The sequence below is a fragment of the Maylandia zebra genome, linkage group LG19 (assembly GCF_041146795.1).
Source record: "Maylandia zebra isolate NMK-2024a linkage group LG19, Mzebra_GT3a, whole genome shotgun sequence".
Taxonomy (NCBI): Eukaryota; Metazoa; Chordata; class Actinopteri; order Cichliformes; family Cichlidae; genus Maylandia; species Maylandia zebra.
In genome coordinates, this window is record NC_135185.1 from 31,092,785 (window position 1) to 31,146,528 (window position 53,744).

The 53,744-nt window shown below is 40.4% G+C and overlaps 3 protein-coding genes across 6 annotated transcripts; 2 read left to right on the top strand and 1 right to left on the bottom strand.

Moving 5' to 3' along the window:
- Positions 1-7,370: 7,370 nt before the first annotated feature.
- On the top strand, positions 7,371-13,096 carry gchfr (GTP cyclohydrolase I feedback regulator). The gene is made up of 3 exons (XM_004540781.4): positions 7,371-7,571; positions 8,088-8,182; positions 9,135-13,096. The coding sequence occupies exons 1-3, from the start codon at positions 7,536-7,538 to the stop codon at positions 9,262-9,264; spliced, it is 261 nt and encodes an 86-aa protein (XP_004540838.1). The 5' UTR covers positions 7,371-7,535; the 3' UTR covers positions 9,265-13,096.
- A 4,248-nt stretch (positions 13,097-17,344) lies between these two features.
- dnajc17 (DnaJ (Hsp40) homolog, subfamily C, member 17) lies at positions 17,345-51,828 on the bottom strand. Of its 2 annotated transcripts, XR_013094480.1 has the most exons (12): positions 51,608-51,828; positions 43,063-43,132; positions 41,321-41,379; positions 41,121-41,208; positions 40,858-40,934; positions 40,091-40,208; positions 39,405-39,454; positions 37,606-37,683; positions 34,633-34,713; positions 33,960-34,079; positions 18,008-18,178; positions 17,543-17,617 (listed from the first exon to the last, which is right to left on the bottom strand). XR_013094480.1 is itself a non-coding variant. In XM_004540785.3 (11 exons), the coding sequence occupies exons 1-11, from the start codon at positions 51,686-51,688 to the stop codon at positions 17,492-17,494; spliced, it is 948 nt and encodes a 315-aa protein (XP_004540842.1). In that variant the 5' UTR covers positions 51,689-51,828; the 3' UTR covers positions 17,345-17,491. The 2 variants fall into 2 exon arrangements, 1 of the variants encoding a protein (XP_004540842.1); XM_004540785.3 differs by lacking the exon at positions 18,008-18,178 and having other exon boundaries at positions 17,345-17,617.
- LOC101468139 (cdc42 effector protein 3) lies at positions 25,967-30,549 on the top strand. Of its 3 annotated transcripts, none has more exons than XM_004540783.6 (3): positions 25,967-26,338; positions 26,428-26,584; positions 28,359-30,549. In XM_004540783.6, the coding sequence occupies exon 3, from the start codon at positions 28,500-28,502 to the stop codon at positions 29,115-29,117; it is 618 nt and encodes a 205-aa protein (XP_004540840.1). In that variant the 5' UTR covers positions 25,967-26,338; positions 26,428-26,584; positions 28,359-28,499; the 3' UTR covers positions 29,118-30,549. The 3 variants fall into 3 exon arrangements, with proteins under 3 accessions (XP_004540840.1, XP_076733467.1, XP_004540841.1); XM_076877352.1 differs by having other exon boundaries at positions 26,457-26,584; XM_004540784.6 differs by lacking the exon at positions 26,428-26,584.
- Positions 51,829-53,744: the final 1,916 nt, after the last annotated feature.

A 53,744-nucleotide genomic window follows, 5' to 3' on the forward strand; every position in this document is an offset into this window, starting at 1 on the left:
TGGAATGCAGTGTGTGGTTTAAAGTGCACAAAGGAGTGCTGAAGACAAACCAGACTTTTCCCTGAAGTGGTTAGAGGTGGGATGAAGGAGTATGAGGGAACAACCAAAGATAAGAAAAAGAGGCCTGGATTACATGTCAAGCCTCATTACTCAACCTCCCACTCAGTTTAATCAAGTGAGAGACGGAGACAGAACATACGAGCCACACAGTATATTTTTTCATGTGAGTGTGTGTGTGTGTTTTTGCTGTCCCTGTTTCCCTTGTGACTTTGTGCTTCAGCTGAAGGTTGCAATAAAGCAGCAAATTATGAATTAGATAAGTGTCAGTGAGCTATTGGTCTGGGAGCACAGCAACCATCACAACCACACTACATTTAAGAATGTGACTTTCTGCCTTCAGCTTCATCTATCATCTTGTAAAACCATGACAGTCTGTGTGTGTGTCTACATTCTGTCTGTTTCCAAGAAATCCCACTGACTTACTCACGATAGTCAGATCAGCTTTAAAGTACCCCAAACCCAGTAAACGTGTTAAATGATGGGACCCAGGATGTGATCTATCAATGGATTCAGACCCGAGATGGTAATTTACTTGTAATCTGTCAAAACAAGACAATAAAATCATGGTGCCAGATGGTAATTTATTGTCATTGTGTGGCAAAGTGGTGTTTTGCAATGATCCTGGTAATAGCTAGTTGCTGGTGGAGTTTGCGTTTGTGGGGTTTTTTGTTTTTATTTTTTACATGATTTGAATTCCACACCTGCAGCTCCACATCTGAAAATTTTGTTTCTCATGTGAAGGATGATGGACATCACGTACAGCAAGAAAATCCCTTAAGACGTTTGGCCTTGATCAGAATGAGAAATACCATGACATCATTGTCACATCATCTTCTCTCATTGTCTGGCGTTGTCTTTCTTCCTGTGTAGCCAGGGCAAGTAGAGGACACATCTATTTAAGTTGTTCTCTTATTGTAATGTTGATCGCAGACTATAATATTAAAGACTACTTTAGTATCTACCACAGCAGAGCAAAGAAAACCAATCAAATGTTTAAAGAGAGACATTTTACCATTTCATGAAAGTTTTTGCCTGTTTTGAAATTAATTGCACCAACGCATCTTAGCAAAGTTGGGGCAGGGTGAAAAACAAAAGGTAGGATAAGCAAAAAGAAGCAAAAAGAAACAGTTGCAGAAACATTTTTCAGCTACTTTGGTTAAATGGTAACAGGTCAGTACATTGACGATTAAGTATCTAAAGAGCATTGTAGAATAGAAGAGTTTCTTAAGGACATAATATGATCAAAATATTTGGAGAACCTGGAGAAATGTCTGTGAGCATGGGCCAAAAATCAATATTGCATACCCGTGATCTTTGGGCCCTCAGGGGGTACTCCATTAAAAACAGATAAGAGTCTGTCACAGAAATTACTGTATGAGCTCCGATGGCATGGTAAACACAATTTGCCATGCCATGCACAAATGCAAGTTTTATCATTGCAAAGAGAAAGCCACATTTGAATCCAGAGGCCTTTCTGTCTTCTCTGGGCCAAAGCTCATTTAAAATGTGCTGACGCAAAGTAGAAAACTGTTCTGTGGTCAGAAGTTGCAGTTCAAAAGCTTGGATCTGTCACGATCCTGGGTCTTATGACCCAGTTGTAACGTGCGGTGGAGATGAAGCCAGCCGCGGAGGTGTGCAGGTGGATAGCGAATGAGCAACAGCTTCTGACTTTCCAAAAAGTACTCATTTATTTACAATATCAAAAATAAAAGTGCTACCTCTACCACACATTACTAAAGAGCACACTAGTCCGCGTACACACGGGAGCATCCATTACAGGAGGAGTGCGAAGAAGAACAAAAAGGGGGTGACACCAGTCGTGAGACAGGAGGCGCCGCCATGTGGTGATACACTGCATTACAATAGCAACTGTTACACAGTGTTTTGAGTTTTAGTTCATTTTGATGTTTATAGTATGTTTAAGCTCATTAGGCCTCCTATGTTCATTTGCTTATTAGTTCCCCCTTGTGTTTCCAACCCATGTTAAGTCTCCCCTGCTCTTCATGTGTTTCATGTCTGTGTCTTACGTTGTCAAGTTCTGGTTGTCATGTCTGCGTCTCATTATGTTTCCTATTTTATTTTGAAGAGATCTCGTTTTTATATTATGGATTATGTTTTGAGTCCTTTGTTGTACTGTTTCTTGTTTCCCTAGGTCTCAGTTATGCTTATCATAGTTCTTTGGCTTTGTCATATGGCTTCCCTGTGTTCCATGTTATGTCCACTGTGACGTTTTTGTACCATGTTTCAGGTTCCTATGTTCTGTCTCCCCAGTTGCTGTTAAGTTTGCATGTTTAGAATTCAGTCAGTGTGTTTCCTGTTTTACTTTGAAGGTCCGTGTCTCATGTCACTGTTTCTAGTTTTGCTTCCCTTGTCTCGTCCAGCCTGATTACTCCCAGCTGTGCTCTCCTTCTGTGTCTCGTTCCCTCGTTATCCCTCTGTGTATTTAAGCCCTGTGTTGCGCTTTGTCAGTGTTGTAGTCTCCCTCATGCTGTGTGTTTTGTTAGTCTTCCCAGTTTAGATTTTGTAGCATTTTTGTGTTCAGCAATAAAAGCTGCCCTTTTGAGTTCAATCCTGTCTCCGGTGAGTTTGCGTTTGGGTCCAGTCCCTGCCTGTCACACAGCCGAAACATGACAGGATCCTGATAGCATAGGGGCGCATTAGTGCCTATGGAACTGGCAACTTACATATCTGAAAAGGCAAGTGAACGGTATAAACAGGTTTTAGAGCAACATGTGCTCCCATCCAGTTGATATACTTTTCAGGCCAGGCTTTATTTCAGCAAGATAATGCTTAACCATGCATTTATTACAAGAGTCTGGGTACTTAACCGGCCTTTCTGTAGTCCAGATCTTTCACCTGCTGAGAGCATCGAGCTCACGTCTAAGAGGCCTCATGGATGAGAGGTGAAACATCTTCACAAACTTAAAGAAGTCAAGTTATCTTTTCATTACATAAAAAATGCAACAAGGAAGACCAGGACAGCTGAACATCTAGAATCCTTTATCAGACAAGAATCACACGGCATTCGTCTCCCAAAAGTCCAGCAGCTGCTCTCCTCACTTCACAGACATTTATAGACTGTTGTTAAAAGAGGCGATGCTGCACAATGGTAAACATGAACCCTGTCTAAACCTCTTTGAGACATGTTGCTACCACCCAATCCAAAATGACCTCATTTTGTGTAAACACTTGATATGGTTTCTATGCTCCATTGCGAATAAAACAAAATAGGTTAATGAGATTTCCAAATCCTTGCACTTACATTTTACAGAGCATCCTAACTTTTGTGGCATTGGGGTTGTAGATACAAAGTGTTTATCCATACAGCTATCACCAAATGTGATATATAACAGACGTGTGTGCTCTTCATCGTAAGGACCTGCTGATTTATTACAGGAAAATCCTGCTGAGATTCACTGGTACTGTGTGCAACAGTTTTAACAAATTACAAGCACAAGTTAAGCGTCACTAAAAAATGTTTAAAAGTCATAAACTCGTCATATCGCCTTCTGATCACTGATGTGATCTAAAGCTGTAGTCGCTGCTGCCCAGCATGGCATGTCATTATAATAACACATCACACTACACAGCTGTTACGACCATATTTTAATGGAAACCAGCAATCTTTGCACAATGAAGGGTACAATATCCTGTCTTTCTGTCGTCGTTATGGATTAAACAAAGCCAAGCTGTCCCTTTGCTTTTGCCCAACTCGTTGTCATGGTAGTTATTCTAAGAGAAGCCATCCCTTGTGTACCGAAGCTGTAAGATACACAGAGCAGATTACTTCTGCCGGACTTGTGCATAAACAGCAACCACATGCTGCGGCATATAATACAAAACATTCCAATGACCACAGGCCTGATGAGAATCGAGATTTGAATCAGTCCTATTGCTACACATCCATGCTGTCATTCCTCTCCCTGTTCAATTAGCCATCACACTTACCATTTCATTCACCCTGTCTTTATATGGCACTTTCCAAACAGATTAACATCTTGTAACAATAAATCCTGTTAAGTTTCAGACTTTAGAAGGAGACATGTCATCAACATTCCGGCTGAGTAGTCAAAGTAGTATTTTGAGACCGAGAAATCATCTTTAACCCTCGACTATGACTTTATTTGCAGTAAGTCTTTAACTCTGAGGTTTACTAAGGACTGAGGCATGCTTGGAAGTGTTTTAATCATGTTGTCAAACAGTAAATGGTGCGCAGCCGCTCAGTTACTTATAAATCCCAAAGGATTTCAATCTCAGACTGCTGTTCTTGGAACATTTAAGATAAACTGAGACATGTCCCAGGTCATTTTAAGCAAATCACTGTTCTGTCTTTTTTCACAGCATCAACAATCTAAATTAAAAAGAGACAAATATTCCAGCTAAATGATGGCTGTCGGGGTTACAAATCCTCAGAATGAAACACAGAATAGACCAGAGAAAAAGTCTTGATAGCTTGATAGATGCATTCAAGACCTCGTAAAGTTCTTCTCTGTTCCCCTCTGTTTATTGCACATCGTGTTGTTTCCTGTTACTAGTAGCCCAATCAATCCCATTTGTGGTAACCCAAAGGGACATGCCTCTCGCACAAAATCAAGCCCTAAATTGAGGTGACGAGAGAAAAGACAGTGTGTGAGAAAACGCTGCTCCAAATATTTGATGACATTTTTCTTCATCACTGGGAGAAAGTCTCCCTAAACAAAACCTCCTTTTCAGTACGCAGAACCGCCTAAACCGCATCCTGGTGTTTCTCAGCAAAATGTTAACCCGGTGACCACGCTCGCACATGTTTCATAACGCTATGCCGGCTGTGTCATCTATCAGTGAGCGCAGCATTTCAAAGTAGGAGGTGAGGTGAGGTGAAAACAGAGAGGAGGTGGTGGTGGAAGAGGAGGAGGAGGAAAGAGCTGAACCTTGCTGTCGGGTAATATCGCTGCAGCACGGAGATGCTTTATGTAAGCTGCACGGTGAAATCTGGAAAAAAGCAAAGAAAAAGGAGGTCAGTGATGTATCTCCTTGCAAAAGAGGGACCGCGAGGCTCCTTGGAGGAGAAACAGGCTACACAAGGCAGTTGCAGGCACTCGATTATGAAGCTCTAAAGAAAAAAGTATATGGCCTCACAATGCAGTGATTCATCACAATTAAACAAATGTAAACCTACGCTGTGCTCAAGCCTAGCACCCAGTCTGTCAGAGGTGCCTGTTGTCTGCAATCTCCCACAGTTTAAATCTCTCAGCTGAATAGTGGAATAATAACCCCAGCACCACACACCTACAGTAAATCGTGAAATGCATACACTGTCTGCTGTATAATTCATTCCTATTCAGTTCCCACTCAGTGATTTAGAGCGATCGCTTTAGCAGCGCAACCCTTTCAGGGCAAATTTCTCGCCCACGCCTATTCACAGCAAGTAAATCCATCAAACGCATTGATTATGTGAAGCTTGATATTGCGAGTGGGATGTCCGACACAACGGCCGGATTGGACGTACAAGACATGAAGCTTATTTATTTGAATTTAATTGATGTCTGTTTCTGTTTTCAATATCATATGTTGTAAACAGGCCGAGACTCAACTTGAGCACAGTTGTGTTTCTTGGTTGTATTTTTATGACTGTTGTGTAGAGAAAAGGAGCTTTGATGGAAGCGTTCCGGCAGCAGGCAGTCACACTTCAGCTGAGAGAGGCTAAGGCAGAGACCTCATCAAAAGATCACGCTGCTTCCCGTGGACCCACCAGGGATGTGCTCCACTGTCACCACAGGGTCAGAGAGGAGTTGACCCTGGACTCTATTAACCAGCAGCAGATGAGCGAGTGCAGGAAGACGCTGCAGGAGCACAGGAAGTGTCTCAGTGCATAGGAACATGCTTGCAGAGAGAGGGTTCTTCTTGGCAAGAAGGGGGTCTCTGCTTTGTTTTTGGAGCCTCTGCAATAACTCTGCTGCCTTCCTGTTTTCTCTCCTGCAGCAGATCTCATTGGTTTAATGGTGAAGACTTGTTTCTTTCATTTTGTATCACATCCGTCCATCCATCTTTTTGCACTTATCTCAGGTCAGGCTTTGGGGCAGCAGCCTAATCAGAGAATCTCAGACCTCTCTCTTCCCAGCTACCTCCTCTGGGTAATCCAGGGGAACGCTGAGGTGTTGCCAGGCCAGGCTGAGCGATATAATCTGTTTAGAGTGGCCTTCTCCCGGTAGGACATCCCTGGAACACCTCACCCAGAAGACACCCAAGAGGGATCCCTGAGTCCCCTGGGCTGAACCACCTCAGCTGGTTTCTTTTTGATGTCTAGGAGTAGTGCAGATGATCCAAACTGAAGCTGATTTTACTGAATACAAAACAATTAACTTGTTAATGAAAAAAAATGAAAATAAAACAAATAGGAAATGAATTTCACTGATCTCAGAAGCCAGTAGAGGTCAGCTCTTCTCAGCAGTCCCCACCACTCACAGATGCCAGTCTGAATCAAGCAGATGCACATTAAAGGCTCTGTATAATGTCAGAAGCCATTTAACACTGTCAATTCAGACTGCTAACGACGTATTAAATTTAAGACAAATACACGACCCAATCTTAAAAACATATTTGATTTGATGGTAAACCACTTTGGTTCGATTTATGCCTTCAAAACTGATTGCACCACAGGACATTTCTGAATCTGGTTTGCCTGGATGCACGTCTGCCTACCATCACAATATTATTAAGCAGCGATCAGGCTTTAAATTACTGTTCCCACTGACCATGACATGCAAAGCCTAACTGAGAGTCCACCAGGCTTTTCTGGCATCCACAGGACATTACATTCATATTACTGATCTTATCGGAGTTCCCACCATTGTTGCTTTCCTTTGGTCTGTGCCTTTCATTTCCCTCCCAGTCACAAGAGTGATCCAGAGTTATTATTACCGAACTCAGGAGGAAATTAATAAATCTCTGGGAAGGAGAGAATTCTAGACAGTGCAGGTTTAATATAATACATGCATTAAACAAATACATGCAAATACATAGAGCAGACTGTACGACAGCGACCACGGAAACTGAAATTGCATTTCTTTCCACTTGCAGTAAGTTGCCTGAAAATGAAAGAAAATGTGTAGCACAATTGGTTGTGGCTGAAATGTAATTTAATAAATGTGTAGCTTATTAAATAAATTCCCATCCAAAGAATGATGAGATTTTAAAGTCAACTTTCGCACTGGAAGAATAAAAAATGACTTAGTTAAATGAAACTATAAATTAACATTTCCTTCTCGTACATGCACATCAACAAACCAGCGATCCCAGTTGAACAAGACCCTGTGCAGAGCGGGCTGTTGACAGATGCTGAGAGGGGTTCTGTGATTGGCTCGTCGCGGTGGGTGTTTCCGCATTCCGCTAAGCGCAGTCAGCTGGAGCTCGAGTTGAAGAGGGCACCGTTTATCTGTGAGGACACCTCTTTCAGTCACTCCTGGGGGAATACCGGAGCAAAGCTAGCGAGCGGGATGCCGTACATGTTCGTCAGCACACAGATTCGACTGGTGTGTATCTTGCATACGTAAACGACTCCCATCATCCTGTCGGGGGAGGCGCGTTTGACTCGCAGATGTGTTTATTTGACTGCAAACAGCGCGCACACTAGCCTACTGATCAGCCAAGGTTGGTTATGCAATGGCCGGTAATATTCGGCACGCTGGGGGGAAAAAAGTTATGGTTACAAAAGACGCGAGAAGCGTGCGTGGGACCTTTTTGTATGTGTGTGTGCCACGTCAATTAAAAACACATGTTGCTCAGTTGTCGGCCTCTTGTTTGCGCATGTTCATTTTGATGTCTCCACGACTCCAGCAGCCTAATTCCTCCAGTACCCTTTAAGTATATTGGATCATCTATTTTTAGCATGTTCAGATATTGGAGATTATCATGTGCACCTGCCAGAGGGCTGCAGGTGCAATCAGTGAGAGCTGTACAGACAATTTTTTTAGGGATGCTGTCTCCCCCCAATATTTCTAGAGTAAGTTCTAAGCTGTGTGGGTAATACACTTAATGCTGCCTTGCAGGAGAACGGTCCGACAAATGTGGGGGATGAATTTTCGGATCCAGTGGTCATGAATTACCTGGGAGCGAGGAAAACGACTATGCTGGGGAACAATTTGTGAGTACCTAAGTCAGTAATCATGGGAGCTATATAGGTCAAATGTGGGAAGCGTGTTATGATGGCCCTGAGAGGTGAAATCTTTTGCAGCTAAAACACAACGGAAGTTGAATAAATCAGAACGGAAGTGTTTTTGGGGTGACGGTAACACCATGGAATAGCAGGAGGAAGACGCAAGGCACTGTGTGATTTAATCACATGATTTATATAAACCATAGATGTTTGCTATTAGCCATTTACTGTAGCTGATCCTTCACCTTATTGTCTCCCAAAAAACACTTTAGTTGAGGGTCTTTGCAGCGTTTTTCTGTTTTCATTTTTCTTAAATTGCACTGTTTGACCTCAGAGCTACCATGTGAAACACCCAAGGATAAATGGTTAAGTTTTGTAAGCCTATCTCAGCTCAAGCTTTTAAGCACCATGAGGCTGATGTCTCTTACAAAGATTGACAGGATTTTGCTCCTGATTCAATAATTTTTGTGAAACAATTTTTATCAGTGATTGTAAATGGGTAAGATTTAACCATTGCCTCCATTCTGATCTTTAGCTGCACACAGACGTGCAGACTTTATTTCCAAGTCTACTGTAAATTTGCTCACAGTGGGCAGCATATCCATATTTAGGCACTTAAAACTGATGCTTTGTACATTTTGGCAGTTAACATGTACATGTTGACAGCAGAGCTGAAATCGGGTCGTATAGAAGAAAAGGCTTCAGTGTGGTTAGGGAGGGGGGAGGAAAGCTGCTGCCTTGCAGATTTGGAGTAAACCGTTCAAGGTGATGGAATACAGATCAGGGAGGTGTTGCCATTGGCAATCTGATTCAAATGAAACAAGGTGTGGAAGGAAGTGAACAAGCACTAGAACAATTAACAGCACTCTATTTTCCAAGAGAGATGCAGAAATCCCCACATCTGTGGAAAGCAGAATTGCTTTGTTTATGCTTGTTTCAGTTCCGAGTATCACGTGGATGACCCGCCTCGCCTGGTGCTGGACAAGCTGGAGAAGATTGGCTTCCGTGTGGTGTCCATGACAGGTGTGGGACAGACACTGGTGTGGTGTCTTCACAAGGAGTTGGAGTGATGGATCACAAAGATACCGTACTGGGAGGGCGGGTACTTGTATAAGCCTTTAAAGGGGTAAATGAATTCTGCAGAATATCCCTGTTTTTACTCTATACATTCTACATTTAAGATATTGGCAACTATAAAGTAACGCCATAGTCAAACAAAAGTAAAGTTGAGATTATCCCTTACATAAAGTCTCAGATTAGATGATGGGTCACCAGATTCAGGGGATTACTGAAACTACAGGGGTTTGCCTTTGTCAATACTGTTTAGCACCGGTGATACAGTGTAGTGACCAGAGTAGATTTATCCTGAACCAAGCCTCACTTTTTTCTAATTAAAACACTAGAAACATTTGTACATGCATCGCTGTGTAAAGACAATTCTTCTTTAAAACATGTGTTTCTAACTTAATGATGTCATTATGTGGATTGTGTACTTATTATTAAAAGTAATCAGTTTAAACAGAATTAAACATAATGTGTAATCGTCTGAAAATCTGTAAAACAGATGCATACAGGACATCAAAAATAAAACACGGTAAACATTATTGTTACTTGTCGTGGGCTGTTACAGCTCTGTGGAGCATTACAGGGTCTCTACACGTTTGAAGATGAGACTCTAGTGTCGCAGGAACACTGAGAGCAGAAGTCTGGCTGCGAGAGCCAAAACACTCTGGGTGGTTTCATTACAGCCTCGGGTCTGCCAACAAATGTCTGGGGCCAGCCTGGATCGCTAGCCCGCAAACCAGAAACGTTGCCAACTAGCTCACAGCCAAACTCTTACCAGACCTGCTGCCTCACACATGACTTAGCATCTACCTCCCTGCTAAAGATCAAAAGGAGACGGTGCTTCCCAGTTCTGTTACCGCAGACATTCCAGATACTGTTTGGGTACACCGCAGTGACTGCTTCGACACAGACAATGTGAGGAAAATGGGAAGCAATGAGATACCGTGAGGATTCCGTGCCGCTGCCATAATTGGTGATATGACAGAGCAACAGGCTCATCCATCCTGGTTTGCATGCAGCACAAGCCACTGTGGGCTTGGGGCAGAGTTGGTGGCGAATGCATTTCCTGTGACTGTATTTCCTTGTGTCATTTGGACAGAGTTTGTGTGTTCCCCTTGTTTTGTTTTTTTTTTCTTTTGTTCACATCGCTGGGATATTGAAAGCAGCTATGCGTAAACAAAACCATGTGATGAGGGGATTTTGCAGGAGGAGAGGCGCAGATGTCTCCCAACACACTGCTGTGCTCCACAGCTGGACATTGTGTAACAGCCACGGTGAGGCGGTGCAGGAGTGGCGGGGAGATGGATGGCTAGATTGGATGTTTCGAAGCTGCACTGTGGCTCCTAAATAACACAATGACAGGAGAAAGCACCGCCACACAGGCCTGCAAATGCAGACACGCGATTATGCAATAGTTTTCCCCCATAGGGAACAGGGGAAAAACAGACTGTTCGAACCTTGTTACGAAACCCAGGGGTGACCACAGTAGTCTGGCACGGTAAGGCTTGCCTTTATGTGGGTCACGGAGAGGTAGCACGTCACGTCAGAGAACGTAAATGAGCAATACAGAATCTTCTGGATACGTATTACATAAGCCTATTGTGCAACAGTTTGCTTGTAGAACAACAAAATCAGAAGTGTGAGAATTTGTTTTTGAGGCCACTGTCAGAAAAAGAACACCAAATTTCTAGCTTTAATTTACGCTGGTTAATGAGTTATGACGCGATCCATGAAAGCCAAGGGTGGAGTGGGGCGAGTGAGTTTGGTTGCACTGAAACAAGCTCAGCTCTACATCAAGAGGGTGGGCTTTAAATTCATGATTAAAACAATGGTGCATTGGTTTTGAAAAGAAAAAAAAAAAACTTCATCAACAGTTGGATGATAGGAAGACTGATAAAGCTTGTGTCTGTGGGTTCAGGCCTAAGCCAGAGCCAAATTAGGTTATGCGCCAGACTGTTTCTTGGCTCAGACCAGTAACTTCCCAGAGTCTCCACTGGTTACCTCACAATGACGGCATGACTCCAGAAAGTCATCTGCCAAGAAATAGTTCAGCACCTAACAGCCTGTCAGAGTGTTGCTTTTATTTTTTTCACAATTAGACTTACCCACAATAAAATGTGTTAATTAGTGGGCTTTAAAGCAGCTAGGAACGTAAGCAGGTGTTAAAGTGGGATTTGGCAGGTGGGGGAACCCTAGACTGGGTGTAGCTGTGTAACGTGGTGAAAAGAACTACTTACAAATAAGTCACATAAGCTGTTTTGTGGCCTCCAGTGATATTTCCTGTACAGACTGGGATGATCCGGCATTTTGCCGCTACTAGGATATTCACTGCTCTTTGTGGATTTAGCCAAATGAATTCATGAAAATACACTCAGATGTTTCATGATCTATATGGCTGATTTCCAACCCATAGACACAATAAAGCTAGTATGAAAGACAGACTTCAGAAAGTAAATATAAATTCATCGATCAAAATAAATTGATGTCTGCAATCGCTGATGCAACCAAGTAACAGTAACCGAGATGTAACCAGTACAACTTCGTGCATCACTGCAAACTAACAGTTCAGCTTGCACTAAACTGCCCGGTGTTTTCATGCAGCCTTTGAATAACACAACATTTAGTGCGCTACAGTTAGTTTTGCAAGATGTTTCATGAAAATATAATTTAGCGAAAAACGTGATGTAGAAAGCCGATAAATGATTTTAAAAAGTGTAAAGCGTATCAGGACATCACATGTAAACTTTAAATTTCAAGTTTATCAAATGTCACTTGCTGAGCAGTGCTCACCTTTGGGGGAAAAAAAGTTCAAATATTTCTCCCATTTCTGCTCTTTCTCCATCTATTAGTGTTGCACATGAACATTTTTTTTCAGCAGCTGTACTTGCTTGCAGACGCATAAAAAATTAACTTCTTCAACAATAATAGCCATTAACTTGCCAATCAGATTTAATTAATTACGTTAAAGCTCAGCCAAAGTCACTAATATATTAAGGCATTTTCTTTTATGTTGTATATGTACTGCGGAGCAGAGCTGTCAAACTCATTTTACATTGTGGACCACACACAACCCACTTTGATATGAAGGGCCAGACCAGTTCACTTTTATTTATATAGCACTGTGATGGGAAGCCACACAGGGTAAGCTCCACACCTCAACACTAGTTGCTTCACTTTAGTTAAGTTTGCAGTCGCTACTTTAAATATATTCTACTTATTGTCCAATATATTGTTTCTTTTCTTTTCTGTCACACCTTCAAATGTTTATATGGCGTGCACACATATTAACACTGCAATGTCAAAGTTCTGTTTTATGTTATATTAATATATCTTTCTTTCTTTGAGTTACCTGGGGTTTGGTTTCTCCTTCCTGGTTGGCAAAAGATGTGGCAAAGGGCTGGAAGAGCTGAAGTACTGCTGACAGCCTAATTGGACAAAACCACATGCTTCATTGCCTGGGGGTTGTTTCAAGTTTGTTTAATTGTTTTGTATTAGTTGGTTATACTCGCCCTATGACAGCTGGGATAGGCTCCAGCGCCCCCCGCGATCCTGAAAAGGATAAGCGGAAGCGAATAGATGGATGGATAGTTGGTTATATGGCAGCCTTTTTTCCCCCCTTGTGTGCCATTTGGTTTAGCCAAGCCAGTATTTAAGTTACCCGTGTGTCATTTCAGAAGGTCAGCTTGTCTTATGTTTGTTTGTGGTTTCGTTATTTGTTATTTTGAGTTTAGCTTATTGAGTTGACCTCTTTTATTGGTCTGCCTGTTTAAGTTTTTTGGCTTTGTTAATTATCTTTCATATTTTTGGGTCAATAAAACCCCCTTTTTTAAAATTAAACACCTGTGTCCTTTATGCCTTACTGCTTGGTCCCTGACAAGAACCAAATCACAACTGAGATATTTGAATGTATTAAAAAAGATGTTTATTTTAAACTGTAAGTTTCGGTTTTTCTGCATGATAAATAAATGCTGCTGTAATGAAAGAAATCTGTTTCTGAAAAGAAACTGTGGTAGAAACTGAAAAAAGTACTTTCCTGTCACTTAATTGTTTATTACATAGTTACTTTGTTTTGGTATGAATATAGTAAAAGCTGTAAAAACTAAGGAAATACAGTTAAAGTTCCAACATTTATGCCCTCCTTTACATTTTCAAAGGCCATGCAAATATAAATGGACCAGATTTGAGTCGTTGTCGATCAGATTCTAGCCCCCAGCCCATATGTTTGACACCCCTGCTGCACAGTGTACTGTATATACATTTTGTGGTGAATGTTCATGTTTACAATAAGAAGGTCAGTTGATGTACACACCGTCTCTATAACCCAAAAGCTCAAGCTTCAGATTGCTCTGAACACTGGTTCTCTTACTCTTGGGTTTGCATGATGATAAAGGGAGAGGACATCCCCAACATGGTCATCGGAGGGCCACAACCACCTTCTGTTCAAAGCAAGTGTTTGCAAGGAACTGCTATGGCGTGTAAATTACACAAAGCTACTCACTCTCGTCAGTCGCAAAATAAAAACTGGATTTGAAGATCCATGAAGAAGTAATTTTTTTATTTTTTTTTTACCATTTGTTTGAGTTTTATAAAATAAAGGATTTGCATAGAAAATGCACATGTTCAATGTCCACCAAAGATCAGACCCAGGAGTAGACAATTTCTCTAGTGAATACAAAGAAATGGGAAAAATCATCTAAACCACCAACTCTATAATGGAGGGCCTCTAGTATGTTCACTTTTCATCACACAAGCCCACAAGAATTCCATAAAAGCCTACCTTGTGTTCCAATCGCAGCCTGATTACTGGTTTAGCATGGACGAAAAAACGATTTCCACGTAGTTACACCAGAGAGTCTGTGGTTTGGATCAGGGCTTCTGAATGAGAGTGCAGACAAGAATGATTTTTTTTTACATCACACTTGTTTGGCTTGAATAATGAGGCAGTGAGTAGTCACACTGAACCAGACAATGGTTGACAGATGCAAATTACAGCATTATGCAACTTTGATTATGTGTGGTGTAGCAAGGCCAATCTCTTTGGGCTCTCTGTCCACGTGAGGCACAACAACAGTCTGGAGAGCAAGATAAACCTCATTTTCTAGTCCTCTCATAGGGAACATCAGTGCAGATCTCAGTCTGTCTGATTTAATTCATTTATTTATTCCATATGACTGGTTTATTTCCCTGTGCTCTCACCTCCCAAAGAGACTGAGCAATAAGAGAAATCAGTCTGTGATACTTCTAAAAAAAGGCTTCGTTGTTCTTTTGCTGCTTTTATCTGGAAATATATACGGCCTAATCCTGGTCCAGATTACAAATGTTTAAATGTTCCTTGTGATTTAAAGCTAGATTGGGACTTGGTATTATTCATTTAAATGTCACTAATCTTCTTCCTAAACTGGACTTAGTGAAAAATTTGGGTGAACGCATTGGATACTGATATTCTTACATTATCTGAAACTTGGCTAACAATAGCAATTACTGGCAAAGACGTTGCAATAACGGGCTACAATTTTTTTTTTCATTGTGTTAGTGTTGCAATTTATGTAAAAGACTAATTCCATGTTATTCTTCAGTATCTTTTAATCTTTTACTAAACCGTTTCTTTCTTTCTTTCCTGCATTTAAGCTCCAACTTTTTAAGGACCATTTTATTCCTATTGTAGGTTGTTAGAGACCCCCCTCAGCTATTATTGAGGCTTTAAATTCACTTAGTGACAAACTGTCCACTTTAGATTTTAATGAAATTGGCCCTAAATGAATGCCAGAGATTTTAAATCTGAGGCAGATTGGCTGATTTTTAGACAGCTAAGAAATCGTTCAGCCTTCTTCATTAAAAGCCAAATCAGAATTTTATCTTTCAAAAACTACTGAACATCTTAACGATCCTAAAAAAAAAATTATAACATGTTCTTATAGGGACAAAACTACCAATGAGATGCCAGCTTTTTTTGTAAAAGACGGAAAAATGTGAAATTCTAAACTGCTTTAATGAGTCTTTTGTTTCTTCCAGGTCTTTATTTGAATCTTTACATCCATATTTAAAACTGCCTAATAAACAGGAGGCTCTCTCTTTTACCACTCAAACTGAATCTTTGGATGGATGGATGGATGGATAGTTGGTTATATGGCAGCCTTTTTTCCCCCCTTGTGAAATTCAAGGGGGGGAATCCTTCAGCTTTTCTCTTCCAAATTTCTTTGAAGACCAGAGGACCTTAAATCTGTTGAATCCAAATAAACCTGCAGGGCCAGATCAGCTTGATCCTTATTTTCTTAAGTTGGTTGCAGATTTTATAGCAGAACCACTAACTTATATTTTTAATCTCAGCCTTTTGAACAATGAGATCCCTGCAATAAGGAAATCTGCCTATGGTTTCCCATTGTTAAAAGGTGATCCTTCAGATGTTAATAACTACAGGTCCATATCTAAATTGTGTGTTCTAGCAAAAGTTCTAGAAAACTTTATTAGTGAACAAGTAAAAGAATTTTTGGACAAAATTCGGTTCTTTACCAACAGCAGTCAGGATTCAGAAAACAACACAGCACCATTACCGCTGCTATTAAACTGTTGAACGACATTAATGATGCAATGGACTGCAAAGAATACTGCGCTGCTCTTTTTCTTGACTTGTCGAAGGCCTTCGACACAGTTGACCGAGTCATTTTAGTAAACAGACTAAAGATTTTTGGTCTGTCTGTAAATGTTGTAAGTTGGTCTTCAAATTACTTGTCAGCTAGAACACAATGTGTCCACGTTGCTGGGTGTTCTCCCTCTTTTTGCCCAGTATCCAAAGGAGTTCCTCAGGGCTCCATATTAGGGCCATTACTTTTTTCTCTTTATATAAATAACCTTTCTGAAAATTTATCAAACATTCAATTTCATCTTTTTGCAGATGATACAGTTATCTATTCTTCATCTCCATCAGCAGCACAACTCCTTAAATTTCTGCAGTATGGCTTTGATTTTGTTCAGTTCCGTTTAACTCAACCTAAGTTCGTTTTAAATGCAGAGAAATCCAACTTCATGTTAGTTGTTATTAACGTTTCCTGAGATTAAAACCATTTAATGGACCTAAATAGAAATGGTCACATCTTATAAGTATCTAAGTATCATTATAGATCAGAATTTGTCATTTTAAACTCACATTGAAAGGCTTGTGTCCAAGTTGAAATTATGTTACCTTTTAAAAAAAATCAGTTGTTTCTCTCTCCAAGTAAATGAAACACTTGTTTTATGCAACTTTTTTTTTTTTTTACCTTTATTGGATTGTGGTGACCTGCTTTTTATGAATGCACCTGCCCACTATCTAAAAAGCTTAGATACTGTCTACCATTGTGTTTTACGTTTTATTACTGGCTCTTGAAATCCTGACCATCTCTGTAGATCTCCACTTTCTCATTGGTTGGTTTTTATCTATAAATCTCTCCTTGGGCTGGTTCCCTCTTATCTGTGTGTTTATATGTGTAAAAGCCACATCCAATATAGCCTCGCTCTCACAATGTCATACAAATGACTGTAACAAAAATCAGAAGACAACTGGGAAAAAAGCTTTTAAATATGCCGCCCCTGTTTCCAGGAAGGAGGGAGAGGACAGAGAGAATAACTCTTTTAGTCAGTGTGACTGTTTTTATGATCTGCTGTTGCATATTTTGTGCTCACTTGTTTCTATGAAATGTTGTATTTGGTTTGAACTTGTGTTGTATTTGTTGTAACTTTTGTTGCCATGATGGCCTGCTCTCTCTAGGAAATGAGATTTAAATCTTAATTAGACTTTCACCTGGATAAAGAAAAGGATAATAAAATATTACAACACTGTAAATAAAGACTTTCTGTCAAAAAAAATACCTAGAAATGTATTAGTACTTAGTGATGCTTAGACCAATAGACCAGTAATCAATCCCCAGAGGCCTGTAATGCACACACCATAGTGCAATTACATAGTCATAAGATGCATTCCAGTCTAAATCATTTTAAATCTCCAAATTTGTATCTACTATCTGGCACTACCCAGCTGTGCATCAAACCCTGCTGGTTCTCACATCTCTTCTCAGGAAAGGCCATGACACAAAAACTGTTTTTTGTTTGTTTATGAAAATTGTTTATTTTGCCACACATCACATTACATACAAAAAAATAATAAAAACAAATAAGAGGCTTTATGAAACTAAAGCCTGATGCAGGATTACATCTAATATTTCTCACAGTGCTGGTAACGAGCTGAGTCTTGTGGTGCTACGACGTGGCAGCTTCCTCCTCGTCTTCCCTCTGCATTTGTTCTATGAGTTTCTGACGTTCGGCGGCCTGCCTCATCCTCATCATCACAATGCTTTCGTAGTCACGCTCATTGGACAGGGAAGCCTAAAGGGGTGATAACAAAAAAGTGGATATTATCATAATGTGAAACAGAGCTACACAGACTAGTAGGACTTACAAAAACAAGATTCATAAGAAGATTTATTTATAGACCAGACAATCAGTTGATTTAGAAAATCAATTCAACAGAGTAGTTTCTATCAGATTTCATGACAGATCAACTTTTAGTTCTACTTAAGGTTCAAGCCACAAAAACCCTTTAATTTTATTTATAAGCAGCAGCGTTTTCATCAGTGAGCAGCATTCCCGTTATAAATGTATGGTGTCCAAGCTTAAACAGTGATAATCCTGATTGTATCACTGAGAGTTCTATTTCTCAGAATTGTCAAAAAAACGTATAAAGCTACAAAAAAATGTCTGTGCAGTCCTCCTCACAAGTAAGCTGAACTTGAAGTGTAAAATCTGTGGAGCGATCCTGTGATCCTGCGACAGAGTCGTAAGAAAAGCCAAACATCTTGGATTTTTAGATCATGACAACAGTCCTTCAAGGCAGCCATCCAACGTTTGGCTAATTCAGGGCTGCGGGACGGCTGGACCCTATCCTAGCTGTTACATGGGCGAGAAGAGAGGTACAGTTTGTTAGTCTAACACAAGGAAAAAAGACAGAGAGAGAGAACAAGTCACAATCAGATTCACTCAGATTCACACCAATTAGGGTCAATTTAGAATCACCACTTAACCTAACATGCATGTCCTAGGAAGCTGGAGTACGTGGCGACAACATGTAAACTCTACACAGAAAGCCTCCAGTGGAGGAAAGATGACTGTGTTAGACACGCAACATCATGTTGCTCATTCAAAGCTGACCACAGACACACACACGCAAAAAAACCAAAATGCAGTCAATGTCCAGTTTCTGTTTGCTTTCACAACCAGGCCTTTGAGTGCGGCGCAGAGAGGCAGATCTCAGTTAACATTTGCATGACGACATGGTGAACATGCATGAGACAGCAGCCCACAGAGAAACTGTGATGGGGTAATTCCACTGCCTTAGGTCATTAAACCTAAAATGTGGGCTGGAATTGGGCCTGGCAGTTGCTGGCAGGGCTTTGGCTTGGATGATGATAGCGACGGATTATCATACTGTGGGGGGAAATCAGAGAGGGCAGCCACTGGCTAATGGCTAATCAAGCAGGGTGGAACACAGCCCAAAAGGGCTTGCACACCCACACCCACACACACACACACACACACACACACACACACACACACACACACACAAACATCTGTGCAATGACCAATGCCACACACCGGTCAACCAAGATCGAAACACAAGAAACAGACTGTGATGAAACGAGAAAACACTTTAAGAAAAATTTTTAATCTGACAACTTCAATTTAAAATTCACCAGGATTGTGCTTATACTGTATGTGCAACACAAACATAGGCACTCATGGAGACCATCATCCCATCACTGATTAGGAAGGAAGACCACGTGTACACAAAGAAAGCCATTCTTTGAACAGATTATATCAAGGAAGTCTGCTGGGCCAAGGAAGTGTCTCTTTAACAAGACAGTGAGCTGCAGGAGAGAGTGAGCGTGTGCATTAAGGACGGGGAGTGATCTGATGAGTGGTAAGTTTTGTCGATGCACTCGCTAAGGCATCTGGAAAATATCATAGGGACTCCAGCATCCGTGTGCTGGGGAGAAAGAGGGTCTAGTGTGGAGGAAGAAGAAAAAAAGAGAGGGTCGGTGAGGGGGGACGTTACCCTCACTCCCCCCTACGCCACCCCTGGATTGAGGAAAGCTGCTATTATCATTCCAATAACGTGAGCTCAAGCCCCCGTCTGACACGTAACTATGAAATATCACGCGAACACTATTAGGTAAATAAACAACTCTTGTAACTTAAAATTAAACAAAACACAAGCAAATATACAAGAAGCTGTGGAAATCCTCCTGCCTATACAGCAAATCTAACCATACTCTGCTACGCCCCCTACTGGGCACAATGCTGAAGTGCACCAGGAAAACTTTTAGAACTGGTCTGCCTTTTTCTCAGCCCAGCATGATTATGGCATCATGGGCAGACTGCACGACACTAATGATGTAGGGGAATTCTGTGCATTAACAGGTGCTTTATGGGCAGTGTGACGCATTTCTTCTCAGAATGAGGGAAGTTTCCTTGCCTCGGGTGTTAACTTACAATATACATATTTAGCCAGTGCATCACTCTGTAACTAAACACTTGGTGGGTACATATGTGCATGTCTATGTCTGTGTGTGTCTGCAAGTGTGTGTGTAGGGGCGGGTGGGTGTTTGGTGCCTTAACGCCAAGATCCGGGGTGAGCGGGAAACCACAAAACACAAACAATGGGCCACTGTACAAAGCCAAGACAGGAGGGTTCAAGGCCACCGCTGAGGTGGAATAGTAGTAAAACACACAACCACACACGCACATGCATACATATAAACAAGCTGAGGATTAGCTACGTGACATCAGCGCATGGCGAGGCCTCGAAAAAGCACACCCCAGCCTGACCCCAGGCCAGTAATGACATCATGATCACCACAAGTGCTGTGAGTCAAGCAGCACACACACGCTCTTAAAAGTCCTTCCCACACACGGCAGGAGGCATGGCAGGAGCGCAGGTGGCCGCAGCACAAGTTGTCAGATCGCCGAGCGTGTGAGGACAAGTGATTGAAAAGGTGTTTGTACATTTAATAGAGACAGACAAGCGCGGACACGAGTAAAGTGAAACTACATCTATTCAAAACAGCTTCCGTTAAAATCTTGCCATTTCACGCTTAACAGCTTTTAACCTTGCAACTTGACGGCTCACCAATTCAAATTTGATAAATGGATCACTCATTAACACCATAAAGCATCACATGTCTTCAACTAGACGGTTGCAGTGCCAAGGTGACTTTAAAGTCCTCCAAAGCTTAAGAATGGGTTTTTTAACAAGCCTGCTCTGTGGTCCCAGCTAAAATGTGTGCTCTGATCCACTGCGGTGAAGTTAATCAAGGAACTATTTAACTGGCGGGCGTGTGGTGGCGTAGTGTGTGTTTCTGTATTTGTGTGTGTGTCACCGAGCTGTGATTTATGAAAGGCAAATACCAGTATAGAGATCGTTTGGGCGTGTGTGTGTATGTGAAGGTACCCAAGCGCTCATGCTAACACAAACAAAGAGGCAGCCTTACTGCAGATGCATCACTGGAGCCGAGGTGAAATTCTCGTGCAGACCTAAGCTTTCTAAATGGTAGCGGATTAATCAACATTCATTACAGAAGTCAGCAGACATAAAACCCCAAAGGTTTGTTCTACTACACCGCTTTTGCAAGTAAAGAACAAACAAACCACAGAGGTCGAGACCCAAATGTACTTCCTGTTTTTAGCCCCTCTCATGCAATGCACAAACTTCCTTTATTTGACAGAAAATGTACGTCTGATCAAAGCAGCCAAATTAAACTGCAAAAAAAAAAAAAACATAGCTGCTGGAATGACTGGTACCAACACCAAGTCAGCTTCAATAGAGTTCAACGTAATAGCTTTAAAAAACATGTTTGCGGCCTGGAACAGGAAAATAAATAATACGTTTGTTGCTCGATAATGATGGAAAGACAAATGTTGAACCTTTCATAACTGTATTGTGGGTGTTTTTTGTTTTGGTTTTTTTATATAACTTGTCCATTTGGATACTGTTGAGGCTTAAAATTAAGGGTACGGCTTTGATTTCCACATTGCCAGGTATACTGACAGCTACAGGAGCTGTCTACCAGGTCTCATCTGCAGGGGCGTATCCAGAACAGGGCATGGGGTGGCACCAGGATGCTGGTGCCCCCCAATACCAATGTCATTGGCATAGTGTACTGCCAGTCTTACAATGTCCAACATCTTTGCATGAGAGTATTGAGAGAGCCATAAGAAATGTAACTAAGTAGATTTACTCAAGTACTTTACTAAAGTACAAATTTAATATACTTGTATTTGAAGTATTTCTAACTTGGGATACTCTCTTTTTTCTACTATATTTTGGACACTGTGCAGCACCACGTTTTAAGTAATAAACCTTTTTGTTCTTGATTCGCCTGTGCCACCCCATTTACAAAACAAATCCTGGACACGACCCTGCTCACCTAAGCTAACTGAAGTCACTGAACTGGATTTCTCAACTATGTTTGTGGTGTTTATGCCATTTTTTGTTAATGAAATTATCAAATAATTATTACTGCCTGCTATGGCAGAGACCATACAAGACCTGTGTGGCTCAGTTTTGGTGACTATATTTTTAATCTGCTAATCAGCACTAATTAGCGAGCATGTGTATTTGTGCATTGCATCCTTCCAGTATATGGATGCAGGTAGCTAACGAAGTTTCATAATGTTTGATAATAATTCCAGTCTGTCATCTAAATCATTTCTCGGACTTAAAAAAATACAACGAAAGCTAAAATGCTAAAGTTGTAATTATATTAGCTCATCAGCTCAATCATATTAGCTTTGCTGTACTCAAACACCCCATATAAGCTATATAACTACGCTCATGGGTATACACAGTATTCAACAGAATAGAAGCGTGCAGGGTGGAGTCAGAAAAGTGCCTTTGGAATCTGTAAAAGTAAAGGATATAAACAGTGAAAAGAGAAATGGCAGCAAAGACCTGAACTCCTGGTGCCCTGGCATTTCTCTTTATGATGGATGAGCTCAGGGATCCTTGAACAGGGAAATGTGGGGGTTTGGTTTCTGTAATATCCAAGAATACATTGTTGTAAAAGCAAAATTATGTCTTTCACATTCCAGCCTTCCTGGAAAAGCCCTCTGATTGCAACAGATTTGCTATTAAAACAAAGGAGGCCAGGGCACTGCAAGAACACCATCTGAACCTTGGAGATGTCAAAAAATGAGCCGAGGTATTACACAAGGAAAAAAAAAAGAAAGAAAATGGCACAACAATTGCAGATTTCTGTTTACTTTGTTTGTGCATGTGTTCCTTATCTACACTAATTAATGTGTAAAGTAAGCAAAACCAGTAAAACTGATCTCAGTATGTATTGTTTACATTAACTCTACAAATCTACAGTTTAATCTAAAACGCACAGCCATCATTCAATAATTACTAATCAGTCAGTGTCAGGAGAAATAACATTCCTCAGATTTTACTGATACCTCCAAATTTATGGGTTTTGAAATCCTGCGGAATAAATCCTGCAATAACTACACAAAAAATCCATAACAATTTTGTCTTCAATATTCTGTGTAACAAAGAATGCAAAGTACTATTTAAAGCACAAAACTGCAACCATAAACTACATAATATGATAATAGTAATGCTAATATAGCTTTCCCTTATTAAAAGATCTGGTAATGAGTTAAAGGAAACTGAATGAAAGACAATGCAGCACCATACTATATGTTAAACATCCTCGGGTCATTTTTGAATGTAGAATAGTGCCACGAGTCAAACCTACATTATCACATTGTGAGTGTAAGCTTCCACTAACCAATCAAACTGCAGAATGCATCCCAGTGTGCCCATATTCATAAAGTAATACAGTATGTAGTGTAGGTCCAACAATTTTTTTTATGGTAAATGGTCTGTATTTGTATAGCGCTTTACTAGTCCCTAAGGACCCCAAAGCGCTTTACACATCCAGTCATCCACACATTCACACACACATTCACACACTGGTGATGGCAGCTACATTGCAGCCACAGCCACCCTGGGGCGCACTGACAGAGGCGAGGCTGCTTTTTAGGGCAATAAAGGTTAATAGGCAATTTTGTGTCTGACCAAATGTGAAATTTTCTGCTCCCGAGTTGGTATATGCAAAAAAGTGTCATAAAGCATTATGTTATAGTGAAGCTGACCTTTGACTTGAGACATAAAATGCCACCAATCAGATATTTCTGCAAACTATGTAATAATGAATGTAAAAATTATTCCTTTATGGCCAAAAAAACCCCCAAACAAATAACTTTTTATGAGGTTGCACTGCCTTAAATTTTAAAATTGTGCTATTAATAATGACTCGAGCACACATACACGTACATATTATGTTGTTTATCATGTATCAGTTAACAGAAACACTTTTAAAATGGTTTATATTTTTTGGGAATAGTTAGATTGCTTTCCTTGCACTGAATAGCAGAGCATATGATTTTTCTGTGTTTTTGGCATAACGACAGTAAAAGATTCTGATTATGATGAAATTCCCTCGTGGTGCTCCTGAAATATTGTGTTTGCAAGAATGGGAAGAATATCAGGCCTCAGTGACCTTGGATGACCAAATTCTACTCACTTTATTTTTCAATTTTTCTGAGCACGTTTGACTTTGACAATCATGATACCGGGACAGACACACGCACAAATGAAAAACTCAAAAACATTAAATGTCTCTGTCGCTGACTGACAAACTTTGGTGTAAAACCTCAAAACGTAAATAATCCAGCTGTTTTATTGTGTTGTGACATTTGGCACCGCAGTGCATTACCTCATCAGAGAATATTTGTTTTTACCCAGGCAAGCCATCCGCTTACTGTGTTGGACCTGACGTGACTTTGTTGTGTTGATTAGAAGCTACTGTTAGCTACGTCATATGTGTTGGTGAGTGTGCGCTTGGTATTCAGTAAAGTAACACCTGGGCTTCGGTGTCAGATCTCTGTCATGTTGGAATCATGCAAGCGAGTGTCTGCACTTCCTCTTAGCAATCCCACAGCCAAGTTTCTGTTGGAAAACCTTCAGACGGCTAATCACTGAGTCATAACTTTGCAGACGAACAGCGACAACAATGCTGAAGATGATGACAAATGCATATTTAAACATTCCCACCAGAAATGATAAAAGGAAAACTACTAGAAACCGTTTATACAAAATACAGACAGGTGGGAATGACTACTTTAACAAGTCTTACAAGCTAAATAATCTGGTTAATTCATTGATGTATTGCACGCTGAATTTGATCACAGCCCAATGTCCAGTATTTGCCAATAAAACAAAAAAGCTTTTTCATATAAAAGAATAAGCCAAATCTTGCAGTAAATCTATTCTAAATGCTGGCTGTCTGAGGGCCTTGATCAGCGGAAGCTGAAGTACATACAACAAAGAGCCAAAAGAATATCCACCAAAGCCTCAGTTTGGAATTGTTGCGCCAGTCAAAGCAATATCTGGAAACACTTTTTATCCTGCAACAACAAAAACATGCAGCATCCCAGATTTCAGGCCCGGCATAGCTGCATCAAACCACATTGCCCACTATGGTCAGGCCTTAGAAAAGAGGCTTATGCAGAAATCCAGTTCGGGCTAAACGCATAAGCCCAGAGGCTACATAGCATGAGAGCACCGCTAACAAACTGAGCCCAACCTTGGTCAGACAGCAGGTCTTGTGAGGTCATACCCAAATACCACAGATAACACTAGCTCTTCACCCTGATTGTCTTCTAGCATGAAAGCAGTTTTGTGGTTGTAGGTGGAAGAAGGAGGGGGTTTCTCAGAAGAGGGATGTTCAAAAATGTTCTGTTTCGGCCTTGGGTAAATGTTATGATAATTTCATTTGCGTGAGTAATTGTGTCTGCTCTTGCAGACTGTTCTGGTCCTGAGTTGCAGAGCAGCAGAGAGGATGAGGGCGGGACGTATGTTGTTTATTGGATCGATTTCAAAGGAGCGCTTAAAAAATACGATTTGTCCTTCACGCCCGGCATGTTTAGGGTTGGGGAGGAAGGCAAAAACAAACAAATACTGCACACAGATCTACAGCTTTCGCCAACACATGGCAATATTTCAGCATTATGAAATATGTTATCTTTAAAACATCACCACGCAGGTAGATGCAACTGTTCAGAAGATAATAGTCCCAAAAAAAGGCTCACAATCAAAGTGCGTAGCAGTGAGTGTTACTGAAACTTTGAGGCTTTAAACCTTTTTACGCAAACACGTTCCAGCGAGCGCACAAACGTTTTCTGCTCTGACACAGTTTTGTGTTATCCATTACTATAGCATTCCATAGCAAAGACAACACGCTGGAGGCGTGAGAATTAGAAATGCAGCAAGTGATCCCTCTTGTGAAATCCAGCGTGCCTGCTCATACATGTCTGTGTGGGATACTGAGCTTTGATTACACAGAATAGCTACAGGCCTCCACTCAGGCAGAAGAGTCTTTGGAGTGGGCTCAACTCAACAACAGACAGGAAATCAGGAAATCAGCAGAATAGAGGGACAATAAGACAGAGATTAGGGCTGACCGGTTTCTCACTTACTAGGACTTCCTCTTTTTTCCCCAGATAAGCACACAATCTATAACAGTCTCACACACTCTTATTAAAACACAATCAGTTGTACATGACCAACCTCTTCAAACTTCAAACTATACGTCGCCCCTTTCCTTTCTCTCAGTCACACCATTCAGCTTTAAGAATAAGTCGTGCACGGCAGTTTCTGCCTTTCTCAATGTCATGGGAATTAAACCGGGAGCTCGTGCTTTGTGCCGACTCACCCGCAGGTGATGGGTGCAGCCAATCAACCAGCAGGACTTACTGTAACACCTACGACTAAAAGGCCAACTCACTCCGCAAACAGGATGATATAATCTCCTGACTGGAGGTGGGATGACTTCAGATGTCAACTAAGAAATACCTGGATCTCTTAACAATCTTATACTTTGACCTCACCTAGCTTATCACTTAGGGGAAGATAACTTTCATCAGCCAGACACAAAAAGATCTTTCTGCGAGGATTATCTAAAACACTCGTTGAAGCAGAGAAGGGTAAGAAATGGTACATAAATACTTTCTTTAGCTTTTCTTCTACGATGAGGAAAAGACTGTTGTAGCTCACATTGTTTCTGTGTCTCGAGGTGGTTCAATGAGATCTTGTCTGTAACAGCTGACAAGCCCCGTCATGTCAAAGGAAGGTTTGTGAGAGTGTGCAGGTACACACAGCCTAGCTTCCTGGCAGAGACGGGTGTGCGTGTGTGTGGGATTCAATTATCCTTGATTTTCCCAGCAAGACAGGTAAAAACTAACATCTTTTCTTTTTTTGTCTAATTATTGTTATAGTTCTCACTAAAGTAACTGCACGGCAGGAAAAAGATCTTAACATCAGTTATTTTAATTGTGGTTAAAGTTTTCAGCAGACTGAGTCCTTATCAGTCTTCGAGATGTGTAATTAATGGAGCGTTCGGAACCATCATTTAAAACGTGTTTCTTGGCCAATGTGTTTTAATGAGCTTCTTTAGTTTTTAACTTGGCCACGAAGTGTTTCCTGAACACGATACTCATGGCTAAAATCCCAACGACTCCTCCTTGGCCAAACTGACATGTCTGGAAAGGAATGCAGTCGAGTCCGCGCGCTCCAATCTCCCGCTGCTACTAAAGTGCCGATAAAACCTTTACAGGCCAACAAAACCTGTTTGCCGAAGTGGTTTACAAATTTACAGAGTGAGTGTTTCAAGTCACGAACACAGATCTAACTGTGGGCAAAGCTGTTGGGAGGCTTAAAAATCACAGACACAGAGGAGATTATCTAATCGGCGTGCCTGCGTTGATGAACTGAGTTCTGTCTCGCTCACTAAAATCATTACTGGTCACGGAAAGTGAAAACGCTTTCTTGTTTTGTTTTTTCGAGTCATTGTGACCAAGAGGTTTTAGGTTTTGTTGGTGGAAATGAAATTTCAAGATTATATTATCCTCCAAAAGACATTAAAAACAGATTGATCCTCTAAGATAATGCCTAGAGTGCGATGCTGTTTATGGAATAGCTGTATTTGATTTTATCTTAAATAACTTTCAAATCCAGACTCGGGGCATACCTCTCACACCACAGCAAAATAAACTAATTGTATCCCAGTTATTTAGACTTCTGAGGAAATTATAAACATGTGCTCTAAAGTGAAGTTATTATCATAATTTCTGACAGAGGTTGTGAGAAAGTGAAGACAATGCACCGCATACAGGATAACAATTACCACTCTGGCATTTTTTCTTATTTATTTTGTTGACTCTCTTACTGGAAGTCTTAAATGGACTAGAAGACTTCCTCTGGAAGACGTGCAGCAGACCACACCTGCATTTATCGGAAAAGAGGGGATTTGAAAAGTAAATATTTGTAAATGAAAGGTTCAAAGCATTGTTTGAACATCCCTGCGCTGCCAAATAATTGCTGCATTTCATTAAATGAAAATCAAATCAAATCAAATCACTTTTATTGTCACATCACATGTGCAGGCACACTGGTACAGCACATGCGAGTGAAATTCTTGTGTGCGAGCCCCACAAGCAACAGAGATGTGCAAACACAACAACACAAACGAGCAAAATACAAGAATGGCCAACCTGAAACTAATAAATATATGTACAATATATAATAGTGTATGCATTTCTGGATGTGTATACTAAATATTTTCCTACGTGTGTGTGTGTGTGTGTGTGTGTGTGTGTGTGTGTGTGTGTGTATACACATTTTTACAAATTAAATAGTAAAAAAATAAAATAAAATAATAATAATAATAATAATAATAAAATATATAAAATATACAGAGTTGAATATGTGCAAAATCAAGGCTAGCAGGTGCAATCGCTGCACAATGGATGTGAATTTAAAAAAAGCTAACAGACACAGTCAAATCCTTACATCTGGTTTTGAAAAACACGACAAACACAAGCACAGATCTCCTTCATGTTCTAGCATGAATAAGAGAGAACCTGGATGACATGCTGCTGCGGGAAATGTGGTATCAAACTGTTATTTGTTAAAATGTTAATACTCTCTTTTTGTGTTTCGTTGCAGATGGAGTTATGCTTTTAATTATCAAAACTTCCTAACAAATTGAACAAAGAAGAAAGAGACTACAAAGACTTTTGAGGATACATTAAAAACAAAAAAGATTAAACTGAAACATTTAAGCAAATCTCAACCAGATCTGCTAGGATGCCACTCCGAGCATCGCTGCACAGAAATCCAGGCTCTGGACGCTGGTCCAGCAGGAATTCCAAGAGGAAGGAGGTTCTGTCTGTCAACATGATCAGCCTACCGCTCGCCGATTTCCGCCACATCACTCATATTGGAAACAATGCCGACAGCTTTGGAGATCTGTCTTTTCTAAAGCTGAGTCACAACCTGCTTTTACAAAGTTCCCGAAGTGAGCAGAACGTCTTTCTGGCCTGCTCACCGCCTCCAAAGCCGCCTCGTCTGAATCTGGACGAGACTGAGAGCAAAAAGACCCCTGACTTGTCTGTGGACCACCAGCACAATAACTCCCAGAAAAGGAAGAAATGCAGTTCTCTGCCCCTGCTGGACAGCGAGAAAGGAAATGTAGATGCTGAAAAAGAGGATGGGTACCAAAGAGGGAATAATACTTCTTCCAATCAGACTCATAGCTCCAGATGGGGCAGCACAGGTTCAGATGGGGATGAAGACTTTAATGAGACCTGTGACAAAACTACGGGACAACAAAAGGATGAGGACAGTGGCTTTTCATTCAGCCTCGACCTGGGTCCTTCGATCCTTGACGATGTCCTTCAGGTGATGGACAAACTGCACAAATAAACCAGAGATTAGCCAAATGTCTCGGAGAGGCTTTACTAAAGGTTTGGAATATAGAGAGCAATAAGGGCCTCATCTTGTCCAGAATCCTGATCGGAGACGAAATCATCACATTTGGATATTGTTTTGTTCATTATGTTCGGATAAATCTAAAGATATCTGCTTTTTTGGAATGCAGAATCTCAAACAATGAATAATAAACCACAGATGAACACTGTACACTTTGTAAAGGCACAGGATATGCTCCTAGAGCACTGTGATCCACAGCGTTTACTAAAAAGTATGCGTGATTCTGTTTGAAAAGGGGGCGCATAAACAAAGTTAATGTTCTCCAAGCAATCACCCTTTGCAGAGGCAGATCCAGTGTTTAAGTTAATAATTAAACTTTGTCTCATGTTAAACTAAGAGCTTGACATTTTCAACCTTTTCACATTTCCCCTTAGCTATTTTAATTCTTCAAACCACACATCACGGCACTGACGACGGCTGTTAAGACTTAAGATTGTTGTGTTTAAGAAAAGAAACGCAACGACTGGAATCCAAGGTCCTTGGAGCTGCGATGCCTTGGCGTGCTTGCCAATCTGTTGTGTGCAGAGGGCAAATTTTACTCCGCACGCATCTGAGAGGCCCCACTCAATGGTAGACCAAGGTACCCCCCATCTCTCATTCCCAACAAGGCAGTGAAAACAAACACTTAGTCCTGCTTCCAATAAAAGCCAGCCAGTGGTGGCAGTTTGGGCTACCGACCAAGCCAGGCCACAGGTCCAAGACCTCAGAAGAAAAATGAAAAAAAAAAGAAGCCAAAGCAGGCTGTTTTCTTAGCTGCAAATCAGCGTTCAATGCTCTGGTGAGCAGTGCACGAGAAGAAAAGTGGTAAAGGGTAACTTGATACTTCCACATATGCAGGGGGTGTTGAGGGAGAAGGAGGACCAGAAACATCATTACTGTAGCAAAAGTTCTGATGAGGCTTTAAACACTACCTTCTACCCAAATACACCCAACACGCAAAAATGCATGCTGTATCTCACACACTGGCACACGAGCAAAGGGAAGCACACGTGAAACACGCGTGAAACACTCGTCCATACGTTTTCCTCAAACCTACAGAGGAGACGTCGAGACGAGCCTCACTCCGGCTTTGTTGGGGAGTTATCGGGATGGGATGTGGCACAAAACCCAGAAGAAGTCAAATTCCTAAGAGCGCCACGGGTCATGGTACAAAATCTAGAAACCAAAATAAGTTCTTCAAGCAATAAATTTTGAATTCTATGCAAACAGTCCAAAACAGAAACAGCACTGTTTGTGGGAACATTTATATATCCGTTTCTTGTAGACTTCTGCCAATAACACATTGTGAATGTTTTTTTCCTTCTGAAGAAAAAATAGTTTTTATGTATTTTTTGTGCAAAGCAAATAAAAACATCAAATACTCGTATGATGAGATTGCTTTTTTCTTTATTTTACACATTGTTTTATGTGTTTGTATCATTTTTTCTAGAGAAACTACAGCTTATATAGGACTCCGCAACACAATAATATTATGTAGAGGTGGCCAAAATTAGACACGCACGGCAGAATTTCATGCACAGTAGAGGCATGAATGCTGCACTGGAGTAAAGTGGACTTTGAAGCACAGCTAAAGCACAAAGAGGTGGCTATCAATAGCTAACCAGAGTCCGTTAGTAAACTTCAGGATAAGCAGGAGAATGAGCTATTCACTGACAGAGATTTACACTGTGTTGACTGTGTTGCCCTGCTCGATGCAATAACTCCCTAAGCAATCAAAACCTTATCTATTCACAAGAGAAAGAAGAATTGTGCAATATCAGCGAAATCAGAAATAATACTTGGCATCTTATTTTTCCTGCATGCATGTGTCCTTGGTTTTCTATCAGTCTGTCATCTGTGTGAAAGTCCTGTGAAGGACACAACTTGAGCAAATGTTCAGCCACATGGCTAATGCGAGATGAAAGAGTCTGTGATGGAAGACAAATTATCTTGTCTGCTCTGCAAAAAAACTGGCCAAACTGTGAAGTATCCCAATCACATCTGGCATCACTTCCCTCCGTTTTAAAATCTAAACTTGCTGTCATGCAGAATACAAAAAAAAAATCTTGTCATTCCTCTAAAGCAGCTCGTACGAGCTGTGTTTTTTGTCGGCTACCAACTTAAACATTAAAAATACTGTATTGGCAAATAGGACAAGAGTGCTGCGCCTGTAATTGTGCTTCCCAGTGAAATCTAATGCTACATGTCTTTGTTTTGGTCTGGTTTGTTTTTTTGTATTTACACATGAAAGGGGATTTCATAAAACCAACAGTTTTTTTTGTTTATGCTGTCGGTATCGTGTATCAAGACAGAAAATATTATCAAGCTGCAAAGAGGATCAAGCAAATTGAAAACAGCTCTTCCCTCTCATGATATGCATGATGAGCTAAATGCATTTAGGCATAGATTTCTATGTATTCTAAACCAGCACATCTTTTTTTAAAACATCTCCCATCCTCCGTTTCATGAGTGGCCAATCATCCTTCAGTCTCATGTATTTTCACTGCTCGTTTCCTTTTTACTTTTGCTACTAACAAAAATGTGAAATAGAACAAAACCAAAGAAAAAAAAAAAGAAATATTCAGCTTTTAAGTCTGGTCATTGCAATAAACAGAAAGCTGTTCCTAAACAGCTATCATCTCCATTAAGAGCAGGTTTCAGGCCAGCACTGAATATGCCAACAGCAAGGCCACATCCAATGCATCTCTTCCAGACACAAGGACTATTTTAGGTGATAACGCACTTTTAAAGCACTAGCAAACCAGCAGGCTGGAAAAACAATCCCAGAATAGCTGATCTACTGCATCTGGTTTATGCCGTGACAACCCTGCAATGATTCCCTGGCTCTTGATGGAAGAAGCAGGCATAGAAGGCTCAAATTTAAAACCCTTACAATAGAATCGTTTTAAATAATACGGTATGCTAAACTGAGCAATAAACCATGAATCAAGACACAATGATTAATGATGGCATCATATCTCTGGAGGCATGAACGTCAGGTCTGGCAAAAACAAAGCAGACAGATAGATGGGGATTCCACATCCGAGAGTTTGTTAAGATAAACTATCCATGTGAAATCCCTTTTTCAGATGCAACTATTTGCCGCTCTCGGATAGGACTGCACTGAAATGTTTAGCAATGGATAATAGGTTCTTTTAGCATTCACTGAGATTTTGAACCATGTACTAAAAGAAACATTTGGACTTCTGGGAAAATTTAAAGGTTCGTTTTCTCGACCTCTCCATTTTTCAGCCTGTCACTACGACGTATTTGTCATATCAGTAATGTTAACGGGTACACACGCAAAAGTGGACGATCAGGAAAAGAAACTGGATTCTTTTCCCAAATGAAGGGTCTGAATTTAGCCAAGAGCGTGGGGAGCAATTCCACATGGTGCGAAAGACACGGCCCTCCCCTATTTTGAAATTAATATCCATGGTGAGAAAAACTGGGTGAATGCAGTAGGTCCAGTTATAAATCATGTCATATCTACAACAAAAACAGAGCCAAAAGATCAACACTCCTCTCTGTGAGAGAAGTTAAAAATTTAACACACCATGAGATAGATCAAAGTCTCTGTACCCTGAGGGGGTCTTCTTGGGGAATTTGCCCCTCCCTTTACTCCATTAGGCTCCTCATACTGGCCTCAAATTCATTTATTAAGCCCAGCAGAGATGGAACTAAAGTTAAGGGTGAAGTCATCCGTGTATCTGAGCTCCCTGTGGCGAGACGCTGACTCTGTGAGCTGTGTTTAGATTGATGAGGTTAAAGAACCAAGTCCTCACTTTGCTCATATGTGATTGCAGCTGGATAATGTTGGGACACTATGAAGGGGTCGGCTACAGGAGAGGGATCAGATTTGTAGATCCCAGATAAGAATCTGAAAAGAACATTCACATCCACTGACCCGTGGATAGGTGTGGATCAACACCGCTAATATCTGCCATGGTTTATCTATTATGTCATGTTGGACCTCTTTAGCAAGAAGTATTCTCAGTGAAGGCTAATTTGAAAATAATTCTAGCATAGTAATGTTTCCAGTCAGAGTTACAGAAGAAAAAAGGCTAAAGCAATCATCTTTGAATATCTGCAATGCAAACCGGTTTACCATAATAACATTTAAAGAGATTAGTGTGACAAGTCCCAGTGTGCAGACTCAGTCACAGATACTAACGCTGTGTAGGGGGTCGTAGACCCCACACTAGCATGAGAGGTGAAACCCAGTTCAGCAGTTTTATGTAGCAAACTGTGGTCCATAGGTGGTTAATTCTTCAAATTAAAAAAAAAATGTTATATTAAGATGATCAGAAGGTTTTTGACTTAATGAAAAAGGCCAAAATCTAAAAGTAATTAATAAGAAGAAGAAAAAATGTAATCACTTGGCACCAAAATATCCATTTTTACTTTCTCACGTGCCAGACTACCATTATTGCATACTGCTACACGAAATGCAGCAATCCTGGGGTCTGCCAGGACATTTCCATTAATGATCAGCCAACGAGGGGCTCTGGGCCAGTGCCGGGCCAGCACCTCACCACAAATAAACCGAGGACCATTTAACCAAACACATTGTTCTAGGTCAGACGAATGGGAGTGCAAGCACCGGGGAAATATCTGCACCACTGATACGAAAATAAAAGCTCTGAACGTTTACATACCTCTCTTTGTGGGGCAGTGTTTAGGCAAGAGTATTTGTGCTGGAAGCAATGTAGCCGGAGGATTTTATAACATGGGGCTGACACGCTTTATGAGAGAGGAGGGGAATTACAACAGCGCATTTTAATGTTATACCGGTACCTGTGAAGGCATGAACTGCCCAGAATGAGAAGCTGCGGCAAAAACCTCAGGCTGTCCTTCAAGCCAGGAAATCTTCAGGGGATTTGCAGCTACGCCACTTTCATTCTTTACAGCCAGCTCCTAAAAAAAACAAAAAACAAAATGTGGGTATTCAAATGAGTCATCTACCAGTATTATTAAGGCGAAAACACTTTCTCCTTGTACAGAGTGGGACCTAGGTATTTGTTCAGTCCACATAACACCTAAATAAAGGTGGGCCAACACCGGAGCTGGGGCATGAAGATGGGCAGGGTGAGACAACAGAACCTGTACCTAGATCCCAGTAGACTGGCAGGCATATTTTCTGCAGGCGAAACACATGTTGCGGTAAGGAAACCACAACAACAAAAAAAGTACATCATGATGACAAAGAGCCTGAGGAACCAGACAGTGGGGAACAATAAGACGGCTCAGTTCCGTCCGTCCAATGGTTTCCATCAGCATCGGGACTTCTGCGGTACAGAATGACTAAAATATCAGTTTCACTCACACAGACCGTCCCCAGGCACGGAAGTCTATGACAGCTATCACTCTGAGTAATAATCAAACTCATCGGGTGACCTGGAATTTTGAGGCAAATGAATGTTGAAGAAAACGGTTTCTGAGGTTTTTATTCAGGAGTTAAGGTACTTACAGCAGCTCTCACAGTTGCAAATTCTGCAACAGCACTTCCTTTCTTCTTACTCGACATGATCACATTCAAAACATCGCCATACTAGAAGTAAAAAAAAAAAAAAGTGGGGGGGGGACAAAGTCATATTGAGGTAGAGGAATGATTGTGAACATTCAAATTAATATTGCTTTTCACAGCACAATCCATAACCATAAAAAACCACACACAGGCACAAAACTTCAAAACACTGGTGAATATAAAAGACTTCCTGAGAAGTTAGCGTTCAATATGTGTTTGTTATTAGACCTCGTGATATTGTTCGTATGTTTGAGCCTGAGCCAGTTATTCTTTGAACAGTAACAACATCAACATGTTTCATATCCAACTGCACTGATTTCTGTTGTTGAGCTCATTTGATCCCAAAAGAGTGCAAAAGTTGGCCTAAAAGTGCAGCAAAGCAAAGACCAACCTCTTTAAGAAAGACACGGTGAGAAAAGAAGGGGGAGACTATAAACACAATGGAGGAGCACAAAGGGCTTTTTAAATTCCTCGTAGCTCAGGTGGATCAAGTAAAAAAAACTCAATGCCATTTACTTCTTCCTAACTAAAGTGAGGCTTGGGAACAGAGAGTACAAGGAAAGAGGCCTTTAAGAATCTCATTCTGAAAAAATGTAGCTTTCTGGGAACGGGAAAGTCCAAGAATGCTAATGCTTACTAAGGACACTCTGAAGCAAGCCAACAGTGACAAAGGAGACTCTCCAAAGGCCTCTGTTTCATGAAATATAAATATCGTAACATATTTTTGAAACAAAGATGTATTACTTCAACCAGCCAAAGTACACAAGTCCATACACGCCCACATGCACGTATACACACAATCAAACTCGTTCCCACACAGCAGTGGCTATTTCTACTTGCCCAAACCATTAACTGTCACTCATTGGAGCTTGCCATCTTAAACAGGATTTTCTTAGAATATATTCCCTTTGCTCAAGCATTTAAAAGAAGCAACACTTTTTTCCAGAGGTTTTTTTTTTTTTTACTCCCTCCTGCTTGGGAGCATATTGACTGCATGCGTGCAGAAGAGAAATTGAAATGCCTTTTTCCAGCCAGCTTGACGTCACTGACACTTGCCCTATCCTCATTTCAGGCCAACCTATGCCACGCCAAAAGCCCCTGTGACGGATCACAGCATAAGGTGGTACTAGGTTGCATGAGAAGAGCACATTTCCTAATGCCTCCCTCGGCACTGCTTAATCACTTGGTGAGAGGGGCACAAACAATGGCGTGCATGGCTTTAAAAGGGCACTACAACATTGCCCTCAGCACTTTCACTGCAACAAAACTTAATGGGCCTTATTTAAGGGGAGGAACAAAACAATCTACAACAGTGATGTCATGCAAACCTCAAATAAGGCTGGACTCTGCAGGTAGGTTTTTTACCATGCAATCAAATGCATATATACATATACACATTATATATATACACAATATATATATATATATATATATATATATATATATATATATATATATATATATATACACACATTATATATATACACATTATATATTATACATTATATTATATATATATATATATACACACATTATATATATATATATATATACATACTGCACAGGTGGAGCTTGTTAATGATCTGGAGGCAGTTGGGACCACAAATCACCAAGAACATTTTTGTTATAACACTACATCACAATGAACTGTAATCTCGAAGTGTCAACAAGGTCCTTGTGCTAATGAAGGCACACGTATAGGTCTGTTGCAAGTTTGCCAGTGAAGATCTAAAAGATTCAGAGAAGGTTTGGGAGAAAGCTCTTTGGCATCAGCTCACCCTGCCGTGTTTGGAGGCAAAGTGATGCTGAGTATGACCCAAAGAACGCCATCCCCACAGTCAAGCACAGAGGTAGAAAAATGCTGTGGGGCTGGTTTTTTTTGTGTTTTCATCACATTGAGAGGACAATGGACATGTACCACAAAATCCCAGATGAGAACCTCCTTCTCTCAGCCAGAACAGTTAACATGAGTCAAGGATGGGTCTTCCAGCACGACAGTGACCCAAAACACATCACCAAGGTAACAAAGGAGTAACTAAAGAAGAAGACCATTATGATTATGGAGTAGCCTAGCCAGTCTCCAGACCTCAATCCTATAGAAAATCTGTTCCAATCTCTTCATGTGTTTGGTCTTCTTCACACACAAAGCTAGGACATCTTACTATTGATCACTGATTGAAGAAAATAAGAACGATTTGGTTCGTCTTCAGCATGTAGCCAGGCTCTGTTGAACCAAACATTCCTTTAACCTTAACTACTAATGACTTCATAAGTTTCATTACAAGTAATTCTGTAATCATTTGAGAAAAAAATATTGATAAGAAAAACATCACATATAGATATTTATAATACTATTTATATTACTGTACGGTCTTTACCTAATATAAAATGACTTGAGGTGACTGCTATTGTGATTTGGTGCCGTATAAATAAAACTGAATTGAATTATTGACTTCAAGAAACATCTTACCATTGTGCTTTCCTACAAGGCTTTCTCCATCAAGTACCAACTTAAGTTTTTCTTGGGGATCAATTTATAACTTGTGACTTATGTGATGTATTTTTTTTCTGGATTTAGAGGCATTTCTTTGGAAGTGAGCAAACCTAAAAATTCAGCAGTGTATTTTTTCCCCAGGAAATTTAATTTGCAGACCCTTTAGAGAGGAAAATGATTGCATTTGGCTAACCTAGTCAAATAAATACCTCATAAATTCATGGGAATTTTTGCATTCAATTAACACTCATTTGTAATACAAAAAGAGTCGTTATTTAAGGCAATACTGTATAATGCCAAACCTAAATTATTTTATTGTGTTGTAATCTTTTTTAAATAGTTCTAAAAGCAACTGTTTTGCAGTATAAATCAATAACTTTGCAGCACTGTGGCATTACTTATTCTCTTTTCAGGACGCATACCTTTTGTAGAAGTTTAAACAGAATGTCATGAGAGTAGCCTCCATTTGTCTCATCATCTTTTTTACACTTCCACTTCAACTGGAGGAGAGAAAGAGAGAGGAAAGGCTAATATTAGTCAAGAAAGTTTTCATGAGCTAAAGAAGTGCATGATAATGTCTAATCATTAGAACACATTGATTAAAGTCAGCTGACAAAGAGGCCAAGCCTGCCAGGCGGGCTCGCCTCTGATGAGACACAGATTACAAAAACCATCAGCACACGCTGGAGCTACGAGAAAAAGACATTATTAAGCTCTTGGAACATCACCATGGCACCACCTGCAAGACCTGCAGTCAATTTCCATTCATACCGAAAGCACCAGATAAATGAGTGAAATTCAAAACATGGACACCTGGACCACAGAAAATGTGGTGACTCACTTGCTTTAACTATCATAAATTAATCAAGAAATAATCCAAAGCAGTTCAATGTCTAAGAACGTGTTTGGTCACAGGCAAAAGAGAGGAAGTCCTCCTCTACTATGTGAACTGTGGTCAACTTCTTTGCTTACATAACAATGTTAGTGTGTCTTTAGTTTAAAAAGAAATTGAAAAACATATGAACCCCGTTTGGAGTTCTGTCACTAAAAGCTCATGCGAGTTCCTGCACTCCTAAAAAACAAGACAGATATTGTGTAACTTCTCATATGCATGTACAAAGAACAGGGAAATGAGGCAAATATCACAGCAACTGCTCAGAGTAGTATTATAAATGGCAAGCGCTAACTGTTGATTCAGCTCCAGCATTCTGCTCACTGTCAGAGCAGCAGGATTTCTGGGAACTTCCAAGTGCAAATGGAGTCTTTTTACCAGCAATCACGGCTGAAAACGTCCATCTAAGAGCATTCTCTTCTCCCCACCGATAACCTCCTTACCCGGTAATCGTCAAATAAAATGCTAAGGTATTTCTATGATGTGATGTCTGTGATTTCAGCCTGCAACACAGGAACACTGCTGCGTTTGCTCAAAATTTAGATCTATTCTTCAAAAAGCGAGTCATCAACACAGCTGATAATTATGCTAAGGTCATAGAGAACTTTCTAAAATCAAATTAAACTTTATAGTGAAAAGCAATGGGCAGTTTGAATATAGAAAAAATGGCTGTGGTTAACTGTCTAAAGATTATATTCCATGTTATGCTTTTAAGACGTTCAGATGCAGGTATCTGATGTGGGAAGCCAATAAATTATTAATAAGAAAATATTTTTGATTGCACGCAGGGCTGCAATCTGAGATAGAAGCAGAGCCTCTGAGATAAATCTTGCAGTAAACGTGTCCCTGTCCATGCAACATGATTTGTGATGCTGTCAGTCTGGCCGCTGTTTGTTTTTTCTAGCTGAACACACAAACGTCAGGGAATACGCTGCGGCACTAGATGGCTATCAAATTTTAAAACCAGATTTACTGTCTAAACACATTAGCTAACATCCCATGTTAATACATGCAGACTCTGCTGTTTCCAGGAGGAAATATAATAAGACTTCTCTTAGTTTAGATACTGGTCTCCTGACGACACTGTGCCCTCTCAAGAGGACTGGACTTCAGAATAGCATGTGTGCTCAGTAGTGAGGCAACTTATGTGGTCTCCAATAATGAAACACAAATGGCAAAATGTTTTTATCAAACTCCCCGCTGAGATCCTGCCTGAAATTTCACTCAGATATAGCAGTCGCTCCTCCACGTTACTGAGGGACCTACATTATTCTCTTACTACATATTTCACCCCAACCCTGACCTCTCTTCACATATTCTGAGCCTTACCTTCAATTTTGGGGTTACGTTGCTCTTGGAACATCTCTCCACTCCTGAGTCTGACAAAACGCAACAGAGGGGGGGGGGGGTGAGACAGAGAAGTGAAAAAAACAAAGAAACTATTGTTTTCCTGAAATATTATACGCAAGAGAGCAGTCGAGGGACTAGTGCAGATAGACAGCAATTTTAAAATGGATGTCATGTGTTAAATGTATAGCTCTTGCTGATCCAGGGGAGGGCTGTGTGCGTGCAAATGGAAAAGACGCAGAAGACATGCTGACAATGCATTAGTAATTGTCCGGCCACAAAAGGGGTCTAGTTTAGGGCAGCAGTCAGTTGTTTTCCTAAGTATATACACGCTGCCTTCCTTTTGCTGCAAAAAATATTACCATGAGGTTAAAAGTTTGATGGACCGCTCTGTGTACGCAGTGATTGGCATCCCTTTGCTATCTTGCCAAGAAACTAAAACAGACCTCTTCCAATATAATTTCAGTTATTGTTATAGTCTATCGTGTGAATAATACATGGTGAGCCACAGGGAGCCTGGTGGCTGCTGTGGTTGTGCTGACACGACGAGGGATGGGAAACACAGGGGGTTCACCCCAGCAAGGCTTTGGGATGATATAAAAATGTCAGGACTACAATAAACTGGTTTAGCTAACTCAGACCAGCAAGGATTGGTCAAATGCATGTACTTCTCTGAGTGTGGTCTCCTCCGTGTTGATGTGCTTCTCTTTCTCTCTGGATCTGCTCTCTGATGAGCCTCTGCTCCTCTTCAAGCTGTCTGGATCCCTCCTCCCTCAAGCGGGCAATCTTGGAGAAGGTGCACATAAAATGCAGAAATGTGAATGAACAGGTGGCCAAGTGTTACGTGACAGCACATGTTAAGATAACAGCTGTTGGAATATGATCAGCTTTATTGCTCTGCAATTCTGTGTTTATGTCCTCTACTCAAGGAGGCTATACAAACCAGCTTATTTCATCACTTAAGGCACTAATGCCTCGATGAAGTCAGAAAATGGAATAGTGCCACCTGCTGGTTATGGCCTCCTTCCTTATGTATATGCATGAAGCACCTTGAGCATATGGAAATTACTCACAGTGGAAGCATGCACACCATTTTTATTTATGGGTGTTCTGCACAAACTGCACCGAGTCATGCAATATCACCTTAATGACCTTACTGATAATTATGTCTGTGAAAAAACAAAATAAAGAGAGGAGCTCTTAGACAGAGCCTTTGTTCGTGACCCAAGTATTTGGAAGAGTTCAACTCAATCAGGAAAAACTATTTGATGAAAAACAGAATGAAAGCACCAGGGTGTGCTTTAGTTTCCCTAGATGCATTTTCCAATACAGCACTTATACCTGCAGTATAGTGAAATTTAAAATTTTCTGCAGCCTCTTAAGGCAAATTGCAGCGCAGTATCTTTGCTAATGTGATTTCTATAAAATGCGATACCTCTTCCTCGAGTGTTCTAGTGATCTGCACTTCCTCCTGGCTTTGAGCTTCTGCTTGTCGCTCTCTGGCCTCCAAGTCTGTCAAAACAACACACACAAACTAATCCACATCTCCATCATATACTCATAGTATTGATTGACTGACTTATTATTATTATTCTTTAAAGAGGAAACAGTACTTCAGCATTAAAACTTGATAATTAGAAAGAAACACAAGATAATATCACTAAATAATCTCTGGGATGCGGCAGAAAAATGACTCACCAAGTTTAATTTTCTTTCTCTTGCTATCTAGTTTCTTGTTTCTTTCTTCTGCTTGTTTCTTGGCAGCACAAATCTTGTCATAAGCAGCCTGAAAAAAAAAGCGTTAGACTTCAAGATCACTCCTTGCTGGGCTTGCTGTGTCTCGGTTTACTTGAGGGCTAGGATCCATATTAGAGGTTACAAGACACCAGCGGTCTTACCTTGGCGGCGGCATCAGTTAGCACCTCAAGAGCCTGGGATAACTGGTGGAAGAGCTCAACTAAAAGAAAAAAAAAAAAAGACAGAATAAGAGCATTTTCTTGCATTACTGCCTTCAACTTTTATCTTGTGGGATATTACCTATAAAAAAGAAAAACGTGGCTAAAGGTTTACAAAAATTGGGTTGATAATTGTGCCAGTTTGAAACAAAAAAGACAGATCATAAAATTATACTGAAACGGGGAGACTGAGAAGGACAGGACACCTAATCCAAAAGCAGAGTTATGTCTACGAATGCCTCAAGATGATGGGACATGGAGCCGATACAAACTGCGACATTTGTGTCTCAAAATTTGCCGCAGGTCTCACGAAACTTGTTTCCTCCAGTGACACGGCCGTGCATTCCCCTGGCCCAGCCTGCTGCAAATACCACTACACCAGTTGTCATTTAACACACACGCACAGACAAATGTACACTGGGAGACCACAGTCCCCCCAGCTTGTCCTCCAAGCAGCACATTACTGCACGATACTAGCCAGGCTTAATCATTCACTTATGGGAGGCCTAACAGACTGATACTGTTACTCCCTGTGGGGACTGGCATTGCACACTAACAGAAGGCTCTCGAGATCGCGCTGCCAGCAGAGGCGGTCAGGTTACCTACATGCATATAATGGGCTGGAATGAAATCCAACTGGGGGAAACCTGCCATGCCCACCAGGCACCTCCGAGTGTCACAATATGGGGTATTTAGAGGGGAGAGGGGATAGTGGGGAGGGGTATCGTCAATCAGTGAAGAATTGTGACCCCTATGTCACCTCTTACATGCAAACAACCCTCCCCTGAGGGGCAGCAAGTCCCAAGACTTGCTCCGCTCTCGTGCGATAGAGTCCAATTCTCTTCATGCGCGGGTTCGAGTGTTGAGGGCCTCCAAACCACTACTTTTCCATTTCTGGGAAACCGACCCCCTGCTTTTGTGTTATCCCTCTCAACCCTACCAATTTCCTTTTTTTCCTGACATAATCAGAAATTGTCTGAACCATCCAGAAACCACATAAACCTAACTTGAAAACATACCTCGTGACCAGCTTCTTGTCCAAGGTGCATTTTTCCCCTATTGACAAAAAGCTATGCTGAGATTTTCTGGTCTAATTGTTGACATGCTGGTTGGCACCAAGCTGCAGAAGGACACATGAACCCAGGGAGGACAGAGTGTGGATGAGGGTGGTGAGGATGGTGATGCTGGCCATGTTTTTCTAGCTAAAAAGCTGGCGGGAGAAACATGCGCTGGTTGCCTTGCGACAGAGTGCTGTGGCCAGGACATCTGGCAGAGTTTAACGCTGTGAGAATGTGACTCTGGAGCATTCATTTTTGGCCCTGGACCTTAATGGCAACTCAGTGAGTGGTCATAACTAACTCCTCAGTGGCAACGGTCAATGCCTCAGAATGGAGACAGAAGACACATGAACCTGGGACACTCAGGGAGGGAAATTTTCTAAGGTTGTACTTCCTCCCACATAGCCCTCAAAAGGAGATGTATTCTCACCACTACACTCACCTGCTCTGAATCTGACAATTACCTGCACTATTACCAAGTGCGCAGCTAGTAAGCCAAGAGATGTGGATCTACACCAGAACTTCTATGCATCCAATCATCTGCATCTTTATATGCATCTCTGTCAGATAAGGTTTGGAGATCATGTGAGAAAACAGTAAATGCAAAACAAAAACTGTCTCACTCACCTGCTTTTGGGTTGTCTGGGTTCTTGTCTGGATGGCATGTTAACGCTTTCTGTCGATACGCTTTCTTGATCTGAAAAAGGAGGAGGGAAAAACCCCAAACATTACAAAGAGTGGAAAATGCTTGTTAGAACGCAGAAAAATGAACAATTCCCTTAACCTTCAGTTCTATTTATATATCCTCAAATCACAACAAGAGTCTCCTCAAGGTGCTTTAGACTTTAAGGTAAAGACCCTAAAAAATAGAGGAAAAACCCTAACAAACAACAAATGAGCAAGCACTGGCAACACTCCCTTTTAGCAGGAAGAAACCTATTACAAAAAGAATAAAACAAAATGTAATGTCCCCCATATGAGGGCTCGGGGTCTTGGGAGGTTAAGCACAAATTTTGGGCACCGTGTAAAGATATAATTCTTACTGTGTATCAATAATTTTATAACGTTGAGTTTGGCCCAGAAGTCTAAGAAGTTATGGCCTCATTGAAATAATGCCAAAGACAGTAACAGCCTGACATAAAAACATCTGAGGTGAAATGTGGTCTTTAATGGAATTGTTTTGTTTGGATCAAACTGAAACTTTAAGCCGATCCTGTGCTTCGTGTCCTTTTGACATGCCGTTAATGGCTTCTAACCACTGTGGTACATACGGCACTGTACAAGAATTCAAAACTATTCTCAGGCTATTCCAGTTGTCAGATTGCAAGATAAATACGAAGTTGCAACCTAGTATTATTCTATCTTTATTTAAACAATATTAGATAGAATATGTCATAAAAAATGAAATCAAGTCTGACATAGTCTGAAAGCAGCATCCTTTGGCAGCTGATTTTTTAACTCTGGGTCACTGCTTGGAACATTAACCATTCATTGGTCCTTCTAGGAATCACTTAATGGAGAGGTGGTTTTTATTAGACGTCTGCTTCTTTTGAGAATGAAGGGAAACAGGAAAATTACCGCAGAGACCAGAGGGGGCTGTGGAGTCCAGCGCTTGAGAATTCTGCACAACCTCAAACGCACATGCTCATATACAGTACATGCATTGCATGCTAAAGTTTTGGCACATCCAACCCTCCCCCCCATACATACACATTAAAGAACAGACCAAACACAAACACTGACATGCACTTTCTCACCAGACATAATCAGTCATGCCAACATTCTGGATGTTTTCAAATTCTCCCTGTTAGCGCAAATCAATCTCCTGCCAGTACGCTTCGGGCCACAAAAACTGGGAGCCCCTTTGTTCATGTCTGGGAAGCGTTTGCATTGGATGCATTGTCTTCTGGCATATGCAGTGTTTCCCTGTAATTTGTTTTGCACAGTTTTATCTCTAGAACGCACGCCAAAACATACTGAGCTGACTTTACGTGGATGGATTGAATTGGGGGGGGGAGCACAATGGTGTAATTAATCAGCGTCCGGGCTTTTTTAACTGCAGCTCCAATGACAGTTAAGCACAGTCACACATTAGACTGGATGCCCTCCATCCAGGGTGCAAGAGCTTAACCTCTGACTGATTATATGAACCAAGCAAGCCTCCAGTGAAGCCTCTGGAGATAACTGCAGCTCACATAGCTCCTAAATGCCAAAAGTCCTTTCTTCTATCTAAACTGGATTGGGGTTTTTTTTTTTTTTTTGGGGGGGGGGGGGTCATTATTGTTCCAACAGTAAATGAGAACTTGGTTCAGTGAGAGGGCTTTTTGAGAGACTAGACATCATTAGAGGATATTTAGTCTTGCTGCTTGGCACACACAGCGTTCCTACAGATTGCGACTGACACGCAGGGCTGTGGACTAGAACCAAACACATATGCTTACTGTTGGCCTTAGCCTGCTTCCCCTGTATTATCCTCGCCTGTCTATTTCTCACATTCTGTTCAATGCACTCCCTATTATACCTTTGTCCAACTCATTTTAAAGTAAGATACAAAAAAGTGAAGACTCGAGTTTCACCTCAAAATTATACTCCTCTTCAACAACAGTTGCCTCAAGCACCATTCTTGTGATTATGCACTATATAAATAAAATTGAACTGAATTGCAAAGGAGTGAACTGCAGCTCCTCTCTGGGATCAAAACACAGCCTAAAAATGGGTCCTACTCTGTCCTTTTTCCCTCTACCACCGTGAGGAGTTGCTTACTGTGGATTTCCACAAAGCGCCAACCAACTTGCTCAAGATGTGCAGACCATGATTGAAAACAAGTCTACATCTTTCTTTCTTTTTTAAATCAGTGTTACATAATCTTCTGATGGTAATGCAGTTTAAGTGGAGACAAAAACAAGCCTGCACTGCATTAATGTCATTTTGACAAAAATTATTGTGCCTTGATGTTCGCTATATCGTACCTTGCAATACTGAAATGTAAAGGTGTGTGAGCTTTTGTTATACCACAGAGAACCAATGCCTAAACTGGAATAGAAACTTATGTAATACACACTTTTTTGGAAGTATCAATCATGTCTGGAGTTGTTAGTAAACTGTAAAATAGGAACTTGAGGTAATCAGAGCTGTGCAATGTGCTTTCAAAATAGCATCAGTCTGTATTTGGAATAGAAAACACAATATAAATCATTTTTGAACATTTGAAATGTTAGCAGCCAAGATATGGAAGAGCTATGCCTTCCTTTAGCTTATGCCACTGTTGTAGCTCCATATATAGTTAAGAGCTCTTTTTCATTTAATATAAATGAAATGATATCTTTTTAAAAACAGATTTAGGAAGATGAAATGAGAGTGTGATCATTTTCTTGTAAAATCCCCCATAATTTAAGTTCAGTTAGCTAACATCTGGACCATGTGCCTTACCACTTTGCATTATCATTAATACATAATGATTTCTTTCTGTTGTAACAGGAGTTCAATCTTAAATTTTGTAGTGCATAAAGGACAGAGCACTGAGCACCGGCTGCAATTTTTTAATGAGCTAATGTTTTTGAACTTTTGGCATTTCTTATATTTAGATTAATCGGATTACAGCTTTCAGGACTTCCCTGAAGCAGTGAGGCAAAAATATTATTTTTCTAATGGGTTTTATAAAGTTGTTAATTGCTAAAAATTAACTAAATAAAATGAAAAGAACATGATCCAATTCAAGTGCAGTTAAATATTCAACTATTGTCAATTCCCTTTTTTATTAATAAAGAAGAAAACTACCTTACAATCCCAGCTTTAAAAAAGTTAGGATTCTACAATGTAAATAAAAAATGGAATGCAATGATTTGCAAATCTCATAACCCCATATTTTATTCACAGAAGAACGTAGAAAACAAAGTCAGATGTTTAAACTGAAACATTTTAAATATTCTCTGAATAATATTAGTTCATTTTGTATTTGATGACAGCAACACATCTCAAAAAAAAATGGGGACGGAGCAACAAAAAGCCGGAAAAAGCAAGTTTCTCAAGAGTAAAGATGGGCAGGGCTTCACCAATGTGCAAAAAATTATCTAGATTTTGTGGAACAGTTTCACAGTAATACTTGTTATTATAAAATTACTACAACTTTGAATGTCTCGTCATCTACAGTACCTAATATCATCAAAATATTTCGAGAGTCTGGAGAAATCGCTGTGGAAAATCATTATTGGATGCCTGTGATCTTCGGGCCCTCGGGCACCAGTGCATTAAAAACAGACATGATTCCGTCATGGATCTTACACCATGGGCTCAGGAACACTTCCAGAAATCACTGTCTATGAACACAATTTGCTGTTGCATCCAAAAATGCAGATTAAAAATCCTGCAAAGAAGAAGCCATATTTGAACATGATCCAGAAACACTTCTTTCTTCTCTGGGCCAAAGGTCATTTAAAATGGTCAGAGGCAAAGTGGAAAACTGTTCTGTGGTTTAACAAGTTGGAATATAAAATTATGTGTGGAAAACATTGCTCCCATGACTTCCACACTAAGAAGGAGAAGGTCAGGCGTGTTATCAGCATTCAGTTTAAAAGCCTGCAGATCTGATGGTATGGGGGTGCCTAATGAATTGGCAGTCTAAACACCTGGAAAGGCACCATTAATGCTGAGATTCAAAGCAACATATGCTCCCATCCAGAGGACATCGGGACAGACGTTACATATTTCAGCAAGATGATGCCAAACCGCATACTGCATCAATTCCAACAGCATGACTACATAATGGCAGAGTCTGGGTGCTGACCAGGCCTGCCTTTCACTGATTGAAAACATTCAGCGAATCATGAAGCAAAAAACACAACAAAGAAGACCTAGAATAATCAGGCAGCTACAATCTTATATCAGACAGGACATCGTTCCTTTTCCAAAAGTCCAGCAGCTGCTCTCCTCACTTCCCAGATGTTTACAGACTGTTGTTAAAAGAAGAGAGGATGCTACACAGCAGTAAACATGAACACGTCCCAGCTTTTTTGAGACGTTTATTTGTTTATGTGATTTGCAAATCATTGCATTCCGTTATTATTTACATTTCACACAGTGTCCCACTGTTTTGGAGCTGAGGTTGAGGAATAGATTACTTCCTTATTGAGAAAACCCTTAATTTCTTTATCACAACAGGTGAATGTTTAACTGCACTCGAATTGGATCATCATTCATATGATGCACTGAGGAAAAGAGAAAATAAAAAGCAATACAGGCAAACACTTGTCAGATAATCCATTAATGGATTTACTGCATTTACTTCAAGTTCTGGTATTAGTATGATTAATTTACCTTTCCTTTAAATGTATCATCACGTTTATGCATAAAACAAAACATTTCAAACCCTTTAATAAATAATTGTGACTGCAGTCTTTCTTTACTCAGAAATACAGAAATGGATGCCAAAAACAGGGAAACAGAAAATTCTAAAACAGGGTAACCAGAGTTCATCATGAAGATAAGTACATGTGATTTGATATAAAAGCAGCCTTTATAAAAATAAATACATCACCCGTGAGTTTATACTGTGTCCTTAATTCACATTCAGGCAGCTTCTCACATTCATCACCTGCACCTATCTGACAAGATAAACATGTCTCTGCCACGTCTTCACTAACAGCAGATGTTTGCCGTTGTCGGGAAGTACGTTTGGCCAGCCGAGCTGCTTGACAAGTACAACCTGTCATCACCAAAGTTGCTCTGGTGGAGAACAGCCATCTTGCATGTCATCATAACTCCCCTTCTCTCCAGTTCCTCCTCCAATCGTTTCCTTTTCACTCTCTCTAGGATCCTTCACGATATCTTGTCTCTACTGTGCCTCTGGAGCTGTTTTGTTAAATAATGCATGATTACTCCCATCAGTGCCATAACACGCAATCTTTAATTGATGCTGGAAGACCCTGAGCCCGCTGGTTCTCCACACTAGGAGCCAAAGCAGTGCAATCTTTAAGAAGTTGTGCGCATAAGTCTTCAATTGCAGGGCATCTTCCTATAGCCCTAATCCGGCCAATTACTCTAGCAATTATCTTTGTGCAGTTCACCGTGACCTTATAGGACTGGCTCTGAATCCATCAGTTGTTGGAAAAAATGAAAAACAGAAGAACTCCTGGACTAAAACCAGCTGCTGTCCCTTGTGCTTACAGATGATGAAAACTGTATTTAATCCTACTGTATCTTCTGTCTGTTGTAATTCAAAATATTCCACATTTTCATATGCCAATTTACTTGTTTCATGCATGAGACAGACTAAATGGAAGAAATCTCAACTATTTCCCACACTTCTGTTTGTCAAAGAATGAACCACAAGATCAGGGAAAGACTACAATCCTGGAGTAGGAGGCCAACGGTAGCCTAATAGTTAGTGCCTGGCAAAAAAAAAAAAAAAAAAACATTCTCAGTGCCGACCGGATACCCATTTGCTTCAGTTTAGCTGCATGCTCACATCTTGTCCTCATTAAACCAGTTTTTGGTGCCAATTATGGCTGACAAACTACTGGTCCCGGTGTAGAAACCCTTACTGTGTAGATGATTAGCTGCCTGATCAGCCATGGATCCATCCTCATTAATAACAATGTGTGATTCTTTATGAGATATTATCAGCTAGAAGAAAATAATAACAAAATACTCCAGAGAAAGAAAGGTAAAAAGAAAAGTGAATGTAGCCCTCCACTAGCAGCTGAGCATGGACCTGGATAAACAGCTGTATTTTCTGCAAGACACTGTCACGCAATCACTCAGGCCACCGACTAAACACTCAATCATTCAAGAACTTAGAGGGCCCTGGGAAGAGCATGTGGGAAGAGTAAACGAGAAGAAGCACGCAAAGTACTAGGAGCTGTTGGAGAAGTGCCAGGACAGAGGCTGGAAGATGCTCTGTGAGCCCAAAGAGGTTAGCTGTGGAGGTTTTGCAGGATGTTCACTCTTCAAAGTGCAAGCAACTGGGCGCTACAGGAGACGGAAGACAGAGAGCCAACCCCATTTGTGGCATCTGGGTGAGGAGGTCTGATGCTAAAAGATCCAAAACACCTCATGACCCCAAGAACCTCACTGAAGATGTATCAGGGAGAAACTGTAAGCACACTGTGGATGCATGTGCTTCTTAATGCAAACCTCACAGATCACGCTGGCATAAATAAATTAATATGCAGTAATCAAATTGTTTGAGGAAGAGCACTCATTTTGATTAATTCACTTAATAACAACTAAATCAATAACACCAACCTAACGGTAACTGATCTGGCAAAAACATCATTATGGTTTAATCTATTTCTTCAGTTATAACTGCTTTGTCTGCTTTAAGAGTGTATATGGCTGTATAACTGTGGAATACATACTTAGTGCACTAGAAATAAACTGCATAAAAATTGCTGTCCTGATTGCACGCTGATGATGCTCCCCAGTGCACTGCAGAATGCAATTATAATCTTAATGCACCTATTCTGACAAAGACTTGAAGAGGAAAAAGAAACTCATCAGTGGGGGCATTGAGTTTACAATGAACTATTACAATGCAATGAAATCACCTGTCCTTGGATGCTCTGAGTGGAAGTAAACCATTCAAGCGTGTAGTTACTGAAACACATTAGGTAATAGGTACATTAAAATTTAAGTAGCTGAACAAACCACAAGAAATTCTGTGTGGTCTTGGCTGTGGACGAGCAATCTGTGGTAGGTACAAGTGTTTAACTGGTGACTGGTCTTTAGAAAAAGCCTTCCCTAGCACTATAAGCATAACGTAAACCCCATGAAGTCATTAAATCATAAACTCTGAAGTGCCAGTTTACATGGCATTTATCAGCCAGCTAAGCGCAACGAAAGGTCAGCAGCAGAGACGCTAAAGAGAAACAAGGGAACATGAAGTATGCAAATCCCCTACGTCAAGGCAGTGTTTTACAAGCTATGGCTAAAACCACATAAACAGGCTCTGGGATGAGCTTCTTCCTCTTTCTTTGATAAACAGTGTGCCTAATAGCTGGGATAAGTAGCTCATCTGATGACATCTCTCTTCACACACTTGATTGATTTTTGAGACCCTCCCTTCTGACTAAACGCACTACACACACATGCACACAAACAAACCCACTATCTCTCTCGACCATCAACAGACCTCACAGAATCAGCCCCCCTCCCTTTGGAGCCTCAATTCTACCCAAGCCACAACCACCAACTTCCTTAAGGATAATCCTCTGGGGAGGACAGAACTTTGAATTCCAATAAAGAAATTAACTGCCTCCCTCATTTTGGCAGCAATTTTAATTTCCCTTCAGGCCTGTGGATTCGGGATTGTGGAAACGGTGAAGAGAGGTGGTTGCAGGGAAAATGCTTGATTCAGGGAATCATGGTGAACCACTCAGAGATGAAAATTTGAAGCGATGTTGGGGAAATGCTTCCAGGGTTGATTGCAAAAACAAAGAGAATTTTGCAAAATTCTGTTTCCAATATGCAGAAAAGCAAAAAACTAGTTTACCCACGGCAGTAACGCACATGTAATCAGATGTTTTCAGAACCACACCAGCTTTCAGGAGCTAAGTATGTTGATTTAACTGAAATTACAAAAGATATATATATATATATATATATATATATATATATATATATATATATATATATATATATATATATACATACATACATACATACATACAGTCAAAAACCAATAACTGAATAATCACACCGAAATTATGGTCATAGTTTCACTGTAAAGGGATTTTATGTCAAGGCATAGTACTAAAGGTTTGCCTGATGCAACACCCCCACTCAGCGGCCTTTCAGAGTATCACAACGGTGTAAATGAACCATTAGCCGGTTTGTCTGTTATATGACACGCTGGACCTGCATCTTTTATAGTTTTATCTTACGTTTATCTCACACTGTAAAAACAAACAAACAAAAAACCTCTTCACCATTTACACACACATACGATTAAAAGAAATACTAATCTTCATAGCAGAAAGTTATCATAGCCTCTTGCTTCGTGACAAAAATGTCCTAAGACAACAAATTTGCATTATTTATTACTTGATAATAAATAGTCTGGCAAATAAAAATAACAGGTTGCAGCTTACAATGCGTTACTTACAAGCATGGTTATCTTAACACGGCTATTTTTAAAACAATGACTAAAGCTAGCTTTAAGTGCTAGTTTACACACCTCTTTCGTTGTAGCAGTGCTTTCAACTCCAAGTAAACCGTACAGATCCATCTGTAGGATATCTTTAGCCTTTCCGGACATTTCTGCCAAAACGCGCTACAGTACCAATACACAAAAATAATAAATATACCACTATTTAAAACAGCTGTTTTGCTAGCTATTTAGCTTCGTGTTGTGGTTCCAGGCAGCATGAGTATGACGTCCTCAACCTTTCAACCAGGATGTGCATTGCAAACTGGGTATTGTAGTTTTTGGGTCTCCTTGCTCTTCTCTAGGTTCCTGAAAAGCTCCCTCACGGAATTTTTATTATTTTTACTGTAGCGTTTATTATTTTTATATCCGATAAATTTTTTCCACAAGTATTAATCTTCTAAAATCTTTTGACCCATCTGTGGGCTCTTTAAGGGCTGTTCACGCGTGACAAATCCCACATCCAAAGCTTCACTGCATAGATGGCTATTTTTATCTTGCTGTCAGGTGTGAAATTAGTTATTTAGAACAATATCCTGCCTGGCATTAAAGGCCCACTGTGTATTTAACCACAAGACATAAACGGTATTTAACATTTTAAATTATTTATTTTGTTTAAGTAAAAGAGACTTCCTGTGCCATACTTATGTGCCTGTTTTCTATCAGCATATTGTTCACATTAGCCTCATTTTACTGTATTTTTTGATATTGCTAATGATGATGTTCGGGGATTAAAAGCCACATGTAGGCTCCTTGTTTAAATAAAATACTGGATTTCATTAATTTTGCGCGCACACGTCCTTCCCAAGGCACCCTAATAACATTGTTTCGACATTTAAATTTGGATATAAAACTTATCCAAGCCCATCAAGATCAACGAGACCACAGCGTCTTCTGGTGGACGAATTATGTAACAGCAGGCAGCACAGTACAGTACATATTAACACGTTTACCTATGTTTGATTAAGTTTAGTCCACCAAGAAATGTGTTTACAAAAGCCGTGTTTTTATCGATTTGAGGACCCAGGCTCCACCTTTATTTCCATTTAGATTCATTGTGTGGCCCACTAAACTGTCATTTTAGCCCATTAAACTTGCTCCATCTTGTCTCCGATGCAAAATGTAAACAGACACCTCAGTGCTACATGTGGTTTTTTTCCTGTGGATATAAATCCATCTGTGGCCTAATGGCATAGGTTTTACATATCTGTTAACCAAGATGTGGTCTGAGGCTGCACCACTTCCTGTAGGGAACTTCCCCTGACATGTACAAAAACAGCTTTCTTTTTCTTAAATTTTTGTGGGGGAATTTTTTCGATGATGAAAAAGCCACCTGTTACTTACAGACGGTTTAGAAATATTGTGACGACTCTGTCCCTTCAGATTGTGTAAAAAGGCAGGCTTCTTTCAGTTTAAAATGTCTTTGCAAAGCACAACTTTTTTTGTCCTTCAGGCACACTGAGGATAAACAGGACTGAAAAAGAAGTCATAAGATGTGGCCCAAGTATAAAAGGTTATCCAACAGGACTAGTGCAACAATGTTTCTCAAAGAGTTAACCCCAAGGCAGTGATTTCTAAACCATAAACTAATACAGTCATGGCAAAAAATAAAGTACACTCTATTTCAATTCTAAGGTTTTACGTATCAGGACATAATTTATAAAAATCTGTTTATTACTGGGTCTTAAAATTGTTTAAGTACAACCTTAGAAGAACAACAACACATGACTTTATTACATTATTTATCTGACAAAAAATAAACCAAAATGCAGAAGCAATATATGAAAAAATGAGGAATGTATTTGCACACCTTGACTATTTTCTTTTATATATATTCTGTTGTAGATTTACTGTGTCCTTATGATAAATGACCCAATTTGAGCCAAGGTTTAGCTGTCAAACAGATCCTCACATATTCGACTCCAGAATACTTTGGTATACAGAGGAGTTCATGGTCGTCTCAGTGACTGCAAGGTGTCCAAGTCCTGTGGCTGTAGAACAAGCCCAAATCATCGTCCCTCCACCACCGTGCTTCACAGTTTGTAAGAGGGGTTTGTGCCGATCGATGTGTTTGCTTTTCACTGTGCATCTCCACTTTGTTCTCACCTGTCAAAGCACCATTCCAGAAGTCTTGTGGTTTGTCCAGATGCAACTTTGCAAACCTGAG

Excerpts from the sequence above, each read along its gene's own strand:
- LOC101468139 (XM_004540783.6), top strand. The coding sequence starts at position 28,500 with ATGCCACTCCGAGCATCGCTGCACAGAAATCCAGGCTCTGGACGCTGG.
- gchfr (XM_004540781.4), top strand. The coding sequence starts at position 7,536 with ATGCCGTACATGTTCGTCAGCACACAGATTCGACTG. Across the intron at positions 7,572-8,087 it reads TCAGCACACAGATTCGACTG|GAGAACGGTCCGACAAATGT; the intron begins GTGTGTATCTTG and ends GCTGCCTTGCAG. Across the intron at positions 8,183-9,134 it reads ACTATGCTGGGGAACAATTT|TTCCGAGTATCACGTGGATG; the intron begins GTGAGTACCTAA and ends TGCTTGTTTCAG.
- dnajc17 (XM_004540785.3), bottom strand. The coding sequence starts at position 51,688 with ATGTCCGGAAAGGCTAAAGATATCCTACAGATGGATCTGTACGGTTTA. Across the intron at positions 41,380-43,062 it reads CCCAGACAACCCAAAAGCAG|TTGAGCTCTTCCACCAGTTA; the intron begins GTGAGTGAGACA and ends TTTTTCTTTTAG. Across the intron at positions 37,684-39,404 it reads ACGTAACCCCAAAATTGAAG|TTGAAGTGGAAGTGTAAAAA; the intron begins GTAAGGCTCAGA and ends TCTCTCCTCCAG.